The sequence below is a fragment of the Saccopteryx leptura genome, chromosome 1 (assembly GCF_036850995.1).
Source record: "Saccopteryx leptura isolate mSacLep1 chromosome 1, mSacLep1_pri_phased_curated, whole genome shotgun sequence".
Lineage (NCBI taxonomy): Eukaryota > Metazoa > Chordata > Mammalia > Chiroptera > Emballonuridae > Saccopteryx > Saccopteryx leptura.
Window position 1 is genome coordinate 245498322 of NC_089503.1, and position 51593 is coordinate 245549914.

Consider the following 51593-nt stretch of genomic DNA (forward strand, 5'->3'; position numbering starts at 1 on the left):
CGCAGGTGGGAACCGTTGGTGCTCTATGCAAGTGGAGGGGGTGCTTACAAGCCGAGGGTCCCCAGCCTTCTGTTCATCTCTGCCTTGTCAGCTGCTCACTTGGCCCTTGGTTATCTCAGATGAATAACTGTTGTCTGTGTACATATTTGAGTTTGCAACTGGGAGGTGGGAGGCCAGCCTGCCACTGCCTTCCCAGACCCCTCTGTGGCTTTCACTCTAGGAAGGCCATTGGCATTTTAGCAGTTGGACTCTAATAGCCCTGGCCTTAAACTCAGAGGCACAACTTAAAAGCAAAAATGTTTATTGGAGTGTTGTACAAAAGTTTCCAGTCAGAAAATGTATATTACAAAGCATTGGAGGAAAAAAGAAACCACACATTTGGCATGCATCTTAAAAACCACCAACACATGTCTGAAACAAAAGTGTACACCTGCCGCCCGTTCTGGAAGCTGACTCCACTGAATGTTGTGAACAGACATCAAACCTTTCAGGTAAATTCTGCCTCTGCCGGCCTGGAGGAATGTTAGTCCCGCTTGTTGCTAATGTGAACAGAACTGCAGGGTCTCTGTGTCAGAGCTTCAGTTAGGAAACTAGCTGAACGTCATGCCCCAGGTGAGCCCCTGAGCCTGGCTCTGGACCTGGTACACTTGCCCAGTCACCCACCTGCAGGCCGCCTCCTCACCACTGCTGCCCACCCCCAGTCTGGTGTTTCTCTAGGAGGGGTGCTGGGTTCAGTCACCTGACGGGCTCAGACAGAGGCATCACTTCTGTATCACTTTAAGTGGCTTAAAGCTAAGCTTGTTTAAGGACACGTGCACTGTTTCCCAGGCCACAGCAAGCAATTTCACATTGATTTCTGCTCCATGTTTCCAAATACTTGATTACCACTGAGCATCACCACCCTGCCCATATGAGCACTTCCTAGCTCCACCTGAGGCCTCTGCCAGGAACCAGGGGGACCCTGGGTCTGCGGAGAGGGCAGGCCCTCTCCCTTCCTATCCACATACACAGCTGTGCGAGACTGTTAGCAAATCACAAACTCAAATTTCAGGACACAGTTCTGATCCCCCAGATTCCCAAAATATGTCACTGGATGTCACTGTCCCTTCTGTTTGGGGCACCAAGACCTGCCCTCCCAGTGCCTCATTGCAAACTCTCCAGACCCCCACGGGCCAGCGGTCTTGCTGTGGGGTGTGTGAGTGAGACCCCACCTTGGGCTCAGCATGTACCCCCAGGGAAGGCTCAGGCAGGCTACAGGGTGCTGCATCGCCAGGCCAGGGAAGTTCTCAAGGGCCCACCAGAACCTTTCAAGAATTGTTCTGGTGACACACTTCCCTCCACGGCCTGAGAATTTAGGGTGGCCACGGGAAGAACTCAGACGTAAAGCAAGAGTTGTGGCTGAACTCTAGACTCAATAGCACATTTAGGTTGTCAGCCACTGGGGCTCTCCTTACCACGGCTCTGGCCTCCACCCCGCCTTGCCATAAGCAATTCCCAAGGAAAGCCAGGCCTGGGGGTGTGCCTCTCCCAGCCAGAGAACCAAAGGGCCAGCCAGCAGGCTGCTCTGAAACTGCCCACCCAGGTAGTAAGCCTCCCAGGCTAAGTATTGTCTTTAAGACTTGAGCTGCCCTTTCTGAAGGAATTTACCATCTGAGGGCTCAGAGCTCACTGAGACAGGCCCTCTGGGGACCGTCCCTGTAACCCTGGCCTGAGCCACTGAAGCAGAATCGGCAATCTGAGTACTGACCAATGTAAAAAAATAAATATCCGTTAAAAAAATAACTTCTGTGTATCTAGGTTGGGGGCTGTAAACGATAGGCTAATGCAGAGAGGGTCAATGGGTGGCCAGAAGCTGGCCATGACATGGAACCACCCTAAAGGGATCAGCTGGCAGTGGCCTGAGTAACATCATTTCAGCAAGAGTTACAGATAGAAGCGAGAATAGCGATATATATGCAGAATATACGAGATGGTGGGAGGCTGGCACCTGTCCCGGGCACGAGGTGCACAGAGGGAGGCATCCAACGGCTCACCCTGAAGTCACTATCTTTGTGACAGGAGGGCAGGAAGTGGTGTTACACCTGGACATGGTCCTGGAACGTGAGACATTTGCTACCAAGGTCGTCACACTTGTCGCCTGTTTACTAGTCTCTAGTAGCAAGTGTCCCTGTCCCTAGGTTTCTTTCTCTCCTGTCCTACTAGTCCTGCTCCAGAAACTCAAGGGTCAGGCAGCCAGAATGGGAACAAGGAGCTTCCCCCATGATGCTCTGATTCACACAAGTGGACAAACCTGCCTGCCACCCAACGCCTTCAGAGCAGGAGTTGCAACAACCCTGGAAGCCAGGTGGACAATAAAACCTGATTCCCAAGTGCTCCCATACCATGTTCTGGTGGAAGGAGCCACCAAACTCCACAGAGGACGCCCCTACCTCCACCAGGCAAAAACCTACACTCTGAATTTGGTTCTTAAAAGCTTAATAACACAAACTACTGAATATCTACAGCTTCTCTGTCTACCTCCAGGCCCAATAGGCAGCTCCCCTCCCATTCTGGCCTGTCTGTAATGAAGGGGGGTAGAGCTAGTACATGGGCCCCTCCAGCCTCCAAGCCCAAACCTGTCAGCCATTAGGTTCCTGGGCTGAAATTCAACCCACAGGGGAAACGGGCACCAAAAGAAGTTTGGACAGTGGCTGAAGGGAGGGTCCACAGAAACCCATTGATGGAATAGAACACAGACCCGCCCCACATTCTGGCAGTTTGCTTAAAAATTCTCTAGAAATGTATGAAGGACTAAAGAAAGCCAATGATATAAAAATAGTTTTCAGTGGCTCTGGGTAAAAGATATGTGATGAGGCATGTTCTGTTCACATCACGCAGCAGCCTCTTGAGGTGGTCCGTGGGTCCCCCTGGGAGACGGAAAGAGAACTGTGGTGAGGAGGGACTAGGAGCTTAAGAAGGTAGCTGGTGGCCCCCAACCCTGCCAAGGGGCTGGACTGAGCCCAGGCCCAGCGCCTGAGCCACCTCAGGAAGCCCAGCCCCTAGAAAGATAACAGGGCCAGTGGCATCAGCCTTAACTACCCCAGTTCCCAAACCTTCCATGTCTCCCTTACCTCTGCTCTAAGCTATACAATACATCACAGTTTTATGTCTCAGACAGAAGTTTCACAACTTATATCTAATATGGTGCGGTCCTAGGCTCTCCAACTTCTCTCAAAGAGCCATTCAGACAATTTCAGACACAAAGTCGTGATGGCAGAGGGCAATCACCTTTCAACACCCCACTCCCAGGGATCCCTGGGATTGTACTCTGAGGTCCACAAAACAGGCAACACCTGAAAGCACTGCTGCTCCCATGCGGTCTCCAGGTACAAACTGCAGGGCCCAGCAGAGCCGGGAGCGGAGGGGCCTGGGGGGTGCCAAGGACCAGGCAAGGCCAGTTGTGCCCACAGCTGCAGGAGCCCACATAAACGCTGGGGGTCCAGCGAGGAGGGCCCATGGGTGCATGTGTGCGTGAGTCTACATGTATGTACCCGAGTGTGTCCCCCAAGGTCCCTACCTGCTGATGGAAAAGATCCTCCTCACCAAACTCGGCTCCCTCCTCTTCTCCCTCCTCTCCATTCTCGGTCTCCCGAACCACAGAGGACTGTTTCACGGTTCTGATGGCCACTTCCTGTGTAAGACAAGAGTCATGGTCACTCAATCCCTTAGGTGCGGGCACTTAGCCCACATTGGTGGCAGTTAACATGCTTGGACAGGGTGTCACCACAATGCAGAGTGCCATCCGGGGACCAGGCCCAGGGCTGCCTTCACTGGCTCTGCTGGCCTAAGCTCCACCCCAGGGCTTCAGCACCAGCTGACGGCTGGTATGGGGTGGACAAAGGAGGCCCCAGGACTGAGGCAAAGGAAGCCCACATACCCCAAACTCCAGGCACTCACCTCCCCGTCAGCATTGACCAGGACAGTCCGGAAACTCTCGCCCGTGCCCCAGCTATTCTGACTCTTCCACACAAGTGTCGAGGGGGGGCTGTGGGCCACCCCTGAACCAGCTGCCCACACCTGGGGACACACAGGAGGGCCTCACATCAATGCTGGCTCTAGTCCTCGTGCATGTGCCACTAGCCAGTCCCTTTCACAGCCCCCCTTTAACGCCCCAAGCGTTTAATCTTTCCAGCCTTACTGGGTCCTCCCCAGGTATAATGATCACCACAGTATGGAAGAAAAGACTGAAATTCCCAATGGCCAAGGGCACTCATCTTGGCAAACAGGATGAGCTGGGATCTGAAGCAGGTCAGCTCCAGGGCCCATACCCACGACTGTTACGTTTCTTGCCAGTGCCTGCTGGCCAAACAGCCTGGACTCAGATCTATCTCCATGGGATCCTGGCATGACACTTAGGCATTCCAAAGAGCTCCACGGAGGGCTCAATGGAGTGATGATGGCACACAGGTGACTTGTAACATCAGGCAGTTGTTCTTAGAACCAGTGCTTAACCACTACCCCAACCCCACCAAGCCAGGTCCTGCTTCTCCAGATCCCATCTCACAATCTGTCACCTACGTGGTTGCTGCTGCCCACTTCCTCCAACTGGTGGCCACTCTCCCTATCACCCCATAACCCACCTGCCCTTCTGCAGTCACCTACCGTGACGGTCTGGCCAGCGCGTAGCACGTACTTGGGTGTGAACTTGTAGGCAATCTCTTCCCCTTCTAGGACCTGCCTCTTGATCCTCCAGTTCCCCAGAGACTGGTCCTGCAAAGGGGACACTGCCTAACACAGTTCTGAAAGACCCAACCGGGGGCCCCCCAGGATCAAGGCCCCTTACTTTGTCTGAGCTGTTCTTTAGCTGCACGAACTTGCCCTCCAGGTCAATCTCCTCAATGCTGATGCTGCCCGAGGCCGAGGCCTGCTGAGCCAGGTGGAAACTGCTGCTGCTGCTACTGCCACCTGAGCTGATGCCACTGGAGCCTGTGCCTGGTGGCTCCTCCGCCTCCAGACGCCTCCGCTTGCTGCGGCCTGAGCGCCTGGTCATAGACACACTGCTGCCGCTGCTCGAGGTGGCCCGTGAGATGGTGACCCGTGACGATGGACTGGGGGACAGTTTCAGCCTGGGGGGAGTGCCAGGGGTGACTAGTGGTGGCAGCTGAGGGCCTGTTGGCCCAAGGTCACACCAAGACAACCCGAACAGTGCCAGATGGGCAGACTCACCAGCCTGTCCTGACCTGCCCCCGGCTGCCCTCTCCTTACCCCTCTCCTAAAACCCCACCATACCCCACTTCCCACATCATTCCAACCCACCACTCCCCACCAAATCCTGTCCCGTTCCTCCTGGCCGCGCACCCCCTCCTCACCCCACTACGTACTTCTTCACCACCCCTCACCCACCTCTCCTCCTCGCCCTCCAGCAGCTTGCGGTAGGCACTGATCTCCATGTCCAAGGCCAACTTGACATCCAGCAGCTCCTGGTACTCGGCCAGCTGCTGCTGCATCACGTCCCTCATTTCTGTCATCTCCAGCTCCTTAGCATCCAGCATCTTCCGGAACCTGTCACGCTCCCCAGCCATGGCCTCCTCTAGCTCTCGGATCCGGTCTTCAGCTGCACTAGCCTGGGGAGGGGTCCGAGGGCCCGGTCAGGGCGGCCTGTGTGCGTCATGAGGAGAAGCCCACCCAGCTCTGGGCTAGAAACAGAGATCAGGCCTGGAGGGGATGGGGTCCAGCAGCTGGGCAGCCTCACTTGGCAAAAGAGAGATAGGACAGGGATGGCCAGGTGCCTGATCTTCAAGGTGGCATTTACCACCCAGAGGCAGGAGGAAGGACCCTGCTGGGGTTGGGGGACTAGGGAAGGTGGGGACCCCTGTGAGTGACCTGCTTCTGGAGGCCGGAGAGCTGGTAGCTGAGGGACTCAACCCGCATGCGTGCCTCCTTCAGCTCCTCACGGGCAGCGCTGGCAGCCTTGTCATTCTGGTCAGAGCTCAATTTGGCATTGTCCAGCTGAGGGGACAGAAGAAGGGGGATGAGGCACCAGATGTGGGGCAGGAAGCCACCTGTACTTTCCCACCCGTCCCTTCCCACCCACACCTTAGCCTGGTAGGCTTGCTCCAACTCCAGCTTGTACAGCCGCACTTGCTCGTCATGCTGGCTGCGCAGCTCCTCCAGCGCCTGTGCCATCCGGAAGTCATACTCCTGTTGCCGGCTGCTGTCCACCTCCACTAGGTGCCGCTCGTGCAGGCTGCGCGTCTCCCGTACCTCCTGGGGGCAGAGCAGACCTGCTGAGGCAGGCAGGATGCTGGCAGGCTGAGGGTAACCAATCCCAGCCCTGCCATCGACCCATCTGCTCACCAGTGGCCTCCAACCCAAGTGCCAGATGTGAGCGAGGGCAAAACTATGCAAACAGGAAATCTCTGGGGAATTGCCCTGGTTACTTGTTCACAAATTATCATCAAATTCACATTTCACATTATCAGAAAGGACACGGCCCAAAGATTCCTCTGATGATGAATGGACAAACAAAATGTAGTCCATCCACACACCAGAATACTACTCAGCCATGAAAAGGGGTGAAGCACTGATACAGGCTACAACATGGATGAACCTTGAAAACATAAAGCTTGGCCTTGCCGTGGTGGCACAGTGGATACAGCGTCAACCTAGAGCTCCGAGGCTTGCCCAGTCAAGGCACATTTGACAAACAATCAATGAACAACTAAAGTGAAGCAACTATGAGTTGAGCCTTACCTGTGGTGGCACAGTAGATAAGGAATTGACCTGGAATGCTGAGGTTTGCTGGTTCAAAACTCTGGGCTTGCCCAGTCAAGGCAAACATGATACTCTCCCCCCACCCTACTTTCTAACTCGCTTCTCTCTAAAATCAGTAAATAAAATCTTTTTAACTGAGTTGAGACTTCTCATTCATACCCCACCCCTCTCCTTTCTGAAAAATCAATAAAATCTTTAAAAAGAGAAAGGAAACATGAAGCTCAGTGAGAGAGGCCAGACACAGAAGGCCACATGGTATCTGATTACATTTATGTGAATGCCCAGAGCAGGCACATTCACAGACAGGAAGAAAGTAGGGGATTAAGAATGACTGTTGCCCTGGCCGGTTGGCTCAGTAGTAGAGCGTTGACCTGGCGTGCAGAGGTCCCGGGTTCGATTCCCGGCCAGGGCACACAGGAGAAGCGTCCATCTGCTTCTCCACCCCTCCCCCTCTCCTTCCTCTCTGTCTCTCTCTTCCCCTCCTGCATCCTGGGCTCCATTGGAGCAAAGTTGGCCCAGGCGCTGAGGATGGCTCTGTGGCCTCTCCCTCAGGCGCTAGAATAGCTCTGGTTGCAACAGAGCAACGCCCCAGAGGGGCAGAGCATCGCCCCCTGGTGGGCATGCCGGGTGGATCCCAGTCAGGCACATGCGGGAGTCTGTCTGACTGCCTTCCCGTTTCCAACTTCAGAAAAATACAAAAAAAAAGAGTGACTGTTAATGGGTGCAGGGCTTCTTTTGGGGGCAATGGAATATTCTTTGTGTATGTATGTATGTGTGTGACAGAGACAGAGAGAGGGACAGATAGGAACAGACAGGAAAGAAGAGATGAGAAGTATCAATTCTTTGTTGTGGCACCTTACTTGTCCACTGATTGCTTTCTCATATGTGCCTTGACCAGGGGGCTACAGCAGAGCGAGTGATCCCTTGCTCAAGCCAGCGACCTTGGGCTCAAGCCAGCAACCATGGGGTCATGTCTCTGATCCCATGTTCAAGCCAGCAACCCCGCACTCAAGCTGGTGAGCCTATGCTCAAGCTGGATAAGCCTGTGCTCAAGTTGGCGACCTTGGGGTTTTGATCCTGGGTCCTCTGTGTACCAGTCCAATATCCACTGCGGCACTCCGTGGTCAGGCTGGAATATTCTATTAAAGGAGAAGGTTGCTCAAGCTTGTGAATGTACTAAGAAACCACTCTAAATTATACACTTTGAAACTTTATGATATGGGAATATTTCAATAAGGTTGTTATTAAAGAATTTCTGCCTGTGGAATCATAGACATGATTGTCCCTCTCTCGAACTCTCTCACTGTCAAAAAACAACAACAACAGGCCTGACCTGTGGTGGCACAGTGGATAAAGCGTCAACCTGGAATGCTGAGGTCACCAGTTCGAAACCCTGGGCTTGCCTGGTCAAGGCACATATGGGAGTTGATGCTTCTTGCTCCTCCCTCCCCCTTCTCTCTCTCTCCTTCCTCTCTAAAAATTAATAAAAATTAAAAACAAACAAACAAACAAAAAAAAAAACAGCCTGACCAGGTGGTAGCGCAGTGGATAGAGCATCAAACTGGGATGTGGAAGGACCCAGGTTCGAGACCCCGAGGTCACCAGCTTGAACGTGGACTCATCTGGTTTGAGCAAAACCTCACCAGTTTGGACCCAAGGTCGCTGGCTCAAGCAAGGGGTTACTCGGTTTGCTGAAGGCCCATGGTCAAGGCACATATGAGAAAGCAATCAATGAACAACTAAGGTGTCATCACAAAAAACTGATGAGTGATGCTTCTCATCTCTCTCCGTTCCTGTCTATCTGTCCCTATCTATCCCTCTCTCTAACTCTGTCTCTGTTAAAAACAAACAAACCGCCTGACCTGTGGTGGCGCAGTGGATAAAGCGTCGACCTGGAAATGCTGAGGTCACCGGTTCAAAACCCTGGCTTGCTTGGTCAAGGCACATATGGGAGTTGATGCTTCCAGCTCCTCCTCCTTCTCTCTCTCTGTCTCTCCTCTCTCTCTGTCTCTCCCTCTCCTCTCTAAAATGAATATATATATAAAAAAAAGCACCTCTTACCTAAGAGTGTGCCCCCCCCCAAAAAAAAAACCAAACAAACCAAAAAAACCCCACCCCAAAACAGAAAAGGAATGCCAACATCTTAATGCAGTGAGTGAGAAGACCCCTTCGTCTCTTCCCTAAAAGCCACAGCAAGACTGACAACTAACTCAACAAAGGATCCTTGGTCCAGCATATAAAACACATCTGAGAGATCCATGAGTAGGGACATCTGAAGGTCACTAACTGGAACAAGCAGGGGAGGGAAGGGGAAGGATGGAGGGGGCTGCAGGTGTGGTGGTGCTGGAGGAGTCCAGTCGCAGTCCCCACACAGCAATCAGGAAGTAGGGGGTAGAAGCCACCCACTTGAGTGGCCACTGCTCATTTCAGCTAAACCTGGTGACAAAGGTAGAGATGCAGCCCTGCAGTGCAGCAGCTGTGGACTAGGAAACGGCAGTTACTAGCATGGAGGCAGAGCAGCACTCATAAAGGCCCTCCCTTTGCCCACCACTGGCCCACCCATCATAGCAGATCCCGGTAGGGGGAGAACCCAGTAGAGGCAGCAGAGACATCTCAGATGGCACACTCTGGCAGCAGCAGGTTTCAAGAAGGCAGCGCTGGAAACCTGCAGGCCTGGAGCCCCACCTGACCTGGATAGAGGGGATACCCACCAACTTGGGCTATATGGGGCATTTTCCATGACCCAGATAACACTACCCCACCCAGACCCCAGAGGTGTCCTTGTAGAGGTGACAGGAAAACAAACTTATACTATCACACTTCCAGCTGGAAGAGAAAAGAACACCTGTACTTATGAACCTATCAAACTATTAACACCAAAGCAGTATCTAAACAAGAGTTCACTGCCCAAATACACAGAGAAACAATCCATCGGGTACCATGACAACCAAGGGTATCACACTCCCTAACTTCAAACTATGTTAAAAAGCCACAATAGTCAAAACAGTATAGCACTGGCAGAAAAAGACACAGACTAATGGGACAGAATCAAGAGCCCTTAATAAGCCCATTCATACAGACAACTAATGTTCAACAGAGTAGCCAAAAACATATAATGTACCTGAGGAAAGGAAAGCTTCTTCAATAAATGATGCTGGGAAAATTGCACAGTCACACGCAAGAGTGAAACTAGACTGCTGACACCACACACAGAAACAATCTCAAATTGGATTAAAGTCTTAAGTGTAAGACCTGTTAATATATAATATAAAGAAGACAACATAGACACTAAACTTCTGGACCTTGGTGTCACACAAGTTTTTGTGAACTTGACTCGAAAGCAACACAAGTAAAAGAAAAAATAAATAAATGAATGGAACTACAGCAAACTAAAAAGCTTCTGCACAGCAAAAAACCCCAACAAAACAAAAAGGCAACCAACAGAATGAGAGAAGATATTTGCAAACAATACCACCGATAAGAGACTATATACAAAATACATAAAGAACTTATACAGAGCCTGACTAGTGATGGCACAGTGGATAGAGTGTTGGTCCGGGACACTGAGGTACCAGGTTTGAAACCCTGAGATCACCAGCTTGAGTATGGAATCATCGACATGATCCGATGGTCACTGACTTGAGCCCAAAGATTGCTGGCTTGAAGCCCAAGGTCATTGGCTTGAGCAAAGGGTCACCATCTTGGCTGGAGCCCCCAACATCAAGGTACGTATGAGAAACAATCAATGAACAATTAAAGTGCCACAACTACAAGTTGATGCTTCTCATCTGACTCTCTTCTTGTCTCTCACTCACCAAAAAAAAAAAGTAAGTACACGCTATGAAATATATATATAAAAAAAAAAACTAATACAGCTTGATAAAAAAAAAATCCTATTAGCCTGGCCTGCGGTGGCACAGTGGATAGAGCTTCGACATGGAATTGCTGAGGCCACAGGTTCGGAACCCTGGGCTACCTGGTCAAGGCACATACGACAATCAATGAACAACTGAAATGAATCTTTAAAAAAAAAAATCCTATTAAACAATGAACTGAGAACCTGAACAGACACTTCCCAAGAAGACAAAGAAATGGCCAATAAACATGAAAAGATGCTCAATGTCTGCCTGACCAGGCAGTGCCGCAGTGGATAGAGTGTTGGACTGGGATGCGGAGGACCCAGGTTCGAGACCTTAAGATCAACAGCTGAGGCCCTGGCAGGTTGGCTCAGTGGTAGAGCATCGGCCTGGCGTGCAGAAGTCCCGGGTTCGATTCCTGGCCAGGGCACACAGGAGAAGCGCCCATCTGCTTCTCCACCCCTCCCCCTCTCCTTCCTCTCTGTCTCTCTCTTCCCCTCCCGCAGCCGAGGCTCCATTGGTGCAAAGATGGCCTGGGCACTGGGGATGGCTCCTTGGCCTCTACCCCAGGCGCTGGAGTGGGTCGCCCCCTGGTGGGCGTGCTGGGTGGATCCTGGTCGGGCGCATGCGGGAGTCTGTCTGACTGTCTCTCCCCGTTTCCAGCTTCAGAAAAAAAAAAAAAAAAAACAGCTGAGCGCAGCCTCATCTGGTTTGAGCAAAGCTCACCAGCTTGGCCCTGGCCGGTTGGCTCAGTGGTAGAGCGTCGGCCTAGCGTGCGGAGGACCCGGGTTCGATTCCCGGCCAGGGCACACAGGAGAAGCGCCCATTTGCTTCTCCACCCCTCCGCCGCGCTTTCTTCTCTGTCTCTCTCTTCCCCTCCCGCAGCCAAGGCTCCATTGGAGCAAAGTTTGCCTGGGCGCTGAGGATGGCCCTGTGGCCTCTGCCTCAGGCGCTAGAATGGCTCTGACTGCAACAGAGCAACGCCCCAGATGGGCAGAGCATCGCCCTCTGGTGAGCATGCCGGGTGGATCCTGGTCGGGCGCATGCGGGAGTCTGTCTGACTGCCTCCCCATTTCCAGCTTCAGAAAAATACACACACACACAAAAATTAAAAATAGACCTACCTTATGAGCCAGCAATCCCAATTCTGGGTACTTATACAAAAAAATCCAAAACACTAATTCAAAAAGACAAAACAGCCTGACCAGGCGGTGGCGCAGTGGATAGAGCGTCTGACTGGGATGCGGAAGACCCAGGTTCGAGACCCCGAGGTCACCGGCTTGAGCGCAGGCTCATCTGGTTTGAGCAAAAGCCCACCAGCTTGAACCCAAGGTCGCTGGCTCCAGCAAGGGGTTACTCGGTCTGCTGAAGGCCCGCAGTCAAGGCACATATGAGAAAGCAATCAATGGACAACTAAGGTGTTGCAATGCGCAATACAAAACTAATGATTGATGCTTCTCATCTCTCTCCATTCCTGTCTGTCTGTCCCTATCTATCCCTCTCTCAGACTCACTCTCTGTCTCTGTAAAAAATAAATAAATAAGTAAAATAAAAAAGACAAAACACATGCACCCCTATGCTAACTGCTGTATTATTTAGAATAGCCAAGATATGGAAGCAACCTAAGTGTCCACTGGCAGATAACTGGATAAAGACATGGCACATACATATGATGGATATTACTCAACCATAAAAAAAGAACACAATGACATCTTGGCATTTGGAACACGGGTGGACCTACAAGGTATCAGGCTAAGTGAAATAAGTGAGAGAAAAGACAAATACCATATAATTTCACTTATGTGTGGAATCTAAAGAATGAAACAAATGAATAAATTAAATAAAAAAAAACCCATAGTTGCAAAGAATAAGATGGTGGTCACTACAGGGGAAGGGGTGATGAGAATTGAAAAACTAAACTGTAGCCTGACCAGGCGGTGGTACAGTGGATAGAGCATTGGACTGGGATGCAGAGGACCCAGGTTTGAAACCCTGAGGTCTCAAGCTTGAGCGCGGGCTCATCTGGCTTGAGCGCAGGATCATAGACATGACCCGATGATCGCTGGCTTGAGCCCAAGGTCACTGGCTTGAGCAAAGGGTCACTCGCTCTGCTGTAGCCCCCTGGTCAAGACACATATGAGAAAGCAATCAATGAACAAATAAAGAGCTGCAACAAAGAATTGGTGCTTCTCATCTCCCTTTCTGTCTCTCTGTCCCTATCTGTCCCTCTGACTCTCCCTGTCTCTGTCAAAAAAATTAATTAAAAAAAAAAGAAAAAAAGAAAAACTAAACTGTAAATTATATATCTGATAAGGAATTAACACTGCCATTCATTCTCTGGTTGGTTTGAACATTGAGGTCTGTTTAACCATGACTTTCTGGCACATTCAATTGATTCAACCATGCACGGAGTCTATCTGTGACACTGAAGTGGGTGGGACACTTGCAGGTCACTTACAAGACTTATTTTATAATACTGGCCAGAGACAGAATTGTCACAAAGGCCTTAGTTTGCCAAACTTTTCTGATAAGAATCACTTTGGTGCATGTATGCACACACCCACCCGCACCCACACACAGAATCAGAACTAATCCTAAAGTTTTAAGAAACCATAATAGACACCAAATAGCCAAAGATATTTTGAGAAAGAACAAAGTGGGAGGTATTATGTGCCCTGAGATTAAACCATACCGTAAAGCTACAATGATCAAAATAGCACAGTATGGGCATTAAAACAGACACATAGAGCCTGACCAGGTGGTGGCGCAGTGGATGGAGCGTCGGACTGGGATGCAGAAGACCCAGGTTTGAGACCCCGAGGTCGCCAGCTTGAGCGCGGGCTCATCTGGTTTGAGCAAAGCTCACCAGCTTGGACCCAAGGTCGCTGGCTCAAGCAAGGGGTTACTTGGTCTGCTGTAGCCCAGGGTCAAGGCATATATGAGAAAGCAATCAATGAACAACTAAGGTGTCGCAACAAAAAACTTATGATTGATGCTTCTCATCTCTCTCCCTTCCTGTCTGTCTGTCCCTAGCTATCCCTCTCTCTGACTCTCTCTCTGTCTCTGTAAAAAAAAAAAAGAAAAAAGGGGGAACAGAACAGAAAGTTCAGAAATAAGTCCTCACTAATATGTTAAATTAATTTACAACAAAAGAGGCAAGGATATACAATGGGGTACAGACAGGCTCTTCAACAAGTGATGAAAAACTGGAGAAACATATGCAAAAATACGAAAATGGACCATATTCCAATAGCATACAGAAGGCTCACCTCCTCAAAGACGCTCTTGCGGAAGTCCAGCTCCTCCTGCAGGCTCTGACAGCGGTTCTCAAGGTCCACGCGCATCAGTGTCTCCTTCTCCAGCTGCTTCTTGGCCACTGCATGACCGTCTTCTGCCTGGGAGATGTAGGACAAGCTGGGGTGACAGTCCGTCTTCTGCACTCACCTGTCTGGCTCCTTGTGCCTACGGATCTCCTTAAATACACAAACTTACACCTGCAGGAGACCCTTGCCCACTCTGGACCCTCATATCCCTGCCAGCTGAGGCCTCCCATCGCCACACTGGGGCCTGCCCGGCTCCTACCTTGGCCAGCTGAGCCCGGAGCTCTGCCACATCGTTCTCAAGGCCACGCTTATCACTGAGGGCAGCAGCCAGCTCAGCCTCACTCCGGTGGAACAGGGACTCCAGGTCCTTCACACGGCCCTGGGCCACTGTGAGCTCGCCATCCTTCTTCTTGGAGCTGAAAGTAAAGAGCAGAGGTTAGCTGGGAGGGTTGAGCAGCTGTGTGGCTGGAGCCTAGGGAGGGACAAGGACAAGTTTACTTCTGCCTTTGAGCCCAGGGCCCTTTTGCTCTTGGGGTTTAACCCAGCCCCTGCTCTCTTGTGTAAGGGGCCCTCGCCTATAGGCACAAAATAACCCTTCCTCAAACCTGCCTGGCACCATCAAAACTCTGTCAACCTAACAAATACAAGTATTCAAGAAATGTTTGCCTGACCAGGCAGTGGCGCAGTAGATAGAGCGTCGGACTGGGATGCAAAGGACCCAGGTTCGAGACCTCAAGGTCGCCAGCTTGAGCGCGGGCTCATCTGGTCTGAGCAAAGCTCACCAGCTTGGACCCAAGGTCGCGGGCTTAAGCAAGGGGTTACTCGGTGTGCTGAAGGCCCACGGTCAAAGCACATATGAGAAAGCAATCAATGAACAACTAAGGGCTCGCAATGAAAAACTGATGATTGATACTTCCATCTCTCTCTGTTCCTGTCTGTCTGTTCCTGTCTATCCCTCTCTCTGACTCTCTCTCTGTCCCTGTAAAAAAAAAAAAGAAAAAAAGTTCAAGGCATGAGTTTTTATGTCCTTTTCTGAGAATTATAATCACAAACAAGGATCATTAAGGCCAGAACTCTGATTTAATTTATTAATGTCATAAATTAAAACCCTGGCCTTTGAAAAATTGATATCCTATGTAAGCTTTAGCTATTTCACACAGGACCACCTGGTATTCTAACAGAATTATCTCTAATATCAAATATTTAAGACGCCAAATGGGCCTGACCTGTGGTGGCGCAGTGGATAGAACGTTGACCTGGAACACTGAGGACGCTGGTTTAAAACCCTGGGCTTGCCCAGTCAAGGCACCTACAGGAAGCAACTACTATGAGTTGATGCTTCCCACTTCTCCCTCTTTCTCTATCTTCCTCTCTAAAAATCAATGAAATCTAAAAAAAAAAGCTTACATGCATTAAAAAAAAAAAAAGATGATAAATGGATTCTTTAACATGCAACTCTTAATAGCATGAACTTTAGGCTCATACATTTCTTACACAAATGTTCTTGGGGTTGAAAGCTTACCCACCTTTCCCCCAAGGAACTGTGTAAACCATCTCTAGCAATTGTAGGGATACCCAGAGTCTCCCCCTTGGCAATGAGGATATCAGGGCTGGATTATTCTGTGGGGCTGTCCTGTACACTGTGGGAGGTTGAGCAGCATCCCCTGCCCCCATCCCCTTCAGGCCAGGAACACCCCAGCCATGATGACCACAAATGTCTCCAGATATCACCCAGTGTTCCCTGCAGGCAGAATCACCATGGGTGAGAACCACTGAAGATAATGCATAAGCTCGTGTGAACTGCAGCGGTCTAAAGACCAGTGGGTTCAGCCTGGAGAATGCTGGCTTCACACCAGAGATACATCTGAGAACAGCCCTGCCCACAAGCAGACGACAGTGCAACATCAGACATGAATCTGTTGTATGGACAAACAGAGCAGGGAAGGGAGATGGGGACCAAGCATGTGCTGGGTGGGAGCAGCACCTTTAAGTGGTACACGCCTTGGCCCTGCGGGAGGTGGTGCTGGGAACACAATAGGTCCAGTATTTCCAGCAGATGAGGCTTCAGGCCCAGGAAAGAGAAATACAAAGGCCCAGGCAAGTTCACAATTAGCAACAGGCCAGGTGACAGGAACAGAGGAATCAGGAAATGTGGAAAACTTCTAAACAACTTGATCCAATTTTAGGGTCTGCAGATCTCCACAGAATGGTCAGAAGGCAGGGGCAGTGGTGGCTCTGACTGCTCTGCGCCTGTTTCTCAAGAGCTTCAAGGTGTTAAAGCAGATTCCTTGCCCATGTAACCATAATTCCTGGAGGATTATGTGGGGGAATCTGGCCTATTTATTGAGTCCTCCACGTGGCTACCTGGGATCTACCATGAAGGGGGTCTGGTGATAAATTTGTCAGGAAAAGAAAAGCACTGGATGTGACCTTCTGGGAAGTACGTCACGTTTGGGGTTACAGCCCAACACTGCAGGAACAGGACTTGAGGACAAGGAACAGGAAATCAGGCAACCTAGAGAAGCACCCACAGATATATAAATACTAAAGGCCGGAGACCGGAAAAGGAAAAGGCCACAGGCCCAGTGAGTCCAGGAGGCCATCTTTCCAGAGTGGGGACCTAAAATTAACAAGTCATCCACCATGCCTAGGATCAGGTGAGAGTCTTGCTTACAAGCCAAGGGAAATGACTGTCCTGACAACAGGTACAGCTGTTACCGAAGGAAGCTATCACAGAACAATGGGTACAGCCAGTGGTGGAATTCAAATAATTTAACAACCAATTCTCTGCCCTAATGACCGTTTTAAGTATTAAAAAATGATATACAAAAAGGTAGTTTATTATTTCATGCATTTAATACTTAAATAATAACAATAAAAGTACACAAAACTATATTATAAGACAAAATTTTGCCTGACCAGGCGTTGGCGCAGTGGATAGAGCATCGGACTGGGATGCAGAGGACCCAGGTTCGAGACCTCGAGGTCGCCACCTTGAGCGCGGGCTCATCTGGTTTGAGCGGAAGCTCACCAGCTTGGACCCAAGGTCGCTGGCTCTAGCAAGGGGGTTACTCGGTCTCCTAAAGGCCTGCGGTCAAGGCACATATGAGAAAGCAATCAATGAACAACTAAGGTGTCGCAATGTGCAACGAAAAACTAATGATTGATGCTTCTCATCTCTCCGTTCCTATCTGTCTGTCCCTGTCTATCCTTCTCTCTGACTCTGTCTCTGTAAAAATAAATAAATAAATAAAAATAAATTTAAAAAATAAAGAATTTTAAAATATTAATAAAAAAACATTAAGTAATACCTGAAAAAAGATAAAACTATTTAAGGTTTTCCCATATTGCTTCTTCTTCTTCTTCTTTTTTTTTTTTTTGTGACAGAGAGAGTCAGAGAGAGGGACAGATAGGGACAGACAGACAGGGAGAGATGAGAAGCATCAATTCTTCATTGCAGCAATTTAGTTGTTCATTGATTGCTTTCGCATATGTGCCTTGACCGTGGGCCTTCAGCAGACCGAGTAAACCCTTGCTCAAGCCAGTGACCTTGGGTCCAAGCTGGTGAGCTTTGCTCAAGCCAGATGAGCCCGCGCTCAAGCTGGCGACCTCAGGGTCTCGAACCTGGGTCCTTCCGCATTCCAGTCCAATGCTCTATCCACTGCGCCACCACCTGGTCAGGCACTCCATATTGCTTCTTGATTGGTGTCCTCACTTTCTACTGAAGTAACAAATATGAAGAATTAAAATGTAGTGTATTTCATCAAAGGTATCATGAGTTTTATGAAACAAATACATAAATATTACAAGCATAGTTCTGTCAAATTTTTTCACCTATAGATGGAATGAACACTACGGGCACACAGAATATGCTATTGCAGAGATAAACATTAAAAAAGAGTAAGGAATATAAATTGTGATTTCCACACTGGGCAGCTGCTCAAGTGCCCACCTTATAGAAGACCTGCTTACAAGTGCCATTTTAACGACCCATTTGCTGAACTCAAAAAATTAGGTATTGGCCCTGGCCGGTTGGCTCAGTGGTAGAGCATCAGCCCAGCATGTGGATGTCTTGGGTTCAATTCCTGGTCAGGGCACACAGGAGAAGCACCCATCTGCTTCTCCACCCTTCCCCTCTCCTTTCTCTCTATCTCTCTTCCCCTCCTGCAGCCAAAGCTGGATTGGCTCGGGCGCTGAGGATGGCTCCATGGCCTCCACCTCAGGTGCTAGAATGGCTCAGGCTGCAACAGAGCAATGGCCTAGATGGGCAGAGCATCGCCTCCTAGTGGGCATGCCAGGTGAATTCCAGTCGGGCACATGAGAGAGTCTGTCTCTGCCTCTCCGCTTCTCACTTTAGAAAAATAAAAAAATTAAAAAAATTAGGTATTGGTTTTGTAGAACCAGTGAGAACTGGCTGAATCCCACCACTGGGTACAGCCTAACTGAGCCATGGCAGCCTCTGGTGACATACTCTCAGATGCTGGGACATGGTATATGCCAGCAGCTGGGACATGACATCACAGAGGACAGCAATAACTAAGGAGACAGAGGCTTGCTACAATGAAAGAATCTTCATTGCTGATTGTGTCCACCTTTAATTTAAATTAAAAAGGCTGAAAAGGCATGTACCAGATAGGTCATGGCAATTCCATCTGGGTGGAGGATCATAGACATTTTAATTTTTTTTTGCACTATCTTGCATTTTCCATTCTCAACAGTGAACATCTATGACTCTTAATAAACAGAAAAAACATGACTTCTTGGCTCAGACCAGAAAAGACAGGCAGAATGTCAACTCTGAACTTCAGTCAATAATCATGTATAGACATGCTCTAGCCAGTTAGCTCAGTTGGTTGGAATGTCAACCTGATAAGCCATGGTTGTGGGTTCAATCCCTGGTCCAAGCACATATAAAAATCAACCAATGAATGCATAGATGGGCAGAACAAATCTTTCTCTCTTTCTACCTTCCTTTCTCTCTAAATTCAACAAAAATAATAATATATAGAAACTGCCTCATCTGTTGTAACAATATAGCTCACTTATTAACACAAGATGTTGACAATGGGGACACTTCAGGGGAGATTTTCGAAACTGAACTTTCCACTAGTAACTGAACTTTTCCATTAGTAAAAAAATGTTTACTAATCAAGGGAAAAAAAATACCATAAATAGCCTGACCAGGCGGTGGCGCAGTGGATAGAGCGTAGGACTGGGATGCCGAGGACCCAGGTTCGAGACCCCGAGGTCGCCAGCTGGAGCACGGGCTCATCGGCTTTGAGCAAAGCTCACCAGCTTGGACATAAGGTCGCTAGCTTGAGCAAGGGGTTACTCGTTCTGCTGAAGGCCCGAAGTCAAGGCACATATGAGAAAGCAATCAATGAACAACTAAGGTGTCGCAATGAAAAACTGATGATTGATGCTTCTTATCTCTCTCCGTTCCTGTCTGTCCTTACCTATTCCTCTCTCTATAAAAAACAAAAACAAACAAAAAAACCCCATAAATATAAAGGTGACTACTGGCTGTTGAAACTATAAGAGGGACTCAGGAAACCAGAGTCCAAGACTCAGTCCTGGTCACTGTCAAGTTGAGGAAACTTGAACAAGTCCTCAACTCTGTGCCTCAGTTTCCCCCTCTGTAAATGAAGATAAGAATCTGTGAGGCTAAAAGGGGATCATGACTGAACTTGGTGATACTCATAGTATCCCTTTACTACTTTAATACTTGACACATTTAAATTACTTTATTGCTTCTGTTACTATCATCACCAGCACCATCTTGTTCTCCAAATTTTCAGACTTTTAGTCATAAGTAGGCAAAGAGTATGCTTTGCAAATAAGAGAAAAGGCTCAGCCTAAAAGGTCACCAGGCTGCAATGGGTCCAGTTGGAGCAAGGGTGGGAGGAGGGGAATTCTGGCCCCAAAGTTTCCCAGGATGGGGACCCTGAGAAGAGGCACAGAAGATGAAAGCCACCTTACCACATGTGAGACAGCGGGTTGGCATACCACATGTTGGCATGCCAGCGGCTCCCACCTCACCCTGAAATCACCATGGTCCTGAAATCAGCAACATCACACCAGCTGCACCTCCTACCTTTTGTTGGCCTCTTCCACCTCAGACCTCAGTTTTCCTATTTCGATCTGTAGCCGGGCACGCTCTCGGGCCGTCTCATCCAGTACTCTGCGGGCATCGGCCAGCTCCGACTCATAGAGTGTCTTGATCCCGCTTACCTGGGGAGACAGCAAGGCCCAGGTGAAGGAAAGCCCCCTGCAACAGCAGGTGTCCCAGGATGGATACACCTACTAACACTGGAAGTCTCCCAACTAGCTCAGCCCCACCAACCCTGGGAGACCCCAGGTGACCGCCTGACCTGCCCCCTCACCCCATCACTTGTCCTCTGCCAGCAAATTTCCTGTCAGCCTCCTTGTCCCACCCTCCTCACATGGAGGTACACCTTTACAAATACCTGGAACCAAAGCAGGACAGTGAGACACAACCTCACTTCCTCAGAGTCAAGAAGACAAATAGTAACAAGTGCCGGTGAGAACGTGGAGAAGTGGGAACCTCTGCTCATGGAGGGTGGGAATGGAAAGTGCTGCAGCCGCTGTGAAGGTAGCCTGGCAGTTGCTCAGACGGTTAAGCAAAGAGTAACCACATAACACAGCAATTCTACTGCTAGAGACCCCCTCAGAGGAAATAACATTTATATAAAACCTGCACCTGTGCTCATAGCAGCACAATTCACAACAGCTAGAAAGTGAAAACACAAATGTCCTCTGACAGATAATGGATACACAAATGTGGTCCCTCTACACACTGGAATGTTACTCAGCCACGAAAAGGAGTGCAGAACTGACACTATAACATGGATGAACCTTGAAAACATGGTGCTCAGTAAAAAGCCAGACACAAAAAGCCACAGAGTGTGTGATTCCTTTATGTGAAATGTCCAGAAGCAGCAAATCACAGAGAAAGTGGTTAGTGGTTGTCAGGGGTTAGAGAGTGACTATTAATGGGAACAGGGTTTCTTTGGTGGTAATGGAATGTTTTGGAATTAGATAGTGGTGATGACTATACCATACATATTTTTTTAAAAACACTGAACGGTGGAGTTTAATTAGGTTAACTGAATCAGATGGGAGTTATAGCTCAATCAAGTTGTTAAGATTTCATGTGGTGCTGAGAAGGCAGAGAGGATGACAAGCAGACCCACTCTCAGGGCAGCTGGCGTGGACAACTGCAACATGTGCCACAAAGCTGGATACCAGCGCGTATCTGTGCTGGGGTGCAAGGTCAGCTTAGAAACTGAGAGGGCCACTCCCCTCCCTTTCATAGGAAAGGCCCCTGAGCTGTCAAGGACCTATAAATCAGTAGGGTGATCCATGGTGCCAGTTTGCATGAGACTGAGGGCTTTCCTGGATATGGGATTTTCCAGGGTAAAAACCAGAATGTCTGGGGCAAATCCAGACAAGACTAAAGAGCCTGTCTGAGACCTCTCCCTCACACCCTCCCAGGCCTGGATGTCCCACCTCACTCCAGCAGCTCCCAGACACATCATCCCACAGAGCAGGATATGGGTTCCTGGCCCCATTTCACAGATAAGAAAACTGACCTTGCCTGGCCTGTGGTGGCACAGTGGATAAAGCATCAACCTGGAATGCTGAGGTCACAGGTTCAAAACCCTGATCTTGCCTGGTCAAGGCACACGTGACAAGCAATCAATGAACAACTAAAGTGAAGCAAATATGAGTTGGTGCTTCTTGCTCCCACCCTCCTGTCTCCTCTCTCTGTAAAATCTTAAACATAAATAAAAAATAATTTAAAAAAAAAAGGAGGCCCTGGCTGGTTGGCTCAGTGGTAGAGCGTCGGCCTGGCGTGCAGGAGTCCCGGATTCGATTCCCGGCCAGGGCACACAGGAGAAGTGCCCATCTGCTTCTCCACCCCTCCCCCTCTCCTTCCTCTCTGTCTCTCTCTTCCCCTCCCACAGCCGAGGCTCCATTGGAGCAAAGATGGCCCGGGCGCTGGGGATGGCTCCTTGGCCTCTGCCCCAGGCGCTAGAGTGGCTCTGGTCAGGGCAGAGCGACGCCCCGGAGGGGCAGAGCATCGCCCCCTGGTGGGCGTGCCGGGGTAGATCCCGTCGGGCACATGCGGGAGTCTAACTGTCTCTCCCCGTTTCTCGCTTCGGAAAAATACAAAAAAAAAAAAAAAAAAAAAAAGGAAAACTGCCCTCTCTTGCCCTGTGAAAATACAGAACAGAACAGGTCTGCTGGGGGCAATTCCAAGAGGGGGAGAGGGTACATGGTGAACAGAGCAGAGACAAACCAAGCTTCTCCCTCTTGCACCCTGGCCACTCCCCACTCTCTCCGTCCCCCTCCCCACAGAGGTGGTCACCTTGGGCCACTTCCTCCATTTCTGTCCTCTAGGAACTGCCTTCTGGAATAAACTCTGAACTCACAAAAAGCTGCTGGCCCCACTCGCCAAAGATAGTGGGGTACCTGGTTTCACATGCCTGTCTCTGCCAGGCTAGCCTACTGAGGCCCTTTCTATCTCACACCCTCCTCTCCCTGGACAGCAGGGGTCTCAGTCTGCAGCAGCACAAAGGGAAACCAGGTTAGAGCTCAGGCAAAAGGGATAACCAGCAATTCTGATACAGGATTTATCCCTTTGAGTAGTGAGGTTTTTTTCAGGCTCGCTGACCCCTGGAAATGAGTGTTGTTGTTTTTTCAAAAAATGAAATTAGTTCCAGTTACAGTTGTATTAACTTAAAATGTTTGATAACCAATTTATGGAAACAAGAAGAACATACAATTGCCTTTTATTAATGTTGCCTTACACATTTTTAAAATAAAAATTTTTGTACAGCCTGACCAGGCGGTGGCACAGTGGATAGAGCGTTGAACTGGGATGCTGAGGACCCAGGTTCGAGACCCAGAGGTCGCCAGCTGGAGCACGGGCTCATCTGGCTTGAGCAAAATAAAAAATGCTCACCAGCTTAGACCCAAGGTCACTGGCTCGAGCAAGGGGTTACTCGGTCTGCTGAAGGCCCGCGGTCAAGGCACATATGAGAAAGCAATCAATGAACAACAAAGGTATCGCAACAAAAAACTGATGATTGATGCTTCTCATCTCTCTCCATTCCTGTCTGTCTGCCCCATCTATCCCTCTCTCTGACTCTCTCTCTGTCCTTGTAAAGAAAAAAAAAAATTTTTTTTTGTACAATTGTACTCTGGATGGTCAGGAGGCACGAGGATATACATGAATGTTCGTACTACTCAAAGGGTTAAGGTTTGTTTTTTCTTAAAGTAAATAATTTTTTTAAAGATTGTATTTACTGATTTTACCGAGGGTGGGGAGGAAGAAGTGTAAACTCATAGTTGCTTCACTTTAGTCGTTATTGCTTGCTCGTTGCCTGCCGTATATGCCTTGACCCAGCAAGCTCAGTGTTTTGAACCAGCAACCTCCGTGTTCCAGATTGATGCTCTACCCACTGCACCACCACAGATTAGGCCAGGATTTAAGTTTTTGATATTTTATTCACTATGGATTTCTCTTGCATTAGTTCCAATTTTAAAAAACATTTCATTAAAATATTACTCATCCCACTGCCCAAGCCAGACCATGAGAAAAACACCAGACGACCCCAATAAAGGGGCATCTACCAAACTCTTGACTCATCCTCCTCACACAGCTGCCCAGAGCATGAAAATTGAGGAATGTGTCTGAAACATCATAGCCCAGAGGGGTCCTAGATGTGACACCTGTCACATGGAATCCTGGACGGTGTCCTGGGACCTCAGGAAAAAACTAAGAAGTTATGAACAAAGTGTGGGTGTTAGTTAACAATGATGTATTGATATTAGTAGCCTGAGTCTGAGAAACACTAATGTAAGATGTTAGTAGCAAAAACTGGGTTGGGGTACATGGGAACTCTGTACTACCTTTGCCATTTTTCTGTAAATCTAAAACTGACCTAAGATAAGGTTAAGTAATTAAAAATATATCATTCATCTCTATGACTGAAACTTTAGCACCCCCTTTAGATTCCATGCCCAAGGCGAGTACCCCACTTACAACCCTGCTCCAGGCTCCTGGGCCATCCCAGCATCTTATTTAAAAGTCTTCTCTGACCTGACCAGTTGGTGGCACAGTGGATAGAGCACTGACCTGGGACACTGAGGACCCAAGTGTGAAACTCCAAAGCTGCCAGCTTCTGAGCTGGCTTATGTAGATGGAGCACAGGCTCACCAGCTTGAGAGCAAGGTCACTGACTTGAAGCCCAAGGTTACTGGCTTGAGCAAAGGGTCACTGGCTCAGTTGGGAGTCCCTGCTCAAGGCACATACAAGAAAGCCATCGGCCTGACCTGTGGTGGTGCAGTGCATAAAGCGTCAACCTGAAACACTGAGGTTGCCAGTTTGAAACCCTGGGCTGCTCCTCCCTCCTTCTCTCTCTTTCTCTCTTCTCTCTAAAAACGAATAAATAAAATCTAAAAAAAGAGAGAAAGCAATCAATGAACAGCTAAAGTGCCGCAACTACAAGCTGATGCTTTTCATCTCTCTCCTTCTCTGTCTCTCTTGCTAAAAGTAAATAAATAAGTAAAATGAAGCACTCTATTCTCATGGTGTTTCTGGGCTACGCGTGTCTTCTTTTCTTTTTTTGTGTGTGACAGAGACAGAGAGAGTCAGAGAGAGGGACAGACAGACAGGAAAGGAGAGAGATGAGAAATATCAATTCTTCATTGCAGCTCCTTAGTTGTTCATTGATTGCTTTCTCATATGTGCCTTGACCGTGGGGCTACAGCAGACCAAGTAACCCCTTCCTCAATCAAGCCAGTGACCTTGGGCTCAAGCTGGTGAGCCTTGCTCAAACCAGATGAGCCCGCGTTCAAGCTGGCGACCTCAGGGTCTCGAACCTGGGTCCTCCACATCCCAGTCCGACGCTTTATCCACTGCACCACCACCTGGTCAGGCAGCTATGTGTGTCTTAAGGCATCTCTAGCTAGGTCTGCAAACTCAGACCCATCGGCTAAAACCCCAGCCCTCGGACTGTTTTTGTCCAGCCTGCAAGTAAAAGTGTAAGACTGTTTTTACATTTTTAAATGGCTGGGGGGAAAAAAAGAAAAAGATACTTTGTGGCAGGCAATTACATGTATAAAGCTTTACCAGGGCTGAGCCTGGCCCATGCCTCCATCTCCCTGTGGCAGTTTTCCCTGTATCAGCTCAGTTCAGTAGTCGTGACTGAGATGGTCTGGCCAAGGGCTGAAATGCGTTTTCAGAAAACATCTGCTGACCCTGATCTATGGAACTGGGACAATTTAGAAAATTCTTGTCTAGAGACAGACAGACAGCCAACTTCCCAAACACTCTTTCAGAGCACTAACAGGTGCTCTCCCAGCAGGCCCTTGCTTCCCTGCACCTGTGACCAGCACTGTGGTTAGTGCAGAAAACTGGAGTGCCACAAAAGGAGAGGAACAACGTGGGCCATTTTCCTTTTATGACTTACACAAGTGCCAAATGTGAGGAATCTCAACAAATGTGTGAGCACATGTTAGCTGTAGTGTGGTGGGGTGGTTGTGTGTGTGTACGTACAGATAACCTGAGGTGGCCTCTTCCTGTTGCCTGTGTCCCTGGAGGGACAAAATCACAGTTCTACAGTTAAAATCCAAACATGGGTTCTTGTGCGTGGATACAGCTCCTACTCCCTGGGTCCACTTGGAGAGTACTACCACTCTCCCAGTAGCAACAGGACACCTAGGCAGGTAAGGGAAAAGAAACTGAAGCCGAGAGGAACTTAACACCAGGCCTGGGAGGATCCCTGAAGAGCCACCCCTCCTTGGCCCACAACAACCCACTCCCAGCACCCATGATCTTTCCCAAACAGAAATCTGGCCGGCCTGAGCCCCCACCTTCCAGAACCCCTCCTAGTGATATCTGCAGTGGCTATTCACCCAGTATTGCCTGCCTGGCCAAGAAGAACCAACTGATGTTCAATGGGTAAGACTTGGAATGCACATGTGGACAAGTTTGTGTATCAGCAAGTATGAAGGAAGAGTGTGTATAGACTGGACAAAGGGGCAAGACGGGCACCAGTGGGGAGGGGGGGTGGTGAAGCTTAAGTTTTACCTTGGGCACCTGAATTGTGTGGGTTTTAGTACAAGTGTGTGGTATACTAACATTTTAAATGGCATCTTCAAGGACTTCTTATGTGGCTTCTCAGCCTTGACACTACTGGCATTTGGGACCATCATGGGTACTGTGAAGTGTGGAGCAGCATCCCTGGCCCTACCAACTCGATGCCAGGACCACCCCAAGTCTTAACAACCAGACATGTCCCAAGACATTGACGTGTCCCCTGGAGAGCGGGATCACCCCAGTGAGATTATGCTGTACAGGTAATCTGCACACTCCTCAGCAAAACACATCCACGTCTCTCCTAGTACAGCCACCTTCGCAGCCCTCATTCACCGCCCACTTCCCACTAGCCTGAGCTAAGGCTGCCGACTGCCTCATCCTGTCCCCTTACAACCTGAGGCCTGGATTCCCCACCATACCCCAAGGCCATCTGCAGGTCACTTCCTCCTCAGAGCCCACTGACCACCCCGCACCCACTGTTCCAGGTCCCCTCTCCAGTAGGTTTATCAATCTCCACTGACCAGTATTTATCACCTCACCCCTAAGCAGCACCAGGAGAACAAGGTGGTTGAAACTCCCTAGCTCTCACTGTGAACACACTTGTCATCACTCCCTTCATAGGCCAGGCTTAACCTTCACAGAAACCCCTGCTCCCAGGTGTTAGTTTGCATTCCAGCAAGGCTTAGCAGCTTAGCAACAGCCACACCCAAATAGAGAGGGGTCAATGCCACGCCCTTCAATGGGCCCACTAGGTTCAGCACCCCCCAAAAGTCAGTAAAAGTCTCACCCAATTTAGCAGATGTGACAACTTGGGGGAGGAGGGACGGAGAGAAGAAACCAGCTCAAACATGGGGCACTGAACAGCCCAGCAGAAGAAAACAGCTGGTAACCTAACTTTTGCACTGCTAAGGCAGGTAGCCACTATCTGGGTAGACAATTCTAAACCCACTGAACAGATAATAAAATTGAGGCTCCAACAGGCTGATTGATCTGCCCAAGGTCACACAGATTAAAAGTAGAGTTTGGGCCCTGGCCGGTTGGCTCAGCGGTAGAGCGTCGGCCTGGCATGCGGGGGGACCCGGGTTCGATTTCCGGCCAGGGCACATAGGAGAGGCGCCCGTTTGCTTCTCCATCCCCCCCCCTCCTTCCTCTCTGTCTCTCTCTTCCCCTCCCGCTGCCTGGGCTCCATTGGAGCAAAGATGGCCCAGGCGCTCCTTAATTTCTTGCCTGACACTCGAGGCACCAGACCTTTCCCCTAGGATCCCACCCCAGGCTCGGGTAGGAGATGGCGCCTACTGCCCAATCCCCACCCAGCCCCCAAATTCCCCAGGATTCACCACGGGACCCCTGCAAAGTTCGATTAGTCAAACGCATCCGGGGAGACGCTCCACAACCCCCTTAGGGGCGGGGCTCTCGCCTAGCTCACACTCCCTCATTCAAGGGACCCCAAATTTCCTCGAACACCTCGGTGGGCGGGGCCTACGCTATCTCCACCTGTCACACAGTGGGACCTCCAGGGGAGCCCTCCTTGGCCTCTGCCCCAGGCGCTAGAGTGGCTCTGGTCGCAGCGGAGCTACGCCCTGGAGGGGCAGAGCGTCGCCCCCTGGTGGGCGTGCCGGGTGAATCCCGGTTCCGCGCATGCGGGAGTCTGTCTGTCTCACCCCGTTCCCAGCTTCAGAAAAAAAAAAAAAAAAAAAGTAGAGTTTGGACTCCAGGTATGAATCCAATCCCAAGCAATTTAGAAAACATGATCTTCCCCCCTCAACACCCAACCTCCACCTTCTGAGCAGGTCCCAGGACCCAAAAAGTGTTTCCTCTGGCCACTTGTCCTGTATTCTATTGATTTTATTTTATAAAACAAATATTAACTCATCACAGCCTCACTAACAAGCCCAAAAGATGAGATTATTTCCACTTTACAGAAAAGGCGGTGAGACCCAAGGTCACACAGAGGGCAAGTGGCTCCCAGAATTGACCCCGGCCCCAGCTGTTCTCCGATAAGTCCATCATTTGGCCCATTCTGACGATGGCGATGGCGAAGGCACGATTCAGCTGATGTGGCTCTTGCACCAGGCCCACAGGGATAAGCACGTGGTAGACACACCCCCTGATTTGGAGGACCCACCCTTGGGTTGGGCAGGGCCGGTAGGAGGGAGAAAAGAGTGGGCAGCCACAGTCCTCAGCCTGGATGAGATCTCACGGAGACACCCCCCCCCCGCAGGCACCGGGCCCCCACATCCCCTTAGGAGACGAGGCTTACCGAGCCCCAGATCCAACCTGGATCCCATAACTTCCCAATGGTTCCCCAATACCTCACGACTTCTCCTCACATCCCCTCGTGGGACAGGGCTTACCAGGCTCCCACTCAAAAGTCAACGGAGCCTGACCTGTGGTGGCGCAGTGGATAAAGCGTCGACCTGGAAATGCTGAGGTCGCCGGTTCGAAACACCGGGCTTGCCTGGTCAAGGCATATATGGGAGTTGATGCTTCCAGCTCCTCCCCCCTTCTCTCTCTCTGTCTCTCCCTCTCCTCTCTAAAATGAATAAATAAATAAATAAAACCCCTGGAATTAAAAAAAAAAGTTTAATAAAAAAAAAAGTCAACGGAGTGCGGGGCCAACTGAAAGTCTCCTTAATTTCCTGCCTGACACTCGAGGCACCAGACCGTTCCCCTAGGATCCCACCCCAGGCCCGGGTAGGAGATGGCGCCTACTGCCCAATCCCCACCCAGCCCCCAAATTCCCCAGGACTCATCACGGGACCCCTGCAAAGTTCGACGGAGAACTGACCACGTGAGTCGCCCAGGAACGCCCCCGCGTGAAACTCTCCGCCACTTTTCAGGGCTCCTCAGTGACCAAAGAACTCCCAAATATTCTTCCAGGACGTCACGATAGCCAAACGCATCCGAGGAGACGCTCCACAACCCCCTTAGGGGCAGGGCTCTCGCCTAGCTCACACTCCCTCACTCAAGGGACCCCAAATTTCCTCGAACACCTCGGTGGGCGGGGCCTACGCTATCTCCACCTGTCGCACAGTGGGACCTCCAGGGGAGCCCTCAGAGGATGGGTCTGCCTAAGACTGCACCGCTAAGGGATACCCGAAACCCCCTAGAGATCTCCCGGTGGGCGGGGCCTGCCCTGGCGCATAAACCTCTCTCAGGGCCCCCCAAACCTTCTGGGGACCCATCAGTGGACACCCCCAATGGAGACCCGGGCCCGTGCCCACCTCGCGCGTGGTCACCTCCTCCCGCTCGGAGATCTTAAGCATAAGTCGGTCGTTCTCCAGCTCTAGCGCGCGGACGCGGTCGATGTAGTGCGCCAGGCGGTCATTGAGCTCGCGCAGCTCCTCCTTCTCCTGCAGCCTCGATAGACGCGTAGGCGACAGTGGCGTGGCGGGACCGCCCGCGCGGCCGGCCAGTGGCGTGGCCATGGTGATAGTAGTGGCGGTGGTAGTGGTGGTAGTGGCAAGTGGCGACAGCTCAGGACTCGCGCGGCTCCCGACGGCGGCCGCGGATCGGCGGGCTCATTCAATCCGCGCCGCCAACCAAGATGGCGCCCGCCGCCCGCCGCCCGCTGCCGCCGGCGCGAGGCAATCTGGGATTTGCAGTCCACCTGAACGCTTTGTGAGGCATGCTGGGAGCTGTAGTTGCGGCAAGGGGTAGGAGGGGGAACTTCTGCTCAGTTTCCCGCTGTTTATCAGCTGTTTGTTCAACAGCTAGCGGGAGGCGATGGGTCCAGAGCCAAACCGGTTGGGCTTCAAAATCCCACCTCCGCCACGGTGTAACACTGGGTTTCTTTCTTTTTTTTTTTTTTAAACACTGGGTTTCTTTACAGTGCCTCAATTTCACCACTCGTATCACCTACCTATCTCTTTGAAGTCTTTTTAAAATTAAAATGATTAAGAACCCTTAAAAAATGCTGTGATTTCACTGCATGGCAGTCAGCGCCCCTACCCCTCTCATTATTCAGTGTATTATGTTAATTTAATATGTATGAACATTTAAAACAATAAACTGTATACAATAGAAAAATGCTGTGATCTCACTTATACCTAGAATCTAAAGAAACAATTAAAAACCCAAGCTCATGGCCCTGGCCGGTTGGCTCAGCGGTAGAGCGTCGGCCTGGCGTGCGGGGGACCCGGGTTCGATTCCCAGCCAGGGCACATAGGAGAAGCGCCCATTTGCTTCTCCACCCCCACCCCCTCCTTCCTCTCTGTCTCTCTCTTCCCCTCCCGCAGCCAAGGCTCCATTGGAGCAAAGATGGCCGGGGCGCTGGGGATGGCTCCTTGGCCTCTGCCCCAGGTGCTAGAGTGGCTCTGGTCTCGGCAGACGCAGAGCGTCGCCCCTGGTGGGCGAGCCGAGTGGATCCCGGTCGGGTGCATGCGGGAGTCTGTCTGACTGTCTCTCCCCGTTTCCAGCTTCAGAAAAATACAAAAAACAAAAAACAAAAAAAAAACAAAAAAACCCAAGCTCATAAGCTCATAATACTGAGAACAGAGAACAGATGGGGGTGGGCGCGAAATTGATGAAGGGGGTCAAAAGGTACAAATAAGTCATGGGGATGTGATGTGCAGCACGTGGACTATAATTAACAATACCTTATATTTGAAAGTTGCTAAATCCATTTCAGTGAGAGGAAGGCAGGGAGAGAAAGACAAACATCGAGCTGTTCCTGTATGTGTCCTGACCAGGGATCAAAGCAGGAACCTCTGCACTTCCAGATGATGCTCCAACGAGATCTTTCAAGTTCTCATTAAAAGCACAAAAATATCGCAACTATGTATAGATGTTAACTAGACTTATGGTGGTGATCATTTCCCACTAGATACAAATATTGAATCATTAGGTTGTACACCTGAGACTAATGTTATGCCATTATATTCAGTTAAAAAACACACTTGGACCTGACCAAGTGGCACCATGGATAGAGTGTCAGTTGGACTGGGATGTGGAGGACCTAGGTTTGAAACCCCGAGGTCGCAAGTTTGAGCACAGGCTCATCTGGTTTGAGCAAGCCTCACCAGCTTGAGCCCAAGGTTGCTGGCTTGAGCAAGGGGTCACTTGGTCTGCTGTAGCCCCCCGGGTCAAGGCACATATGAGAAAGCAGTCAAAGAACAACTAAGGTGCCCCAACGAAGAACTGATGCTTCTTCATCTCTCTCCCTTCCTATCTGTCTGTCCCTATCTGTCCCTCTCTCTGACTCTCTCTGTCTCTGTCACAAAAAACCACACTTGCCTGACCAGGTGGTGGCACAGTGGATAGAGCGTCGGAGTGGGATGCGGAAGGACCCAGGTTCGAGACCCCAAGGTTGCCAGCTTGAGCACGGGCTTATCTGGCTTGAGCAAAAAGCTCACCAGCTTGGACCCAAGGTCACTGGCTCGAGCAAGGGGTTACTTGGTCTGCTGAAGGCCTGTGGTCATGGCACGTGTGAGAGAGCAATCAATGAACAACTAAGGTGTCGCAACGAAAAACTGATGATTGATGTTTCTCATCTCTTTCCCTTCCTGTCTGTCTGTCCCTGTCTATCCCTCTATCTGACTCTCTCTCTGTCCCTGTAAAAAATAAATTAATTAATTTAAAAAAAAACAAAACACCACACTCGGTGCTGGCCGATGGCTTAGTGGCAGAGCGTCAGCCAGGTATGTGGAAGTCCCGGTTCGATTCCCACACGAGAAGCAACCATCTGCTTCTCCACCCCCCTCCCTCTCTGTCCTCTCTTCCTCTCCCACAGCCATGGCTCAAACAGTTTGAGCAAGTTGGTCCTGGGTGCTGAGGATGGCTCCATGGCCTTGCCTTAGGTGCTAAAATAGCTCAGTTGCCAGAGCAATGGCCTCAAATGGGCAGAGCATCTCCCCATAGGGGGCTTGCCCAGTGGATCCCAGTCAGGGCGCATGCAGGAGTCAGTTTCTGTCCCCCAGCCACTCACATAATAATAATAATAATAATAATAATACATGCAGTGAAAGAAACCAGACACAAAGGCCACATACTACACTGCTTACAGAAATTGGGGGATATTTTAAAATGAATATGAAGCGATAGATTAAAAAAAAGCATTTGATTTCTTTTTATTAAACAAGAACATCAGAAAAGCAAATGACAAGTCAAAGAAAGTTGTTCTATTATGCAAATGAGATGCAAAACCAACTTTTATTTCATTAGTGAAAATGTACTATACAAAAGGCTGAAAGTACTGGAGTATCTGCATGTTCTCTGATCCCCTAATGTTTGTGAGCAGTATATATGATTCCACTTATATAAAATGTCCAGAAGAGGCAAATGGATAAAATAGGGTCTGGGCATTGTGGACATTTGGGCCCTGTCACTGGCTGTGGTGGAGGGCCATGGTGCTGCTTGTAGGATGTGAAACAGCTTCTCTGCTCTTCACCCACCACTACTTGATGCCAATAACACCACCACTGCCTCCAGTCGGGAAAACCAAAAATGCCTCCAGACACTGCCTCATGTCACCTGGGGGGGGGGGGCAAATTGCCCCCAGTTGAAAACCACTTCCTCTTTGTTGCCCTGGAACTTGCTAGGTGTTCCTTCTGCTAGAACTCCTCCTCCCCACATATCACACCTGGTTCACTTGGCTCAGCCTCCCTCAGGGACACCCGAAGCAAAGGGCCTGGCCTTAGAACCCAGACAGGCAGGAGTGAGTCCCTGGATAGACTGTGACTACTGTCTTCTCTTCTGGAAAGTTACCTTGTGCCTGTGGACCAACTGTTTTCCTCTCCTCATAAAAACAGAAAATATTTAAGACAGTTGATATTTAAATCAAAATATTAGTAAATGATACTACAGAAGGCAAGGCCAAAAGGGAGAATATGATTGAGGTTGGGGTGGCATAGGGTCACCTTTCCTACCTTCCATTACCCAGACTTAACTGCACATCCCTCTCCATCAAAGCTCTAGCTGACCACCATCCTGGGGCCACTGTACCCACCTGATACCCACTGGTCTGACATTCAAGGCTCTGCAGGGTCCCACCCCCCACCACTCTGGCCCCTCTTGGCACTTGTCCCCATCCTGGCTGCACAGCAGGCCTGTCTTTCCCTCCGTCAAATGAAGTCTGCCCCCCTACTGCAGATCTCTCAGCGCTGGGCTGGAGCACCCCGCTCCTTCGAGACCCCCAGGGGCTGGACTCCAAGTCCCAGAAAGCCCCGCGCTTCCCATGGGTGGGGCCCAGGTTTCCCCTCCTCGTGCGCTGTTTGGGAGGCGTTGGCAATTTTCAAATTTTGGCGCTGAGCGGGCGGGGCGGTGACAGCTGCGGCCGTGCCCCCCAAGCTTTTCCACGGGAACCCAAGGACTGAGGCTCCTGCCCAGCTGGCCCGTACACTCCATGGGCTCCCCAGGCACAACACGCGGCGGGGCCTTGGGGCCTATTTCCAAGAAGAGAAACTGCGGCAAACGGATTTTTTTTTTTTTTTTTTTTGGAAACCTGTCCAGGGACCCCAGCAGGGGCGTGGCAGGGTCGGGATTGTAACCTGGAACCCTCTGACTTTAGGGCGCTAGATTAATGACTGACTGCTGTCTGCTTTGAGGGTAGCGGGTGCGGGCGGTGGGCGAAAAGTCTGACCCCAGGTCGGTCCAGCACCGCCAGCTCTGTCCGCATCCTTCCCCGCCTCCCGAGGCCATAACCTGCGCGGTCCTCACCCACCCACCCACCCCGCCTTCTGATCCATGCCGGAGTCAGGCGCCAGCTTTTTCAAAATCTTTGTGCAACGGCTGCCGCTGGCTCCCGGCCCAGATCGCGAGCCTGGATCCTGAATTTTGGAGCCTAGATTGGAGGTTGAGGGGGGAGGGAAGGACTAATTACAAAGCTTTAGTCTGGGGATCCCGAGGTCCGGAGCCTGAGCGTGAGGGGTTCCCAGATTCCAGAGTCTGGATCTGGGCTCTCCCCCCACTCCACAGCCTGAAGAGGGAGGGTTTTGGAACCCAGATTCCAGATCCAGAAGGCTAAACCTGGAATCTAGGAATTGAATTCGGGAACCTGGGGCTGGAAATCTGTAATCCCAACTGAAAATTTGGAGGCGGGTAGTGCTGGAATGTATGGGAACAGCTATTTGTTAAGTGGCTAAACGGAATAATGAAATTAATAAATATTGATTGATCATCTCCTGTGTCCTGGCACAGGGACTGCATCAGAGTCCAAAACAAAGATCCTGTTCTTGGGGCGCTGACATGAGAGGAAACAAGTACGTATAACAAATATGTACATTTGGAAGATATTAAGTGTGGAAGAAGAAAGCAAGCCGGGTAAGGGAGCTTGGGAGCATGTGGGGGAGGGAGCTGCATTTTTAAATGGGGTGGGCCTCTTGAAGAAGGTGATTTGTAGAGCAAGGACTTAGAAGGAAGGGATGAACCAGGTGAATATGTGACGGGGAAACCCTTTCAGGGAGGGACCAGACAGTGCAAAGTCAGGTTCTAGGCATGGTGGACATGGCAATGAATGAGAGCTTTTCATGATAGTAAAGAAACAGATACCTGACCTGTGGTGGCGCAGTGGATAAAGCATTGACCTGGAACACTGAGGTCACCAGTTCAAAACCCTGGGCTTGTCTGGTCAAGACACATATAGGAGTTGATGCTTCCTGCTCCTCCCCCCTTTCTCTCTCTCTCTCTCTCTCATTCTAACTCTCTCTCCTCTCTAAAAATGAAGAAAGAAAGAAAGAAAGAAAGAAAGAAAGAAAGAAAGAAAGAAAGAAACAGATACCAAAGAACAAAAATATGTATAATATGTAATATATAACATTGGCGTATCAGTTATGTATTGCTCTACAATAAATAGCTCCAGCCCTGGCTGGAGAGCTTGGTTGGTTAGAGCACCCTTGGGAGGCACCTGGTTGTTCAATCCAGGTCAGGGCACATACAGGAACAGATCGATGTTCCTGCCTCTCTCTCTCTCTCTCTCTCTCTCTCCCTTCCTCTTTCGCTAAAATCAATAAATAAATTTTTTTTTTTAAATATCTCCAAAATATAGTGTCTTTATTAAAGCAACTTATCTTAGTTTCCGTGGGTTAGGAATCTGGGAATCACTTAGATAGGTTGTCTGCCAAGAGACTTCGCAAGACTGCAATCAAGGTATCAGCTGGGACAGGGTTATTGGAAGGGTTCAGGTCCCTGCTGGCTGCTGTCCAGGGCCTGTCTCAGTTCCTCATCACATAAGAGAGGATCTGATGTGGGTTTTGAAACTCTCACTGTTTGTTGTAATGGCAAAGAACTGAAAACAACTAAAAAATTCATGAATTAGTACAGACTGATACCTTCGTGTAGAGTGAAAATGAATGCAACACCTATCCACAGGATAAACTCCCCAACATAAGATTGAGCAAAAAAGGCAAAGTGCAAAGTAATACCTACAGTTACCTGCCATTTTTTTTTTCTTTTTACAGAGACAGAGAGTCAGAGAGAGAGATAGACAGGGACAGACAGACAGGAATGGAGAGATGAGAAGCATCAATCATCAGTTTTTCATTGCACATTGCGACATCTTAGTTGTTCATTGATTGCTTTCTCATATGTGCCTTGACCACGGACCTTCAGCAGACCGAGTAACCCCTTGCTCAAGCCAGTGACCTTGGGTCCAAGCTAGTGAGCTTTTGCTTAAACCAGATGAGCCCGTGCTCAAGCTGGTGACCTCGGGGTCTCGAACCTCAGTCCTCGGCATTCCAGTCTGACGCTCTATCCACTGCGCCACCACCTGGTCAGGCAGTACCCTGCCATTTATTTATTTATTTATTTATTTTTGTATTTTTCCGAAGTTGGAAATGGGGAGGCAGTCAGACAGACTCCCGCATGCGCCTGGCCGGGATCCACTCGGCATGCCCACCAGGGGGCGATGCTCTGCCCATCTGGGGCATTGCTCTGTTGCAACCAGAGCCATTCTAGCGCCTGAGGCAGAGGCCATGGAGCCGTCCTCTGCGCCCGGGCCAAGTTTGCTCCCATGGAGCTTTGGCTGCAGGAGGGGAAGAGAGAGACAGAGGAAGTAGAGGGGGAGGGGTGGAGAAGCAGATGGGCGCTTCTCCTGTGTGCCCTGGCTGGGAATCGAACCCAGGACTCCTGCACGCCAGGCCGACGCTCTACCACTGAGCCAACCAGCCAGGCCCCCTGCCAATTTTATAAAATTCAAAACCCTGCCGGCCTGACCTGTGGTGGCGCAGTGGATAAAGCATTGACCTGGAAATGCTGAGGTCACTGGTTCGAAACCCTGGGCTTACCTGGTCAAGGCACATATGGGAGTTGATGCTTCCAGCTCCTCCTCCCCTTCTGTCTCTCCTCTGTCTCTCCCTTTCCTCTCTAAAATGAATAAAAATAAATAAATAAATAAATAAATAATCATAAATTTCTAAAAAAAAAACCCTGCCAAACTAACTATGTTTTTTCAGGGTGCTCCAAATGTGATATAATTGAAAGGAAAGTAGAGACATGGTTAACCCAGAAGTCAGCATGGCGGTTCAGTCCAGAGGGGAGAGCAGGTGGCATGTAGCAATGGGTACACATACAGTCGGGCTTTAACATGGTGGCCACATCCTATTTTGTAAACGCAGGGACTGTGAATATCTCCATAAACTGGATATGTGTCATAGAGGCTCTTTTTGTGTTGGGTGTTCCTATTTCAAAAATGAAGGAAAGTAAAACAACCTTATTCAGACCTCTATGTAGAACAACATGGTCCCAACAGAAATAAAATATCATGCCTCACCTGTGGTAACACCCTGAATAGAGTGTCAACCTGGAATGCTGAGGTCACCGGTTAGAAACTTGGGGCTTGCCTGATCAAGGCACAAACAAATGTTTCTTGCTCCCTCTCTCTCCAACCCCTGAAATCAATAAATTTAAAAAATGTTAAAAAAAAGAAAAAGTAGAAATAGCCCAGTGGTCGGGAACCGTTTGGCTGAGAGAGCCATGAATGCCACATAATTTAAAATGTAATTCTGTGAGAGCCATACAACGACCTGGGTAAGTTAGGCATTATCCAATAAAAATTTGGTGTTGGGCCTGACCTGTGGTGGCGCAGTGGATAAAGCGTCGACTTGGAAATGCAGAGGTCGCTGGTTCGAAACCCTGGGCTTGCCTGGTCAAGGCACGTATGGGAGTTGATGCTTTCAGCTCCTCCCCCTTCTCTCTCTATCTCTCTCTCCTCTCTCTCCCTCTCTGTCTCTCTCTCTCCCTCTCTCTCTCTCCTCTCTAAAAATGAATAAAATAAAATAAAAATTTGGTGTTGGCCCAGAGGACAGCTGTGATTGGCTCCAGCCATCTGCAACCATGAACATGAGCGGTAGGAAATGAATGGATTGTAATACATGAAAATGTTTTATATTTTTAACGTTATTATTTTTTTATTAAAGATTTGTCTGCGAGCCAGATGCAGCCATCAAATGAGCTACATCTGGCTCACAAACCATAGGTTCCCGATCCCTGAAATAGCCTGACCAGGCGGTGGCGCAGTGGATAGAACATCAGACTGGGATGTGGAGGACCCAGGTTGGAGACCCCAAGGTTGCCAGTTTGAGCGCGGGCTCATCTGGTTTGAGCAAAAAAGCTCACCAGCTTGGACCCAAGGTTGCTGGCTTGAGCAAGGGGTTACTCAGTCTGCTGTAGCCCCACGGTCAAGGCACATATGAGAAAGCAATCAATGAACAACTAAGGTGTCGCAACAAAAAACTAATGATTGATGCTTCTCATCTCTCTCCGTTCCTGTCTGTCCCTATCTATCCCTCTCTCTGTCTCTGTTAAAAAAAAAAAAAAAGAAAGAAAGAAATAGAATATCCCATCAAGAAACAATTAGGTGAACTTATAGAGGTGTTAACTAATGCTATGGTGGTAATCATGTTGCTGTATATAAATGTATCAAATCAACACATCTTAAACTTACACAATGTTATATGTCAAGTATATCTCTTTTTATATATATAAAAAAAGAATATCCTGCCCTGACCAGGTAGCTCAGTTGGTTAGAGAGCCAATTGTTTAGCCAGTTGTTTAGAGTGTTGCCTGATATGCCAAGGTTGCGGGTTCGATCCCTGATCAGGGCACATAAAAGAACCAACCAATGAATAAGTCAAACAACAAGTCAATGTTTCTGTCTATCTCTCTTTCCCCTTTCCTCTCTCTAAAAAAAAATCAATAAAAAATTTTTTAATTAAAAAGTACAGCCTGACCAGGCGGTGGCGCAGTGGATAGAGTGTCGGACTGGGATGCAGAGGACCCAGGTTCAAGATCCCGAGGTCGCCAGCTTGAGCGCAGGCTCATCTGGTTTGAGCAAAAGCTCACCAGCTTGGACCCAGGGTCACTGGCTCCAGCAAGGGGTTACTCGGTCTGCTGAAGGCCCACGGTCAAGGCACATATGAGAAAGCAATCAATGAACAACTAAGGTGTTGCAACGCGCAACAAAAAACTAATGATTGATGCTTCTCATCTCTCTGTTCCTGTCTGTCTGTCCCTGTCTATCCCTCTCTCTGACTCTTTCTCTGTCTCTGTAAAAAAATAAAAAAAAAAAGAGCTTTGGTACATATATACTATGGAATATGTATATTCTTACTCAGCCATAAGAAATGATGACATCGGCCTGACCAGGCCGTGGCGCAATGGATAGAGTGTTGGACTGGGATGTGGAAGGACCCAGGTTCGAGACCCTGAGGTCGCCAGCTTGAGCGCGGGCTCATTTGGCTTGAGCAAAAGATCACCAGCTTGGACCCAGGGTTGCTGGCTCCAGCAAGGGGTAACTCAGTCTGCTGAAGGCCCACAGTCAAGGCACATATGAGAAAGCAATCAATGAACAACTAAGAAGTCGCAACTTGCAACAAAAAACTAATGATTGATGCTTCTCATCTGTCTCTGTTCCTGTCTGTCTGTCCCTGTCTATCCCTCTGACTCTCTCTCTGTCTCTGTAAAAAAAATTAATAAATAAAAAATAAAAACTTAAAAAAAAAAGAAAAAAGAAATGACGACATCGGATCACTTACAACATGGATAGACCTTGATAACATTATACTGAGCGAAATAAGTAAATCAGAGAAAACTAAGAACTATATGATTTCATACATAGGTGGGACATAAAAATGAGACTCAAAGACATGGACAAGAGTGTGAGGGGTAGGAGAGGGAGGGGTTTGGGGAGGGGAGGGGCACAAAGAAAACCAGTTAGAAGGTGATGGAAGACAATTGGACTTTGGGTGATGGGAATGCAGCATAATCAAATGTCAAAATAACCTGGAGATGTTTTCTCTGAACATATGTACCTTGATTTATCAATGTCACCCCATTAAAATTAATAAAAAGAAAAAAAAAGAAAATATTTATAACAACTCCTTTATTATTATTATTATTATTATTATTTTAGATTTTGTTTATTTATTTTAGAGAGATGAGAGAAGGGGGGAGGAGTGGAAAGCATTAACTCGTAGGTGCTTCTCGTATGTGCCTTGTCTGGGCAAGCGCGGGTGTTGAACTAGTGACCTCAGTGTTCCAGGTTGATGCTCTATCCACTGCGCCACACCAATCCAGGCATGGCTGTACCATTTTACATTTCTGCCAGCAGTGAGGGTTCTGGTGACTCTACATGCTCTTAACATTTATTATTATCTGTCTTTCTGTGTAACCGTCCTAGTGGGTGTGAAGTGGTATCTCATCAGTCCACTGGAGTGTTTGTTCCTGGGAAGGATAAAACATGTTTCATTCAGCAGTTTGTTATTTAATATATAATTTAAAAATACTTAGCTATGGTTTAGTGGCCCTCTGGAAGTCTTGCTCTTAGTCTCACAAATATTAGGGGAAGGCTTGCTGGTGATTGCCCAAAAGATAGATTGATTTAAGATCTGTTTGGGGCCGGACCAGGCAGTGGCGCAGTGGATAGAGCGTTGGACTGGGATGCAAAGGACCCAGGTTCAAGACCCTGAGGTCGCCAGCTTGAGCGCAGGCTCATTTGGTTTGAGCAAAGCTCACCAGCTTGGACCCAAGGTCGCTGGCTCGAGCAAAAGGTTACTCGGTCCATATGAGAAAGCAATCAATGAACAACTAAGGTGTCTCAACGAAAAACTGATGATTGATGCTTCTCATCTCTCTCTTCGTTTCTGTCTATCTGTCTGTCTGACTCTCTGTAAAAAAAAACAAACAAAAAAACCACACAAACTGTTTTTGGGTCAAAGGTGGGACCCTCTGCATTTGCAGCCAGCTGGTCTGAAGGGAGGGAGGTCTCAGGGGACCCAGAGCCTGCAGCTGGTGTCTGAAACAAGGGCACTCTTATCAGAACTGTGCCCTCAAACCATGTAATTGGCTAAACTCCATGCTTCCAAGGTAACTAATTAGCTGACAAAAAAATTAAAGATCATCCTATATCAATCTGTACCTACTAAGCAAATTCATTTTCATATCTTGATTCCCTAGAAATGTGCTGTTCCTGAAGTTCTTTGAACCAGTGGTGACATGTTTCTAATTCCCTCATTAGTTAAATACAATCTTTGGCACACGTACATTGTATCATGTTTCTTTTTTTTTTATGTTTGTTTTACTGATTTTAGAGAGAGAGTAAGGGAGAGAGGGAGAGAGAGACAGGAACATCAATCTATTCCTGTATGTGCCCTGACCAGGGAGTCGAACTGGCAACCTCTGTGCTTCAGGATGATGTTCTAACCAACCGAGCTATCTGGCCAGCATGCTTCTTCCTTTTCTTAAAATAAGGATTTTTGTTATTTTAAAGAGAGAGGAAGGGAGAGAGAGAGAAACATCAATTTGTTGTTCCACTTATTTATGCATTCATTGGTTGATTTTTTTTTTTTTTTAGAGAGAGAGAGAAAGAGGGGAGAGAAGTAGGAAACATCAACTCATAGTAGTTGCTTTCTGTATCCGCCTTGATCAGGCAAGCCCAGGGTTTTGAACTGGTGACCTCAGGGTTCCAGGTCGACACTTTATTCACTGCACCACCACAGGTCAGGCCATTGGTTGATTCTTGCATATGCCCTGACTGGGGATCGAACCTACAACCTTGGCATGTCAGGACAATGCTCTAACCAACTGAGCTACTCAGTCAGGGCTGAGGTCATATATTTTTCGTCATCTTTTTCGACAACCTGGAGTTTCAGAGGGGTTAAGTCACCAATTCAACGACACACAGCTTGTGAGTGGTGGAGGTGGGATTGGAACCAGGTGAGCTTGACCTCACAGTGGAGTCCTCCCGTGGCTTCAACATGCCTGGCCTTCCAACCTCCTTACCTCTGCTCCTGCCATCTTCCACACCTGGTGTGTCATTTTCACCTCCTGCTAGCCCACCGTCGTACCAACATCTCAAAGTTCAGACAATGACTCACCACTAGAAAGCCTCTCCTGGGCACAGGAATCACATCTTGTTAATCTCTGAAAAAACAACAACAAAAAACTTATGTCAGAGACCAGCCCTGCCCTTGCTTCAGACATGCCAATGCATTTCTAGTGCACTGGAGTCAAATTCAGACCCCTCACCACAGCTGCCCAGACCACCTTCCTGACTCGCCCCCCACTCACTCTGCTCCAGCCACCTGGGCCTCCCAGCAGCTCCCCAGATGAGCCAGGTACAGCCGCACCTCAAAGCCTTTGCACGTGCAGGGCCTGGAGCACTGCCCTTGCAGCTTCCTAAGACTTCTTCATGTCACTCAGGTCTCAAGTCAAGATCACCCCTGAGAGAAGCCCACCCAACCACCCCACCTGAAGCAGCTGTATCCCTCCCCCAGGGTTGAATCATCACCCGGTAGACCTTCATTTAATGTCTAAAAGTTAGGTAATAGCCCCCATTTCTTGGGCAGTTCATATATATGGGCAAGTGTCTTCTAAGTATGGACCAGAAGGAACTCATAACAAACCTAAATAATGCTATGATTTCCATTTGCAGAGGGGGAAACTGAGGCATGAGGGTGTGAGGGTAGAGAAATTATGTGCCCAAGCACACACCGCTGGCCAAGAGAGAAGTTGGAATGCAAATCCAGGCATCTCGTCCCTCCCACGTGCTCTGTGCGGGGGCTCTGTCTGGCCCCGTCTCCTCACCCCCTTCTATCCTAGTATGCCTAGGCTGCCGTAACACAATGTCATAGAATGAGCACTTAAACACAGACATTGATTTCTCAAAGTTTTGAAGGCTAGAAGTCCACAGTCAAGGTGACAGCAGGGTCAGTTCCTGGTAAGTCTTAATTCCTGATGTTAGATAGCCACCTTCTTCCTGTGTCCTTACATGGTAGAGAGAAACTCTTCTTAGAAGGACACCCATTAAGGTACCCACCCGCATGACCTCATCTTACCCTAATTACCTCCCAGAGGCCCCTCCTCTTGAGAGCCCAGTGGGCATTAGAGTTTCGGTATATGAATTTGGAGGGGACACAAACATTAAGTCCATGATAGCTCCTGCCATGACAGGGACTTTAGCCCTGGCTGGATAGCTTGGTTTGGAGCATTGTTCCAAAGTGCAGAGGTTGTTGGTTCCATCCCTGGTCAGGGCACACACAGGAACAGAGTGATGTTCCTCTTTCATTAAAAGTCAATTTTAAAAATATGTTTATAAAAACACGATCCCAAGCCTGACCAGACAGTGGCGCAGTGGATAGAGCGTCGGACTGGGATGTGGAGGACCCAGGTTCAAGACCCCAAGGTCGCCAGCTTGAGCGTGGGCTCATCTGGTTTGAACAAGGCTCACCAGCTTGGACCCAAGATTGCTGGCTCGATCAAGGGGTTACTCGGTCTGCTGTAGCCCCACAGTCAAGGCACATATGAGAAAGCAATCAATGAACAACGAAAGAGCCACAATGAAGAATTGATGTTTCTCATCTCTCTCCCTTCCAGTCTGTCTGTCCCTATCTGTCCCTCTCTCTGACTCTCTCTGTCTCTGCCACAAAAAACAAAAACAAACGAACAAACAAAAAAAAAACAGGGTCCCAAGAAGCAGGTTTTGAATTAGTGTTTAAACCGGAAATATTGAAGTTGGTGCTGCCTGTCAGTATTTCAACCAAATAAATAGAGACAGGAATTGAATCTTTTTAATGTTTATTTTATTGACTTGTAGAGAGAGACAAAGGGAGAGAGAGGCCTGACCTGTGGTGGCGCAGTGGATAAAGCGTCGACCTGGAAATGCTGAGGTCGCCGGTTCGAAACCCTGGGCTTGCCTGGTCAAGGCACATATGGGAGTTGATGCTTCCAGCTCCTCCCCCCTGTCTCTCTCTTCTCTCTCTCTCTCTCTCCCTCTCTCTCTCCTCTCTAAAAAAAAATAAAAATAAAAAAAGGGAGAGAGAGAGAGAGACAGGAACATCAATCTGTTTCTGTATGTGCTGACTGGGGATCAAACCAGCAACCTTTGCACAGTAGGACGATGCTTTCACCAGTTGAGTAATTCGGCCAGGATTGAATCTTTTATGGGTGCTTTATTCAGGTGGCCAGGGATCTGAGGGGATGGGTGTTACTGTAGTTACATCCACAAATTATCTCAATCCCCTATCCCCAGCCAATCCTTTTTATAAGGAAAGAAAAGGGTAGCTAAGGGTTTTGGAATTCCAAGGGGAAGTTGATCAAATTATAGTCAATTGAATCAAGTTAATAGATCATAGTCAACTGGCATTGGAGCACAAAGGCCTTACTTGCAGGTCCCTGGGGCACAAAAGTGGATCCCTCACAGATCTCCTTAAGTCCTAGAGGCCAGTTCCTGGAACAAAGTTTTTACTTGCATTAACCATTGCTTTGACCATAACCAAAGCGACCATTACTCAAGCTAAGATTTTAACTCTTTAATTGCCCCTATCAGTCCCCATGTTAATTTTAAACTATCTGTAAGGCCAGGGACCGTCATCGTGCCCATGCACATGCTTGTTCCCATTTGATTCGGACAGACTGTAATGAAACAACGGAGTCAAGAACTGGTGGGCCAGCCCTGGCCGGTTGGCTCAGTGGTAGAGCATCGGCCTGGGGTGCAGGAGTCCCAGGTTCGATTCCCGGCCAGGGCACACAGGAGAAGCGCCCATCTGCTTCTCCACCCCTCCCCCTCTCCTTCCTCTCTGTCTCTCTCTTCCCCTCCCGCAGCCAAGGCTCCATTGGAGCAAAGTTGGCCGGGGTGCTGGGGGTGGCTTTATGGCCTCTGCCTCAGGTGCTAGAATGGCTCTGGTTGCGGCAGAGCAACGCCCCAGATGGGCAAAGCATCGCCCCCTGGTGGGCATGCCGGGTGGATCCTGGTCGGGCGCATGCGGGAGTCTGACTGCCTCCCCGTTTCCAACTTCAGAAAAATACACACACAAAAAAGAACTGGTAAGACATTAGCTTTAATCCTAGCTCGCACCCGGCGGGCAAGAAGTACACACAGTGGGAAAACACTTCCCTTTCCATTCAGGTGATCTGTCTTGGGGTTGTTTCTCTGGCACACAACACATCTAGCTCCACAGAGAGTGGCTTCATGCAAATGCTTTATGACTGGCTCCACTAAATGTTCAGGAAGCAGTATAATTCCTTTCTTATTCTGTCTCCATCTACTACCACGGCCCTCTTCATCAAAGCCCCAGCTCTTAGCTCTCTTTAAGTCTGCAGTCAAATATTCAGGGTCAAATGTGACAAATCTAGAAGAGGTATCAAAGGCATTATAAATGTTTCCTTAGCAGTCTCTTTCTCTGCTCCACTACTCCTAGAAATTCCACTTACAGTCAGCCTGCCATGAGGACTCGGAGGTTCGTTGGGCACAGAACCTGTCATTCTGGTATCAATCAAAAAGTCTAGCCTGACTGGTGGTGGTGTAGTGGATAGTGTTGGCCTGGAAATGCTGAGGTCGCCGGTTCGAAACCGTGGGCTTGCCTGGTCAAGGCACATATGGGAGTTGATGCTTCCAGCTCCTCCCCCCTGTCTCTCTCTTCTCTCTCTCTCTCTCTCTCTCTCTCTCCCCCCCTCCTCTCTAAAATGAATAAATAAAATTAAAAAATAAAAAATTTAAAAAAATGTATCTCTAACTCTTAATCAAAAGCTGAAATCCAGTAAATCTGTTTTTGTGATAAAACTTGTCTTTCAACCTGTGAAATAAATGCTGTAATTTGTTATATGTTAATGTTATGTATCAGGCATATCTTCAGGATAATGCATCAGACTATTTGGCAGTGAATTTCTAATGCTTTTGGCTGTGTGTTGTTATGTCAGATTTAATACATCATTGTTATAAGCTTAGGAGTTTTCCTACTGTGTATAAATGTGCTCTATTTTTATGTTTATGTTCAGAAAGTTATTTTGACTTCTTGTCCTAAGTGAAAAGTTCAAGGAACCTAATAATATATTTCTTCCTTTTTTTAATGGTACAAGTTTCAAGTTATTGTGTTGTATCGTTCATTTTCTTCTGGTTCTTCTAGTGATATTTATTTGAGAAACATCATTCTAGAGGAATTTTAAAATGAGCAAAAATTCTGAAACTACTTAGGAATTTTTGTGCCTTTTGATTAATTCAGTGTATCAGGAAAGAAAACATTTAAAGGCTAATAAGTTAAAGTGATATGAATATCTCTGTTGATATGCTATAAAAGGTACAATTCAAAGGGGGGGGAAAGGAGGAAGAAAGATAATTTTTACAGAGAATTAGGGCGGTGTTGGTTGTCTTTTATTAAGATTTTTTAAAGCTTTCATGAAGATTGCCTTTTACCATTTTTGCAAATGCAGAAGGGCAGTTTGTGTGGTAATTGGTCATATACAACAGTCTATTGCATAACTATGAAAGACTTGGATTGATTTGATGTGTTAACATAGCACATACACACTTGAAATCTAGCATGAAAGATTAAACAATACTGCACAATATTTCTTAAAAGTAAATTACTCTGCTGTGGTGAGATTATTTAGTTTAACCACACATTATTCTGTGATGTCTTTTATACTTTTTGGAAAGATATTTGTAGAGAAATCTTGACTTGGGTTCAATATAGGTTGACAACTATGAATGTTGTCTTTTTTTATATTTTTATGAGAAAGTGAGAGAAAGTTACTTTAAATCAGGCGTCCCCAAACTACGGCTCACGGGCCGCATGCAGCCCCCTGAGGCCATTTATCCGGCCCCCCACCGAACTTCCGGAAGGGCCACCTCTTTCATTGGTGGTCAGTGAGAGGAGCACTGTATGTGGCGGCCCTCCAACGGTCTGAGGGACAGTGAACTGGCCCTCTGTGTAAAAAGTTTGGGGACCCCTGCTTTAAATGAAAATAGGTTTCTATTTAATTGTTGAAATATATGTATGTTGTGACTCTCTTTTTTTTTTTTTTTTGTATTTTTCCGAAGCTGGAAACCGGGAGAGACAGTCAGACAGACTCCCGCATGCGCCCGACCGGGATCCACCCGGCACGCCCACCAGGGGGCGACGCTCTGTTGCGACCAGAGCCACTCTAGCGCATGGGGCAGAGGCCAAAGAGCCATCCCCAGCGCCCGGGCCATCTTTGCTCCAATGGAGCCTTGGTTGCGGGAGGAGAAGAGAGAGACAGAGAGGAAGGAGAGGGGGAGGGGTGGAGAAGCAGATGGGCGCTTCTCCTGTGTGCCCTGGCCGGGAATCGAACCCGGGACCCCTTGCACGCCAGGCCGACGCTCTACCACTGAGCCAACCGGCCAGGGCCAGTATGTTGTGACTTTAAGGAGCCTGCAATTACCTGTAAGTTCTACAGAACCATCTGCTTTCAGTGTTTTTAAATAAACAAAACATTGGCCCTGGCAGGTTAGCTCAGCGGTAGAGCGTCAGCCTGGCGTGCAGGAGTCCCGGGTTCGATTCCCGGCCAGGGCACACAGGAGAAGTGCCCATCTGCTTCTCCACCCCTCCCCCTCTCCTTCCTCTCTGTCTCTCTCTTCCCTTCCCGCAGCCGAGGCTCCACTAGAGCAAAGATGGCCCAGGCACTGGAGGTGGCTCTGTGGCCTCTGCCTCAGGCGCTAGAATGGCTCTGGATGCAACAGAGCGACGCCCCTGAGGGGCAGAGCATCGTCCCCTGGTGGGCAGAGCGTCGCCCCCTGGTGGGCGTGCCGGGTGGATCCCGGTCGGGCGCATGCCGGAGTCTGTCTGATTGTCTCTCCCGGTTTCCAGCTTCGGAAAAATGAAAATAAATAAATAAACAAACAAAACATCCTTCAAAGACTCCACACAGAATGTATCAATTGACAAGAAATTTTAATAAATTAGTAAACACATTTTACAGTGTGATCTCTTTAAGGGCAATTTTAGCAGTTAAAGAACTTGGAAGAGAAAAAAATGTGTACATAGGTTACATCACTTGCAATCAAATAAACTTAACAGTTTATGTTCACAAAAAAAAAAAAAAAAAAAGAATCCTGCCTGCCCACAGCCTGCCCACAACACACATTAATATAATTACGCTGTAAAGCCAGAAGCCAGGGCTAGGGCCACCATCAGAGCAGCCCAGCCCATGCAGGTTCGCATTGGATTCGGACAGTCGGTAAAGAAACAACGGAGCCAAGAACTGGTGGGCCATAGTCTTTAATCCTAGCTTGCACCCGGCGGGCAAGTAAAAACACACACTGGGCTCCAAAACCCATTCACATTCAGTGCTCACAAAGCCATTGACTTATCCGAGTTACCTAGAATCAAAGGTTTCTAGCTCACCAGCCTTATTCTCCTCAGTTCCCCATCTCCTTCCTTATCCCAGATACAAACTCTGCACAAACTGGCATCTCACTCAGCACTCCGCCATCTTGGCTGCTTCTCCTGGCCACATGACCTTTTTCTGTTCTCTGCTCTGCTCCCTCTGCTCTCTCATGCTAATCATCCCAGGAACCAAGAGAGCAAACTCTCGTTCTGCCCCCATTTTATATTGTAGCTTCACAACCTCTAATCCAATATACAAAATAGGGAAGTCTCTAATACAAAGTCACTTCTCTGAGGTATGATTGGATTGTACCACCCCACATCAAAAAAGGGTGGGAAAGGCTTAATCCCAAAACCAAGCCCCAGGCTACAAGGATTCTCAACACACATTAATATCACCTGGGTGATGGCCTCACGTGGGCAGCGCCATTTTTTTTTTAATTTTTATTTATTTATCCATTTTAGAGAGGAGAGGGAGAGACAGATAGAGAGAGAGAGAGAGGAGAGGCAGAGAGAGAGCTGGGGGAGGAGCTTGAAGCATCAACTCCCATATGTGCTTTGACCAGGCAAGCCCAGGGTTTCGAACTGGCGACTCAGCATTTCCAGGTCGACGCTTTATCCACTGCGCCACCACAGGTCAGGCCGGCAGCGCCATTTTTAACAAAGTGAGCATAATACATTTTATCTGCCCAACATACGCCCATTCCAATCATAAGGGCAACTAATATCATCACCTGGGAGACTGGCTTTCATGTGGGCAGCGCCATCTTTAACAAAGTGAGCATAATATATTTTAGCTGCCCAAAAATACTTGTAATATTTTATATTGTAATTATGCTTACGTTGTGGTAGGTGCCAAAGAACTGTAAAACTTAGTATTGGTAACACTATTTTAAAGAGGAAAAGTCAGGCTTTCTGTCCCATCCTTTCTTTGGAAAATGGAGGGAAAAGAATAGAGAAGTCTCCTGATTTACAAGGACAACTGGGTCATTCAGTTTTAGTTCTCTGAAAGGATTAAGGTTGTCTGACGAACTTCCTTTCCCTTTCAATAGGAGACAAAATTTACATACCACCCTACACTGATTTTGGCTCTTCCTCCCTTTCCTGGGATCCTGAGATTAACATGTACCTCTAGGCAAAGGAGGAGAGATAGACACTAAAAGGTTTATGAATGTATTTTTTTCTTTTTTATTATTATTATTTATTTATTTATCCATTTTAGAGAGGAGAGAGAGTAAGAGAGAGAGGGAGAGAGATAGAAAGGGGGAGGAGCAGGAAGCATCAACTCCCATATGTGCCTTGAGAAGGCAAGCTCAGGGTTAAAACCGGCAAGAAGCTGCCAAGATGGCGGAGTGCTAAAGAAGTAGCCAGTTTGTGCAGAGTTTGTGTAGAGAGAAGGAGATGGGGAACAGAGGTGAATAAGGCTGTTGGGGCCTTTGATTCTAGGAATGCTCAGATGAGTCAGTGGCTTTGGGAGCCCTGAATGGAAAAGGAAGTATTTTCCCACTGTGTGTATTTCTCACCTGCCGGGTACGAGCTAGGATTAAAGCTAATGGCCCACCAGTTCTTGTCTCCGTTGTTTCATTACTGTCTGAATCAAATGCGAACCTGCCTGGACCAGGCAGCTGTGTTGGTGGCTGCATTTACTGGCTTTATAAGACCCAAAACCAGAAACCAGAAGGCACCTTAACCCGAAGACCAATCTAGGTTGTAAAAACCAGAATAGTAATTCAATCAGAGGTGAAGGTGATGGAGGATGCTAGGAAATGGAGGAGAGTCCCCAAGTGAATTCACTCAGCAACTGCTAGGGAGTCTCCAAATTCCCACCTTAGGGCCCCACAGTCCAGGCAGCCAATGGGACTCCCTGCTAAATACCCAGACTTAGCAGAGAGTCCCCAAACTGTCCCTTTGTGGTCACCAGAAATAAAACAGGAAATATCAGAGTTTGTGCTGCCTGTCACCATTTCAGCCAAATACAGTAAGTAGAGACAGGGATTGAATCTTATGGGCACTTTATTAGGATGGCTGGCAATCTGGGGAAATGGGGGTTACATTCCCAAATTGTCTCAACTCCTTGTTCCCAGCTGTTGGGCAGAGAAAATGTATTATGCTCACTTTGTTAAAGATGCCGTCGCCCAAGTGATATTAATGTGTGTTGAGAATCCTTGTAGCCTGGGGCTTGGTTTTGGGATTAAGCCTTTCCTACCCTTTCTGATGTAGGGTGGTACAATCCAATCATGCCTCAGAGGTGACTTTGTATTAGAGACTTCCCTACTTTGTATATTGGATTAGAGGTTGTGAAGCTACAGTATAAAGTGGGGGCAAAACGGGAGTTTGGGCTCTTGGTTCCTGAGGTTAGCATGAGAGAGCGGAGAGAGTAGAGCCAGCAGCGGAAGGAGGCCACGTGGAGGAGGCCAGGAAAAGCAGCCAAGACGGTGGAGTGCTGAGTGAGATGCCAGTTTGTGTAGAGTTTGTATCTGGGATAAGGAAGGAGATGGGGAACAGAGGTGAATAAGTCTGGTGAGCTAGAAACCTTTGATTCTAGGAAACTCGGATAAGTCAGTAGCTTTGTGAGCACTGAATGTGAATGGGTTTTGGAGCCCAGTGTATGTTTTTACTTGCCCGCTGGGTGCAAGCTAGAATTAAAGACTATGGCCCACCAGTTTGTGGCTCCGCTGTTTCTTTACCGACTGTCTGAATCCAATGCGAACCTGCATGTGAATGGCCACGATGGCGGCTCCTGGCCTTACACCAGCCAAGTTTTTTATAAGGGGAAGAAAGGGTAAATAAGAGTTCTGGAGCCTGACCAGGCGGTGGCGCAGTGGATAGAGCATCGAACTGGGATGCAGAGGACCCAGATTCGAGATCCCAAGGTTGCCAGCTTGAGTGTTGGCTCATCTGGTTTGAGCAAGAGCCCACCAGCTTGAACCCAATGTCACTGGCTCCAGCAAGGGGTTGCTTGGTCTGCTGGAGGCCCACGGTCAAGGCACATATGAGATAGCAATCAATGAACAGCTAAGGTGTTGCAATGCGCAATGAAAAACTAATGATTGATGCTTCTCATCTCTCTGTTCCTGTCTGTCTGTCCCTGTCTATCCCTCTCTCTGACTCACTCTCTGTCTCTGTAAAAAAAAAAAAAATTAATTAAAAAAAAAAAAAAAGAGTTCTGGAATTTCAAGGGAGAGTTAATCAGATCATAGAGTTAATTGGATCACAGTCAGTGGAGTTCCATCCTTGTAGCACAAAGGCTTTGCTTGTAGACTCCTGGGGCAAAAAAGTGGATTACTTGCAGTCCCCTGGGGCACAAAGGTGGATGCCTCATAGATCTCCTTAAGTCCTGTAGGCCTGTTCAGTTATCCCAATTCTTCCCTTTATTTTTTTATTTTTTAAAGAAGTAAGTTTTGTTGTTTTTTTATTTTTTATTTTAGAGAGGAGGGGAGAGAGAGAGAGAGAGAAAGAGTGAGAGAAGGGGGAGGAGCAGGAAGCATCAACTCCCATATGTGCCTTGACCAGGCAAGCCAGGGTTTTGAACCGGCAACCTCAATCTTTCCAGGTTGACGCTTTATCCACTGCGCCACCACAGGTCAGGCTCTTCCCTTTATTTTTTTATTTTATTTTATTTTATTTTTGTATTTTTCTGAAGTTGGAAACAGGGAGGCAGTCAGATAGACTCCCGCATGTGCCCGACTGGGATCCACCCAGCATGCCCACCAGGGGGCAATGCTCTGCCCATCTAGGGCGTAGCTCTGTTGCAACCAGAGCCATTCTAGCGCCTGAGGTAGAGGCAATGGAGCCGTCCTCAGCGCCCGGGCCAAGTTTGCTCCCATGGAGCGTTGGCTGCCAGAGGGGAAGAGAGAGACAGAGAGGAAGGAGAGGGGGAGGGGTGGAGAAGCAGATGGGCGCTTCTCCTGTGTGCCCTGGCGGGGAATCAAACCTGGGACTCCTGCACACCAGGCCGACGCTCTACCACTGAGCC

General features: G+C 48.6%; 1 protein-coding gene and 1 non-coding gene across 2 annotated transcripts; one reads left to right on the forward strand and one right to left on the reverse strand.

Annotated features, from left to right (window-relative positions):
• Positions 1-284: 284 nt before the first annotated feature.
• On the reverse strand, positions 285-29621 carry LMNB2 (lamin B2). Its single transcript, XM_066343076.1, has 12 exons — positions 29288-29621; positions 20028-20164; positions 14193-14349; positions 13880-14005; positions 6076-6246; positions 5863-5988; positions 5383-5603; positions 4823-5105; positions 4642-4749; positions 3937-4056; positions 3557-3670; positions 285-2906 (listed from the first exon to the last, which is right to left on the reverse strand). Exons 1-12 carry the CDS (start codon positions 29489-29491, stop codon positions 2865-2867), a joined length of 1809 nt encoding a protein of 602 aa, XP_066199173.1. The 5' UTR covers positions 29492-29621; the 3' UTR covers positions 285-2864.
• A 14323-nt stretch (positions 29622-43944) lies between these two features.
• Positions 43945-44020, forward strand: TRNAP-GGG (transfer RNA proline (anticodon GGG)). The gene has a single exon. It is a non-coding gene; the product is annotated as a tRNA-Pro (tRNA).
• The last annotated feature ends 7573 nt before the right edge of the window (positions 44021-51593 follow it).

What these genes read in the sequence shown, in the direction of transcription:
- LMNB2 (XM_066343076.1), bottom strand. Translation starts at nt 29,491, where the DNA reads ATGGCCACGCCACTGGCCGGCCGCGCGGGCGGTCCCGCCACGCCACTG. An exon ending in AGGAGGTGACCACGCGCGAG is followed by an intron (nt 20,165 to 29,287) that starts GTGGGCACGGGC and finishes CTGTCTCCCCAG; the next exon opens with GTAAGCGGGATCAAGACACT. An exon ending in GCAAGAGCGTCTTTGAGGAG is followed by an intron (nt 6,247 to 13,879) that starts GTGAGCCTTCTG and finishes CTCTGCCCCCAG; the next exon opens with GAGGTACGGGAGACGCGCAG.